This window comes from Esox lucius, chromosome 4 (assembly GCF_011004845.1).
Source record: "Esox lucius isolate fEsoLuc1 chromosome 4, fEsoLuc1.pri, whole genome shotgun sequence".
Lineage (NCBI taxonomy): Eukaryota > Metazoa > Chordata > Actinopteri > Esociformes > Esocidae > Esox > Esox lucius.
Window position 1 is genome coordinate 19,444,809 of NC_047572.1, and position 72,089 is coordinate 19,516,897.

Consider the following 72,089-nt stretch of genomic DNA (forward strand, 5'->3'; position numbering starts at 1 on the left):
ACAATTCATATTTTCTCAACATTAGCATTCACCCAATTTGTTCAGCATTGTAAAAAAAAATATTAACATTCACTAGACCAGGGGTAGTCAACTCTGACCCTTGAAGCCAGTTCAACTAAATTTTTTCATAGCAACCCCCTAATCGGGGATCTATTTAGACCTGGTAAACCAGGTGCAATTAATGATGAGATACAACAGAAAACCAGCAGGCTCCAGCCCTTGAAGTTAAAGAGTTGAAGAACCCTGCATAATGGCATAAATTAGACTGAATGTATGAAACACTGACATGTCAAACCAAAAAGTTGACACAAAAAAAAATGAAGACTACTGATCAACAACAGGGAGTGAGAATATGGTTCCACATTGCTATTTCCACAACATAATGGAGACAAATTTGTACATCAGCACAGTATGTGAACCCATTTTGTGAATTAAATGAATGAACAATATGAATGTGTAATGGCTAACCCTAACTTTATTTGTAAAAAACCCCATTGTAGCAGAGCAAAAAATTTTAACAAAAATGAAAAACAAATTCTGGGAGAAGCAAATGTTAAAACACATTTAAAATAAAATGTTGTAAGTAATAAACTTCTGGTAAGCACTAGATCCATGCAGCATTAGATGCATTTTGGTTGTTGCATATCTACAGCATACTGTATAACAGAGTCCCCCCAAAAACATACTGTCTGTGCTCTGTATTTTATCATAGAATACAGTATGAGTTATTCATTGGCTGAATCAGATTAAAATGTCTGATCTACTTTTCTCTGGATGAAGCATAGTGGAGGTGGCAGACTCACTGTGCTTGTTAAAAGGCATTTAAAATAAAGAAGCAAGCATGCACAATAACATCTGCCAAGGCTAGGGCACAATATCGTATTTTACTCACTAATTAATTTCCTCCTGTAAAATCTGTAGTAATACTGTGATATGGCCCTAAAAAAAACTAAGAAAGACATTACTTTATCATTCAAATAGGACAAGACAGAAAAACCCACACACAGCATTGATGACGGTTATATCATCTGTATTCACTTTCATGTGTATCTGTCGATTGTCGAACTGAGATTCACATTGAACAGTGAAAAAACCAATTGTGTGTTTAAATAGTCAACTATTCCCAGGTTTTCTTCATGAGCATTCAAGGCTTTATTTAAAAAAACAACTTAAAATACTAAGGAAACAAGATGACATTTCTTTGAGGAAACGAAAAACACAGTGCAAATAGGTGCTGATTTTAATACCTTGACTCAACAGGTTTATACAATAAAAACTAACCAATATACAGTATTCTGCTGACTGATAGAAAATGTTGTTTATTATATCTTTCAAGGTATATTCTATTCATTTGTATTTCAAACACTCATTAACTTAACAATACTTTAAATAAGGACTTGGTAACATAAAGTGGATAAAATCATTTGAAATAACAATATAAGCTGTCGCCACGATATAATTTCGAACTAATAAATAAAATAAAGGATTTAAACAATTATGATTGAGCATATTAATATTGCACATGGTGTTTGATATGATTCTGTCCAGATCAGTAGCTATATAAAACAAATTCATAGCCACACATTGTCTTACAAAGATAAATTTAACATCTCATACACTGCATTTCTCTCTCTTTCTATTCCATTCTATTTAATGCACATTTATTTTGGTTGCATAATGTTAATAAGAAACCGCTTACAAGATACTGTGGGATATAAGAATAAGGAAACTTCAAATACTATCAGGCCTCAGTTCGTGCAACATCATAGTGAGAATGCCATACATCATTATTACCATTTCTTTCAGGCCATCCGAAAATTGTTGAACTCAGAAAACAGAAACATTTACTAAAATTAGAATTTGTGGCTCAAAATCTGGGCCCTGAATTGCTTATGCATTCTATGTGTCCATTTTCCTTTTAAATAATACCAATAATCTTTAAATAATCCTGCATAGAAAAATAAATAATGTAGAGAAATGTAATACCAATTGACAGTTGACTGGGGTCATCAATCAGATATTTATGTTTGTTTGATTTTCTTTAAATGTTTTGTCTTTTATAGGTATATTTGTTTTGTCTTCTGTTGTAATTTACAAACTGTCCCACAGATACAAATAATGTAGACTTACAAAATAAATCTGGTACGCTTACATGGCAAGCAGCTGTTTTCTTGGGCAAAAACAAAAAGAAATGTCCCGACATGTGCCCTACCCAAAAATATGATGAGGAACCACATTTCATTCAAACACTATAAACATGGCTCTTTACACAAACAAGTCATGGAATCATTCCAATTTTGCTGTTCGGTTTTTAAGTGCCTTTTCTGAGTGAAAACAAGGCATCACGGTCCCCCAGCAGTGACCAGCTACAGTATAATCCAGGCAGATTGTAAATCTGCAAGTGGGGGATCCCAAGAGCGTTATATTCCCAGGAGGGCTGCAGTCACAATTTGCAGTCCTCCTGCAGTCACAATACAGTTGATTATTCCAAAATACTGAACTGATATTTCCACAAAACACTTCAGAAGGGTCTATTGATGAGGTACTCACATTTTCATGATCCAATGATTTGGTTGGAGAAGAAAAATCTGTACCAATTTCAATAGCAGCAAAATACTACAATTGTCTTTTAAGAATGTCTTGTGGTATGACGTGATGTTTATATATTTTTAATGGCATCATCGCATTAGGGGAAAGTCTGTATTTGCAACAGAGCCATTGATTCTTTGAAAATCAAGTTATATGACTGGAGCATACTGTGTAGTTTATCCATTGGTCAATAAGGTTTTCCACAAGGCACTTTTGTCATAGGAGGAATGGGGGTGAGTGGATAGACAGCCTACATTTTACTCATTTGAGTCTGTTCCTCTAGAACCTGAAGATAGTCTGGTGTACCTTGAAGTTTTGCTTTAAGTTCATAGTACTCACTTTTCCTTTGCTCCACTACTATCTTACTATGGTTTCCCCCTATTAGTGACTTCTTCATTTTTTTGTCCTGTTGTTTCTCGGGGTAACGGATTTCAAACCCACTCACCCCTATACTGTTGAAATCTCCCCTTTTACTGTCCAAAAAGTTCTGAATAAACATGTTGGATTCTCTTGGTAGGAACTCATCCAGCTCATCAATTGTGCTCAATCTCTTATTTCGGGGGTCCAAAGGGGAAAGTGAGTCCTTGTCTTTGTCAGCGCTGTTTCGCAGGATTATTTTCTGTCTTTTTGAGTCAGCAAACTTATATCCTGACACAGAGTCCCTAATCCCACAGGTATGGCTCTTGCTCATATGTTCAATAGTTTGGGGGATGAACGTCTCCCCTCCCAGGTCGTCCTTGTTAGATTTGTTGTGTCTCCTTAGTGTGAGTTGCATGGAGCCACACTCCTGGTTGCCCATGCCCTCCTGCCGTCCTGCTGGCTTCTTATTGCGCCTCAGCACAAAAACCAAGAGGCAGAAAGCAACAAACACGGTAAGGATGAGCACTACGAGGATACTGAGGATCATGATCGATAGAGGGACTGGACCTCCCGGAGGGGCCTTGCCCACCCCTGCTGGAGACATGGAGGTCACCACCATAGTAGCACTGGTCAAGATGAAAGGGGGCCTAGCAATGAGTTTGGGGCATATGATCTCATTTTTCAACAGCCGTAGTTCTATATTGGAAAACTGCACGGGGGATGCACATTTGACCTCCTTCGCAGCCACTCCGTCATTCAGCTTCTCCAGCCACAGTTTCAGGGCCACTAAATCACAAGAGCATTCCCAGGGATTACCTTCCAGATCAATCTGAGTGAGAGACCTAAGTTGGTCTAGGACGCCACTCACAGGCAGAGTCATGAAATGGTTGTTCTTAAGATTCAGCCGAGCCAGAGAAACACCAGCAAATATATAGGCAGGGAGACTCCTTAAAACATTATTGTTCAGATACAACAACTGCAGATTTGGCATCGAGTCAAAGGTCCCTGCTAACACCTCTTTTATGGCATTGTATTCCAAATACAAGTATTGGAGGTTACTGAGACCAAGAAACATCTCAGGATGCAACTGCTCTATTTGGTTACCATTGAGATAAAGCCTACGCAGGTTGGTCAGATTTGCAAAGACCCCTTTCTGAACTGTAACTATTTGATTGCTGCCCAAATGTAATAAATCTAAACCCTCAAAGCCTTGGAAATGTACTGGACTGATATCTCTGATATAATTACCACTCAGGTGCAACTTCTTGGCATTTGGTGGCTTAGGAATGAGATCTGCTAGATTGTTTATACTCCTTTCTTGACAACTAACACCGATGCCAAAGTCTGATGGGTGAGCTTTGCAGGTGCAAGGCTGTGGGCAGGAGAGAGGTGGGGTTCTTGTTTGATAGGACATAATTGGAATATTTTTATTCAGACCGGGTAAACCAACAATCCCGTTACCATACATCTTGGATGGATTTGTTGTTTTGGGAGCTTTGGTGGCTACAGGAGGCAACATAGTGGGTAAATGATCGGATGTTGTTTGGCCATATTCTGGCTGTGAAGGGGGCATCCTTACATCAAAGTCACTACCTGTTCCCATCGGACACAGTTCCTGTTTGTTTGTTTCTTTCAATAGCCGTCCATACAGGTCACTAGGGGTTTCACATATAGCCTCCCCAATAAAAATGTTATAGGGCATGTTCTCCAACCACGCCTTCAAGGGTAACAAATCACAAGTGCAATTCCATGGGTTGTCATCAAGCTGTAATTCCACTATACGTCCAATGTGTTCCAAAACTCCAAGATAGGGTAACTTCTGAATTCTGTTTCCTCTTATATCCAAATGTGTAAGGGAAGCAAAGCGAAAAATATTATCAGGAAGGATCTGTACGAGATTATCATTGAGGATGAGAACTTTCAGTCTATGCAATTTGTTGAAGGATCCTTTTTCAATATACTTGATCAAATTGTAGTCAGCCTGGAGGTATTCCAAGTTTTCGATCCCATAAAAAGTTTCAGCTCTGAGCACTTTTAGTTCATTGTTATTTAAGTGCAGCTGTTTCAATGAACTAAGGCCATAAAAGGCCCCTCCCTCGATGTTCTGTAATTTATTGTTTCCCAGTTGAAGAGAGACTGCATGTGTGAAATTGAGAAAGGAATTGGGGTAAAGGATGATCAATAGGTTATTTTGGAAATTTAAATGGTAGAGACTAGAGGCCGGGGGCAGCAGCTGGGTAGGTCTGTACACAGTTATTTTCTCACAGTTCACATAGAGGACGTTTTCAATGGACATGCAAGAACAGGCGCTGCAGGTCTCCGCTGAGAGGTCAGAATCCAAGTCAGAAAACGTACTTGATACGGAAAAGGCCAACAGAACTAGAAGCAGCATTTTGCCTTTTATAAATCCCCCAGAAAACCATTTAGTAACCTTTGAGAAGAAAAACAAACAAAAAAGCAAACAATCAAATATAAATTGGTATTATATGTGTATATAAAAACACTTTCATAAATGGTTTGTTACAAGGCCTACTGCTGATATTAGTAATGCTTTGTCTACACACCAAGCTAGGACTATGCAAATCAACCCATTAGTATATAGCAATACAGCTTATGAAGTACCATTTGTAGCCTGCACACAAATTATTAGACTACCTAACAGTATTACTTTTCAATAATTAATTTTAATAATAATAACATTATTCACCTTCTGAATTATATATATATATAATTCAGAAAAGATGTAAAAAAAAGATGCCGTATATATTAATACATATAAATATATATGCCAAATAGCAGTGTAAAACCTATTATCACATTCTAATTCAAAATGTTACCAAACATAATCGAAATCACCAAAAGAAAACATAAATGCATATTCTGGGCATTTTGTGGTCATAAAGCGATTAGTCAATAAAAAGACGAGAAAAGATAGACGCTACTGCACCCTATGCTGACATATTGTGGGCTAAAACATCCCATGAAGCCTGTGCCCAGGCGAATCAAACCACATTAAATGTGTGAACAATGAAGGCTAGAGAAAGGATATTACAGCTTTTTACCTATGTATGAAAAATAACAGGAGACTTACTGTAAGCGTTCGTAAATCGTTTTTCTTGAGAGATGGACATTGGCAGGGCATTGAGATGTGGCGCTCCCATTCAGACGTTGGTCCGCTATCGTAGTGGACTCAGATTTCAGCCTATGCGTCTCTTTCTTGACAGGCTCCACTTGTTATAAAAAATAAATAAATATATATATATATATATATATATCGTAGGATTCCCAAGGTTGTTATATCTCCTTGAAGCAATTCAGTCCGGGGTGAACTAAAGACACTGTAACCACCTCAGCCTTAAAACGACAAGGACTGTAGGCGAGAAGCTGAAGTAACTGCAAAACAATTCCAGCATTCTTTCCAGTTCATGATAATGAAACGAATACAAATTGGGCTGCCCGAACACCCAGTTCACAGTCAAGATGCTTTGCTTATATCGAGGTCTTGAAGTTGGACCAACCAGTAGCCTAAAGGTATAAACACGAAGCAGCAGCACCGACCAGATAAAACGAAACCTGTGCGGGTTTACTCACCTCTAAAAATCAAAAATCGATTACTAAACGTATTTTTTTTCCGAATCATGCAGTTCACAAGGCTGTCATGGTGGTGTCTAGGGGTGAACCAGTCTCTACTAAAAGGAAATAAATAAACAAATAAAACACCGTGATATTCAGAAAAAGAACAACGACTAACTGACGCGGGAAATGAATAATTCAGTTTAGCCAGATGCGGATAAGCAGGAAATGCCGCTATCCATTTTCCGACGAAATCAAGAAATTGCGTTCAAAATAAACTACTGTTAAAACAGTCTTCGGGGATCCTGATCCGCAAGGAGGGAGTGTGTCTCGTAATTACAACTATCCCTGCCTGTCTCATAAGTATGCTGCTTTACAGCTGCATTGAGCTTCCTATACGATAGCGAGAAGAGAGAATGCAGAGATGCAGAGAGAAAGGGGAGAAGGGAGGGGTGAAGAGAGGGTGGAGGGGTCTCATAGAGCAAACGGATAACTTCAGACCTTGAAATTGACATGTTTAGATGTAGTAATTCAACATACGTTTTTATCGTGATAATGATCAACGGGTTAAAGCTAAAGCATTGTGCTGTCGCCTATGGATCAGAATCATACAGTAGGCTTTGTTTGAGGATGAAAACGCTTACCTGCCAATTCAAGAGGGGTCGGCGCTTGGAATTCTGTTTTATGATTGGAGTGTTTAAAACGCCACGGAACGTGACCAGCATTGTAATGTGGACTATTATTCAACAAGGACCGCAGACAAGGCAAAGCAAGCATTTGGTGAAGTAGAAAACCGTCACAACGTCTTACATTTGTTTTAGAGCAGGATACTAAGCAAAATTACCTCTGGTGCTTGGAGTTTGACAGCCCCCCTTTAGTTTTCAGACAACAGGTGCGCGCTCCCTCATGTGATGCCAAAAATAACCACTCAATTGTTGCCTAGATGTTGCGTAGACTTCTATTTGATCAAATTATATCCATACTTGAGAGACAATAGCTCCAAATTTGTGAAGCGCAAAGTGCTGTCGATGTGAACAACGTTTCAATTGCACACTAAGTAAAGTTTACATTTTTAGACTGGAGAAAGTACATAGGCTTAAAATATTATAGAAAAAGTCTGAATGACAGAAAAAGTTAACTATTGTAAATATGTCAGTCTTTACAAGTTGTCCTCGCCCCTTCAGTTGTGAAAGTACATGCACAAGTGCATGTGACGTGGGCGCCAGTGAACCCAAGTTTTGGGAAGTGTGATACTGTGGTAAAATAGGTTAGTCATTCATGCAAAAATCCAAGGTAGCGCCCTCATCTGGCAGAAAGTAATTTTCACCTACTTAATAAACCTGCATCTACATTGTGTCCTTGGTACCTGTTACCAAGGGTACCTAATATTGACTTTAATAATTGTTGAGCTATAATTAATGTTTAAGACAATTTTTGCATCTTAGGAAGCCCAAAAGCCAGCATGTCTAAGTAGGCTATAGACACATATCCATTAGTTATAGAGACAACATAATGCAAATGAATAAAAAGCCTGCTCTGGAAAAAAATAATTAATAAATGTTACATTGTCAAACAGTGAAATGAAAACAAAAGCTTGTATTTGAAAAACAGGGAGCATTTGATACCTTATTATTTATTTACCACCACTTTCTTAAAGTCACACATTTTATTTATTTATTTGATCAAGAAAATGGTTTTGGGGCACAGCATGTAGTCTGTTGTTTTATGAACATTTGTTCATCTTTTCTATTTAACAGAGTATGAAATACCAGCAGCAGAGCCTTAATGGTCTGTGTAGTGGAGCTGTTGTGCTAAGGTAATTTTCTGTAGGTAGGCAGGTAGAGCTGCATGAGACAGATTTGTGTTAAGCAGAGTGACAGTATTTGCTCTTGGAGTACAGGGGGTTGAATTTTCTTCTTCTCTTTCTCCAGCCTCTCTCCTTGATATGCTAAATAGATTACTATTTATATCGCTGGCAGCAGAAACAGAATAGGTGATGGGGACCAATATTAAATGCCCATGTCTTGGATGGGACAGAGGTTGTCATTTAAAAATAAAGTTCACAAAACTTGATTAAATTGCATGTAATGTATTATATGTTCCAGAATAAACCAGCATGATCTTATATCATTTTATAGGTCTGAAACATACATATTTATTTGTCTTTCTCTGCTCACATACAGTGGGGAAAACAAGTATTTTATACACTGCCGATTTTGCAGGTTTAACTACTTACAAAGCATGTAGTGGTCTGTCATTTTTATCATAGGTACACTTCAACTGTGAGAGACGGAATCTAAAAAAAAATCCAGAAAATCACAGTGTATGATTTTTTTAATAATTAATTACAATTCTATTGCATGACATAAGTATTTGATCACCTTCCAACCAGTAAGAATTCCGGCTCTCACAGACCTGTTAGTTTTTCTTTAAGAAGCCCTCCTGTTCTCCACTCATTACCTGTATTAACTGCACCTGTTTGAACTCGTTACCTGTATAAAAGACACCTGTCCACACACTCAATCAAACAGACTCTATCCTCTCCACAATGGCCAAGTCCAGAGAGCTGTGGTCTGATGAGACAAAAATAGAGCTTTTTGGTCTATACTCCACTCGCCGTGTTTGGTGGAAGAAGAAGGTTGAGTACAACCCCAAGTACACCATCCCAACCGTGAAGCGTGGAGGTGGAAACATCATTCTTTGGGGATGCTTTTCTGCAAAGGGGACAGGACAACTGCACCATATTGTGGGGAGGATGGATGGGGCCATGTATCGCAAGATCTTGGCCAACAACCTCCTTCCCTCAGTAAGAGCATTGAAGATGGGTCGTGGCCTAGCCAGTCTCCAGAACTGAACCCAATAGAAAATCCTTGGAGGGAGCTGAAAGTCTGTATTGCCCAGCAACAGCCCCGAAACTTGAAGGATCTGGAGAAGATCTGTATGGAGGAGTGGGCCAAAATCCCTGCTGCAGTGTGTGCAAACCTGGTCAAACCTGGTCAAGAACTACAATACTTAGGTCATGCAATAAAATGCTAATTAATTACTTAAAAATCAAACAGCGATTTTCTGCATTTTTGTTTTAGATTCCGTCACTCACAGTTGAAGTGTACCTATGATAAAAATTCTACATGCTTTGGATGTGGGAAAACATGCAAAATCGGCAGTGTATCAAAAACTTGGTCTCCCAACTGTATGTAAGAGCTTAACTGGGGTATTGTATCTGCCACAGTTTGTAGGATATCATAATATTAGTTTTGAGAACTGTTTTTTATATATTTTTTATTTAATATACTTTGTAGATTTTATAGCTGTCAAGAAAGAACATTGACTTGACTTGTAACACATTTTATTTTTAAATAGACAGTGAAATAATTGTCTCCATTCATCAGTGTGAATGCTGACAAACTTTCTTGATGTTAATATTGGCAACATGGGGGAGGTGAGGCCCAATGTTAAAGATCTTTCTCAAAGTGTGTGCACATTTAGGTAAAACCTGTGTAGCTCAAAAACACATAAACATACAATATGACAATTACCAACCAAAGAAGATGTTGCTGCTGTCTTTTTTATGTATGTATAGGTTTTACCAAGATTTACTAGATGTGTTTGCAAGTACACACATCCACTGCACATGTAGTACTAGCTGTGTTGGTTTCTGTTCTGCATGCAACCCCTTACCCTTCACCCTGCTCTTTACAAGCTGTCAGTCATAGCATCATCACTCACCATGCAGTGGTAAAGATTTTGATTGGCAGCACTGTTGAAATGAGGATAATGAGAAATCAAAATGACAGAGAGTCTCATAGCCTGCAGCAGATCACAGTGCCTGTAAAGGTGTGTCCACGGGGAGTTTTGGAGAGTTTTTGGAATCTATGTCCGGGAATAACTTTGATCCAACACTGACACACGCTAACAAGTGCTTCCATGACAGCTACGTACAGTACATATTTTCTACGCTACGTCAATTTCCTGAAACATGATTTTACTGTATATAAAAACTTTTTAGTTAATTTGATATACTCTCACTCTAAAATTACTAATAGCAGAGTATTCAGTTTTTTCTCTTCAGATGGTCACATTGAATTTAAAACAAAAAACAAAACATTGGAAAAACTTTTTTCTGGTCTTTCTGTTATCATGTTACTTCAAGAATGTATACACAGGTGTGTGTGTGTTTGTGTAATTAGCCTTATTGGATATACAGTAAACGTCAAAAGTATTTTGACTGTGACAAGCATTTTCTTTTGACTCTATCTTCCAGCAAAAAGACACAATGACTACAGTATGGGGTGCGCACTGTCAACTTTAATGTGAGAGCAATTGACACCACATAATTTCCCCCCATTTTAAGATAGGAAAGTATTTGGACAGATGTGCATAATGTAGAAGAAAGCAATAATGTTTTGTACTGTTTTGTTGCATTTCCTTTGCGTGCAACAACTGCCCGAAGTCAGGGAGCCTTAGACAACACCAGGTACAGGGTTTCTTTCCTGGTGATACACTGCCAGGACTTACAGTTGCCATCTTCAGTTTCTGCTGTTTAAGTACCTTTTTTGCCTTCATTCATGTTTTCAGCATGTGAAAGCCATGCTTACTATAATTGGATTCAGATCGGTGACTGACTGAGCCATTTAAGAACTTACAGCTTTTCGCCCCTCAAAAAAGTTTAGAGTGGACAACATGTTTATGTACATTTCAGAATGCATCCTTCTTCAGCAGTTATATCATCAATAAAGACATGAGCCATACATGCCCAAAACATGCTACCCCCCTCCCCAATATTTCACAGATGAGATGGTATGTCAGTTGCTTTTTTCTCCACATTTTCCTTTACATTATGGTGTGAATTTGTATAGCGAAAGTGCCCGCACCTGCTGAATCAGCGTTGCACCAATGCCCCTAATGGAGATCCTTGGCAGGTTCCCGAACCTTCCTGGGGCAGCCAGCATGGCCGCCCCACCCCCTGAATCTTTGCCTCCCATCAGGACGTTGTCGGTATATAAAGGCCCCTGCACAGCAGACTGGGAGGGAAGCCAGAATGCGGAGAGAAGGCTGGACAAGCCACTCTGACATGCCTTCTCCAAGGAGAAAAATCGTGAAGTCGCCAGAACTATGACCACCCGTGCCCATTTCACCCAAACCTCTGCCAAGAGGCTGCCCCAGATACAATGCAGCCACCCAAATAGTGCAGTTTGTTCTCTGGTTTTGTTTCTCCTTTCACCTCCCCTACCACTTCTATTTTGTTTAATAAAACACCCTCTAGGGCGTGGAACACTTGCAATGTGTCCGTCCTGTGTCTCTGCCCATTGCACATACTTTGTAATCCACTGTAATTTGCCATTGCTGAGCACTCCAGTGCCTTATACTTAAATTTGCCAAACAGTTGATTTGGGCACACCTAAAGTTTTGGTTATTTCTCTGATCGATTTATTCTAAATAATCTGCCTCATGACATCCAGCTTTACATGCATTAACACTTCCTTGATTGTTATGTTGTCAGACTCCAGCAACAGACCCCAAATGCAAAGCCTAGAATCAAGACTAGAATTTGACAGCTCTCTTATGAAAACAAACATGCCTGCTTAATAAGAAACGGCTGTGAAGCTGATTGTGCACGCACTTTTAGTACCTTAAAGAATTGGCTGTGGTTTTGAAATCTGATATGGAATTCTCTTTCATAGTCATTGTGTCATTTTAAATTGAAATTTAAAGTGCTGGAATACAGAATAAAAAAGTGTAATTTTCCCAAAACATTTTCGAGTTTACTCCTCTGTATTGAAGATAATGGCATAGAGAACAGTTGCTGCTTTCCTGCATTCTCAGTTGACCTAGTAAATGCGATTTAAGTGTAATAAATCAAGTAAAATCCATATACACAGTCAAATCCATTCCAAGGCAAAAGGAAAGTAGAATTCTGAAAGGGATTTATAGGCGTATCAAACAATATTTGCATACAGTATGCATTTAACTTTGTTTTAATTATTTTGTATTATGGGTGTCAATATAACAGAAAGTTGAGTATTTATAGTATATTAAAATGATCAAAGAGATTTATCATAAACAATAACATTTAGGCAGTGTTCTTAGATTATTAAGTACTCAAAGATTTAGGCAAATGAAATCTATTTATTCTGCATGAATAATGTAATTATGTGTTTAGTGGTACTAAACCTTTGTCAAATGTTGTCACAGGTGCTGTTATTAGATAATGTTGCTCTGGATGCAAGCTTGTCCCTAATCTGTTGCACCTGTCTATGTGCTGGCAAAATTGTAATGCATCCCTGTAGGGGTGAGTACTTGAGTAATGGTCTGAGACCACTGTCACCTGGTAGTATTAGTAGATGACACAAACCCAGTCCCACACACTTAAAAGGCAGAGAGAGACAATGACTAATTGAAGAAAAAAGTATAATCCCATCCGAATTGTCCACTATTATGTAGGGTGGTATGACGATTATGAATTAGGCTTATCGTCAGACCTGTGATAAGAATGGACTGTGGTAGTGCTGGATTGGTCTGTTAATTTTGCCAAGAGCTAAATGGGTTTTTCGGCACAGAACACACCTCCATGCCTCAGCATGTGACCGTAATGATGGGTATTTTGGGTGAGCTGGCTTTCATGGCTCTGTTTACCTAAAAGAAACAGGTAATTTGTCACCCAAAAGGCTCTTTGTTGAAACTGTTTAAAAATCAACCAGCACCAGGACCCATGAAAAAGGGTCTTAATAGTCAGTTTTACATCTATATCCAGAAATATTGGCACCCTTGCACTTTTTTCAAATAACTCACATTGTCTCTAAAATAAGTAAACAGAAATGGCATTGATAAAATGACTCATGTGTTGAAGTTTATTTTGCTACAATCTTATGTCTGACCTCAGACAATGCTCTGGTTTTCTTAATTTTTTCTCAATGCTTATTACAGTACTCAAAGTGACGCAGAGGAATTTTATTGTTTTGCTTTATTCAAACTGGTTGAATGAGTGATTTGCATTTCAGGCACCTCAACGTTCTCACAGCTGAGTTCAATTCCATAGTAAATTTCTAATTCCTCCTAGAAGGTGCCAATAATATTGTCTGTGCCATTTTAGGATACATTTTTGGAATAATCTAATATTTTGTAAACAATTCACATGTTGGCTTTGGTCAACTGCAAACCAAAGATATACATATCTGGACAACGAACAGTTTTGTAGAAGAAACAGTGATTATTTGAATGAAGTGAAAGGCTGCCAGTACTTTGGACCAGGATTGTGTTGTTTGATGAAATGCACGTTCTAATGAGCTACATTTAAATCCAGTCTAATAATATACATTGATTGATGCAGAAGAAGCAAATACCAATTATTCCCCAACACTGGAGGGGAACGATTGGTTAGACTGTGAATCTGAAGGAAAATGAAGATCAAAAAGCATTGTACATAAGTTAGTGATAAATAAATACTAATGCTGGATTGGGAGAAGGATTGGGAGAAGGGCAAAAAATGATATGGAAGTGTTTGGATATTCAAGTTAGAACAGTAGAATCAATAATCTGAAAATGGAAGCTGCATCACACCACTCCAGGCACTGCCAAGAAAAGGCTGTTCCTCAGACCTCAGTGCATAAACAAGAAGGTCATTTAATTTGGTATTTTAGGACACATTGGGGATATTGGATTCTACTGTATGTGATTAAAAAAAAAATGGCCTGTAGACTACTCCCTTAATGTTAATGAACACAAATCAGAACATATACATTTATTTTAATGTAGGTAAACCAAATTGACATTCTAAAGACTTCAGTCAATTGTTTCCATCAAAATGGAATAGGGAAGTTCATGAAAATGTTAAAAACTATCAAGCAATATTAGTGAAAAGACATACTTTGCTTTCAGTTGTGATATTGCCACAGTGCCTTTAAAGATCTACTTTTTTGATAGTTGATCAAACCAAGATCAACCCATTGATAATGACTCAAAATATACCAACAAATATTTTCTGTAACAAAACAATATTGTGACAGGCCGTTATTCCACTCCTTGATATTATCTAGTGCTTACTAGTCTTTTTCAATTTGTACTAGTCAATATTCCACTGGTATTGTGATGAGACTACTAACATTTCCTAAACTAATAGTTTTTTTTTTTTTTTTTTACTTATTTGGCCCAATTTATTTATTTGTCATTTGTATAGAAACTAAAAATGGAATTACCAGTTGATATTCCATATGGAATTGGTACTATTTTGATGCTGACAATTATGGGTTTTAATGTAACTAGTAACACATTTCACTAGTCATTACACTACAATAGTCATTACATTTCACTATTATTAGTAATTATTAGTTTCCAACTAGTGACATTGGAATATGGAGTATTATGAATTCAAATGGCAACTAGTCAGAAGAAAAAAGTGCAGCTAGTTCAGCCAGTGAACTCCAGCTTTTCTGCTGGCCTCAGCCCCTAACTGCTCTTTATGAGCCCCTAAATACCTCCGCTGACGAGGTCCCAATAGGAAGCATGTGTGCACGGTCCAGGTTGACCTGGCTGGCTGCCCCTAAAACTAATCTGAAATGGCTATTAGTAACTATTGAAATACTTGCAACTAACTATTAAATACTAGTTGATTTTAAGTTATAATTAGTCTGTACCAGGAATTCAGGTTGGAAAAGGCCTGCCATGTATTTTTCCTTGTTTTTGAAAATGTTAAAATATAAACAGAATGCCAGTTAATCACAGAGCAGATTTGATCCAGTGCTTTTTTTCCTACTAACAGCAAAAGCTGCCTCTGTTGGATGATAACTTTCCTGTCAGAATGCATTGCAGGGTATTGAAGGAGATGACCCACCCTGCTGGTCTGTAATGAGGTCCACATGTAAAAGATAATTTGAGCTTTTTGAAAGCAGACAAGCAACAAACTGTATTTAATCTCTTTGAAAATAATTATGATCTTCCTTTAAACCAAGACAGTCGTGGTCCCCATCGCTTTGGGTGTATTTGTAATGAGGGTTGTCATACTTACTTGCGGTCAACATTTAAAGTACATATTAAGGCTAAAACAGTACCGGGCTCTATAGAGATAACATTTGCAACTGTTATGCATTGTTCTGTTGTTCTGTACAAAAACTTGATTTTACTTATAATACATTTAAGGATCTGCCCACATGTACACATCACCATCATACAGTGGATATAAAAGGTCTACACACCCCTGTTGAAATGCCAGGTTCTTGTGATGCAAAAGAATGGGACAAAGATAAATCACGTCAGAACTTTTTCCACCTTTAATGTGACCTTTAACGTGAACAATTCAATTGAAAAACAATATTGCCACGTCAAGATGTGCCATGCTAATAGACTCCTACCCAAAATGACTGAGTGCTGTAATAAAATCAAAAGGGTGCTTCAACAAAGTATTAGTTTAAGGGTGTGCACACTTATGCAACCAGGATATTGTAAGGTTTTTATTTTTCATTTTCCCCCCTCAAAGATTTCTGTTAGTTTTTCAATTGAATTGTTCACATTATAGCTCACATTAAAAGTGGAAAAAGTTCTGACATGATTTATCTTTGTCTCATTCTTTTACATCACAAAAACCTGGCATTTTAACAGGGGTGTGTAGACTTTTTTTATCCACTGTATGTTAAGGCACTGAACATAACAAACTAAGAGAGTTGAGTACTCAGCTACAACTTTGTCAATTTATATCACGCTGATGTCAGCTGTCATATAGTGAAGGAGAACTCAACAAGTTTTGGTTGCACGTTTGAGAGTCCAGATATTCACTTGTAGATGTACTACAGATACTAATATCAACATTTAAACAAACTTTCAGCAAACAATTTTTTGATAAGCAACTGCTTCCTATGGTTAGAGTTAGGTTTGGAAAAAGGTTCAGGGTTACGATAAGTGTTTCTGATAGCCAGTAGATAATCTGTAGAGCATCTACAGACACTTTAGACTTTCTCAAAATATGTATTTCTTCTGACTAGATACCACGCACTGTAGGAGAGAAAATAAACATTATGGATCGGTTTTGCAGACACGGATTAAGCCTAGTCTAGAATAGAAAACTCCACTGAGCTTTTTTTTTGTCCTAGAATAGGCTTAATCTGTGTCTGCAAAACCTATATTCTCAGTATATTTTAATCTTCCAGATGTTATGATACATTTGTTTTATTAAATGCATTTATATGTTCACCTAACATAGTACAAAATCAATTGGGCATCCAAGTCATGAGGTGCAGAGAAAAATCTGGGCAAAATCTGACTTGCTTGGTAGAGCATTGTCTAGGTCCAACCGATCAAATCAGATTGTAACTTATTTGACAAGGGTGATGTATGATGTCACAAGAACCTGAACCCTGCTGCTCTAACAAACCACAAATCCAGCACCTGAACAATGTGGAAAGATCTGTCACATTGCATAGGAAGATCAAGGCAGCCATTTATTATTTATTATCCTTTACAGAATATCAGGGTGAAGTGAGTGAGTTGTTGTATATCTCTTAGCTTTTTCCTGAACGTGTTGAGTGATGAACAAGTCTGGTGGTGCTGTTGATGTAGCTGGGCTGTCAGCCAGACAACGACCTAAAGGTTGGCCATATGAGTTAGAAAAGCATTCTGATATCTAGAATTTGGCAGTTGGGGCTTATGAAAGTAGCTAGTATAATAAACTAATTGATCAGTTGAATGGATGTCAATCATCACTAAGTAGGCTGAACCGTAGCCTACCTGGATGGTTGAGCACAAAGTTTGATAAAGAGATTGGATTAGATTCAACTTGGTCATTGAACAGTATGAGTACAATACAACAAAATGCAGTTAGCATCTAACCAGGAGTGCTAACAGAAGAGGGCAGGATACTTACAAGTATTAAGTATAGTGTATGTTACAAGTGGAATGTATAGAAGTGCAATGAATGCAAAGCCACTACGAATGGCAATTCTAAATGTGCAATGAAGGCCAATAGGGGAGGGCAGAAATTAACTTCATACAAGTATTAAGTATAATGTATGTGGGGAATGAATGGTTGTGCGATGAGGCAAATGCAAGTGCAAATGGCAATTCTGACTGTGCAATCGAGCAAATTGGAGGTGTAAGGTGGCATGTGCAACTGAAATGCAGGGATAGCACATGTACTTGTAACAACTGAAAACATCCTTATCAGAATTTGCAAGGCAGTGTCAGAGTCCAGTAGTACAAGGCAGTAGTGCAACAAGGTCCCTGAGAGGTAGTACTAAGCCGTAGGCAGGTGGGTATTATTACTGATGGGTCACAGAGTTCAGCAGGGATACAGTGGATGGAAAGAAACTGGTGCAGGAACGAAGAGACCTGTACTGCCTGCCTGATAGCAGAGGGGCAAACAGTTTGTGGCATGGATGTGAAGGGTCTCTGATGATGCTGCACAGCGGTAGAGGTTCACAAAGCCTTCTTCAGCCTCCTCAAAAAGTACAGGCGCCGCTGCACCTTTTTGACCAGGGCTGAGGTGGTGAGGGTCCCTAGAGAGGTCCTCTGAGCTGCGGACACCCAGGAAATTGAAGATGTGGACACCCTGGGCGCATGCTCCACCTCAGTGTCATCGATGAGAACTGGGGTGTAAATTGCAGCCGTTAGTCTTCTTGTAATCCACGATGCGTTCCTTGGTCTTGAAGGCCACGTTGTTGTTAGCACACCATGCCGCCAGGCGCATGACCTCTTCCCTGTAGGCTGACTCGTCATGGTCACAGATCAGGCCTACCACTGTGGTTTCGTCTGTGAGCTTGACAATGATGTTGGAACTATATACAGGAACGTTCAACCCGAACAAAATATCTGAAGTTCAGACCCATGGAGGAATAATTAGACCTATGTTTCACATTGTTTAGTATAGTCAGTAAACATAATTTCATGCAAGGTGGACGATGTACAGTAAGCATCAAACACATCCACATAATTTCAGTATCCCTTTGCATCCAGCAGTCAAGAATCCCTAGTTCAATTCGATAATGAAATAGCTGATTGAATACTGGAAATTCATTTTCTTTTTTTTTTCTTTTTTTATGAAAACATGTGTTTTTGGCCATTTAAAAATATGCTACAGAAAATAACATTATAGTTTGCCTGACCTACTTACCAAAACAGATGTGTCATGTTTTGGGACAAAAGATAATTCATGTGTGATCATGCAATTGCCAATCCAGTCTCTGAATCCCTTTTAAAAACAAGAACAAGCAAAATCTAATCCAAAGTACAACAAACATATCTCCATCACCAGTCTACCATGAAAAAATATGGTTTATATGATTGAAAAATGTATTATAATTTAAATTGTTAAAACCGATCACATTAAGCTACTTAAATTACAATACTGTGCATTTACTTTTCACTTGTCACATTCCGGGACCTTGGGGTATTTCATAAAAATATGAATTCAGAGGAATTCTGTATTTGCTTTTTGTGTTGAGATTTTTTACCACACAAATATAGAGGGTGAACAAAATAACGGAAACATCAGATGAACAAATTTACTAAAATAGAATTTCAAATGTTGCTGCAGAGGTCGCGTTAAGTTTTATTACCAATTAGTGGTCTGACAATTAGCTCTTCGATATTTAAGTACTCAAAGCAACATGAGATAACAGTTCCAAAGTGTCTTGACTGTACTAAGGGCACAGAAAAATATCAATTTTTCTGATAAATAACAAACAATGCACCATTCAACTACATTTATGTAATTTAGGTCCAATAGTTATTGCATCAATATTAAGACGCCGCAGTATGGGCCAATGCTGGCAAACTTGCTTACTATATACATCATAGTATGTACTTTTACCATCACCGGTGCAGCACTGTACATACTTTCAGCATGTAGTGCTAGTATGCCTGCTCCACAATAAACAGCTGCCAATATCATTGCCCAGGCCAGTGGCCCTCCACCAGGATGTATAGCAACATCTGTACAAAAATGCAACACAAGTTCTCACCATATCCTAGATAAAACTAAATCATGTAATTGTAAAGTTTAGCAAATTAGTGCAACAGTCTTGCCCCACCCTTCAAACTGAGACACAGAGACCCAGAATAAATCAATAAAGGGTGTTCAATTTCATCCAATTGTCCTCACCGGCACACCATGCACCCAAGTTTAATTAGAATCAGTCTTAAATATTTATTGCAGTTGTCCCTACTGTAATACTTAGAGGAAACTGGATAACTAGCGAAACCTGATGACACCAAGCACACTTGCTGACAGCTTCAAGCTGCTTAGCAATTAATTACCCAGGTCCATGCAGTTTCTTAACATATAGAGACATGTTGATGTCTTGTTGTGTGCAAGCTGTGTTTCAGTGAACCTGAAAGATCCAGCAAAGAGTTGAGAAGTAGAGGGCAGTGGGGTGGCCTAAGCTAATGTGTCCATATAGGGAGGCAGGTCTGCTGAATATGCAACAGATCAATGTCAGGGTTCCAGCAGGTTCACAGCATGACCATTAGGGCCAGAGTAGACATTTAACACAGATCACACAGCCCATTTCATCCCTGTGAATGGAGGCGCTCGCTTATGCCAGCTCAAGGTCACCTCCCCCTCTTATGCTCTGGGCATATGAGACACTCAGGGCTCAGATAACCTTTGTCTGCTTTGAACAAGGATCAGGCTGGAAAGTTGAATACATCTGAATGCATTGAAGTCCGAACAGCTCACATTTTTGACTATTATGAAAGCAATCATTATTGAGATTTGTTGTGGAAGGGAAGGGACAACATTCTGAGGTTGATACTTCGGTCTCTGCTGATCTCATCAAAATTTCAAACGTTTAGCACATATACAGCAATACTCATTATTCTACTTTCAAAGCTGCCTCCAATATTTCGAGACTACATTTTTATTTCTGTGTTTGCAACATTTATATTAGACATGCAGGTATAAGAACAAATAGTGTCTGCAGGACCTCCTAGAGAATGACAAAGATCTCAGACCAGTACCCATGCAGGTTAAAAAAGAAGCAAGAAGTGGAGTAGTGTGCCCTCTGCAGTTTGACATAATAATACTTGAATCTGAATAAGATCTTGAATTGTAGAAGAGTATATCTGGAATTGATTGAGTATGTGTGGTTGTACTCCAAGCAATCCTCCTAAACTGCTATGGAAACGACAGTGCCCAGTTGCTCCTCTCATTTTCCCCTTATGTTATCTGTTGAAGGGGGGGGTTGACAGATTAAAATGCAACATGTAGAAAGCATCTCTTGGCGTGGATCACATTTTGATTTACGCATGAAAAATAGAAGGTTAGGTTTTTCAAATGCAAGAAGATGTTTTCTAAAATATTCTCTGACATGTTATTTCTGGGAAGGCTTCCCTAAGAAAATCAAAGAAGTGAAAGATTTGTCCTATGTACGAATCCAAATCCCCTATTTTATGTTAATATACCTTTTTGCGGAACATGGGAAGGCTCTCTCTATCATTATTCCACAGTACAGTCATGATACATGTACAAGACCGCAGACACTTTAACCTTTGACATTTTAAATTGTCAAGATATAACAAGACATTGCAGATGTTGGTGCAGAGGACATGTCTCTGTAACATGTTAGACGTGTCACAATGACACACCGAAACACACTAAAATGCAGAAAGTTGCCAGAGTGGTAAATGTTCCCTCTTGAAGGAAAAGCTCTCTGTGCCCTTCTAAAAGAGCTAATAATTTGTCTCCATTTAAAGTGAGAGCAGTTCAGAAATCCATCCTAAAGAACCAGACTTGATCATTGTTCTTACAACTTTGCTAACGTGTTGGGCATGCAAATTAATCTATTAATATCAACAACACGTTAATCATGTTGAACAGCAACCCAGATAAATATATTTAGGTGTTGGAATCAGATGACAGGGAAATGAACTACAAAGTAAGGGAGTAAGCTGAGCTACAAGTCCCTGCAAACAGCCGTCCTACAGGGTGAACAGTAATTGAATTGTATATTTAGTGTTTCATTTGGCACAGCAAAGTTGGGAAGATCAAGGAAAAAAATCTTATTGGACAACACATTAGCTCACATCTCATGTTGACACAATACTAAAGTAAACATGTTTTATCAGTACAAATGCAGGATACAAGCTGCAGGCATATAGCTTCTTATCTAGACTATAGAAGTGAAATTAACAAGTTTACCTTAGGCCACAGTTTTATATTAAATATCAACGTAAGTCACAAAAAAAAGAGTAGGCCAACATGTACTATTCAATTCATATCTATGACTAACTGGTATTGCCTGAGTACAGATTTGTTCCTTGGGATATACCGTAGTTTGCTGTCGTGATGCAGTAAGAGTTAATACTTCTAAACCACTGGGCCTAGTAATATGACTATGTAACCCAGTCAAAGAAAAGATGAATACAGTGCGTAGTAAAGGTTTTCACCCACCTTGCACTTTTTATTGTGTGAGAACATTAAATCAAAATAGCAGATTTGTTTTTGCCGACACAAAAGTCCATAATATCAAAGTGCAGAATAAAATCAGTTAATTGTTCTAAATTAATAACAAATATTATTATTAAGAATAATAGTGTTGGATCTACATATTTTTAACCATTGGGCTAATTGTTGTTGATTTGCACAGGTGAAAGAATGAATCAGGGATAAAGGCTTCTTCAAAGTTTATTCAGTACTCATAGTACATGTCTTCAGATGTTACAATCACTGATCTTGCCAGTGTTAGTTTCTCTCTCTCTCTGCTGATTCCCACCATCTTACAATTGACCTTGAGGCAGCTGGTGTTATAAGGCGACGTTCCAGGATGGTCGTGTCTAGTACCTTATCCGTTTCCATGCAAACGGAGGAATTATTATATGGTATGCCTAAACACAGAATGCCAAGCCACTAGAAATAGTGACAGTTATATCATACATATATATTTAACTAACATTCCTTGTCCCTCTAACTACAACAAAAAAACATGTTGGTTCGTACACTAGCATTGTGACAATTCCATCCCCCTATTTTATGGAAAGGACCCTAAATGAATAAAGGACCCAAACCACCTTGTGGAACTCCTTTGTGGAAAAACAACACATTTAGTGTCAATAGCATCTGTAATTATAGCCTGAGATAAATCACTGAGATGATGCTGAAACCAAAGGCAGGTGTCTATGGCCAGGCCAAGTGTGTCTGTTTTTTCATAAAAACAAAATGATCAACTGTATCAAAAGCCCTGTCACGGTTGTGGGATGAAGAGGACACAGGCGCAGAGTAGAGGTAGGTAAGGTAATCCATTTAATACAAAATAAAGAATGCAGGACTCCAACAAAACAAAAAGCAGCAACCAGTGACGTGGGTATTCCTTACACAGGATAAACAAAACCAAAATGAACCACGCCTTGGGGCCTACAAACTAAACTTAAATAGGGTCCCCAATTGGAGGCAATGACTAACACCTGCCTCCAATTGGGGAAACCAAAAAAAGGAGTAGAGGTGGCTAAAGGCCACCTCCTGTCCTGTCCTGGCTATGCCCCGAGCCCAGCGCAGAGATGGCTAGGGGCACAGCCAGGACGTGACAGTACCCCCCCCCAAAGGCGCGGGCTCCCGACCGCAAGACCGGGACGACCACACCCGGACCGGCGGAGGCTCAGCGCCCGGAGCCGCCGGCACAGGCCGGGGAGGCGGAGCTGCAGGGACAGGCCAGGGAGGCAGAGGGTCAGGAGACGGGAGAGCCGGCGGAGGGACAGGAACCGGCAGGAGAGCCGGCGGCGGGTCGACAGCCGGCGGAGAAGCAGGAGCCGGGGGAACCGGCGGAGGGTCGACAGCCGGCGGAGGAGCAGGAGCCGGGAGAGCCGGCGGAGGAGCAGGAGATGGGGAAACCGGCGGAGGGTCAGGAGCCGGCGGAGGCGGCGGAGGGTCCGGAGCCGGCGGGAGAGCTGGCGGAGGAGTAGGAGACGGGGGAGCCGGCGGGGGAATAGGAGCCGGTGGAGGAGCAGGAGCCGGGGGAGGCGGCGGAGGGTCCAGAGCCGGCGGAAGAGCCGGCGGAGGAGCAGGAGATGGGGAAACCGGCGGAGGGTCAGGAGCCGGCGGAAGAGCCGGCGGAGGAGTAGGAGCCGGCGGAGGAGCAGGAGACGGGGGAGCCGGCGGGGGAATAGGAGCCGGTGGAGGAGCAGGAGCCGGGGGAGCCGGCGGAGGGTCCGGAGCCGGCGGAAGAGCCGGCGGAGGAGTAGGAGCCGGGGGAGCCGGCGGAGGAATAGGAGATGGGGAAACCGGTGGAGGGTCAGGAGCCGGCGGAAGAGCCGGCGGAGGAGTAGGAGCCGGCGGAGGAGCAGGAGCCGGTGGAGGAGCAGGAGCCGGGGGAGCCGGCGGAGGGTCCGGAACCGGCGGAAGGGCCGGCGGTGGGTCCGGAGCCGGCGGAAGAGTCGGCGGAAGAGCCGGCGGAGGGTCCGGAGCCGGCGGAAGAGCCGGCGGAGGAGTAGGAGCCGGGGGAGCTGGCGGAGGAATAGGAGCAGGCAGAGGAATAGGAGACGGGGGAGCCGGCGGGGGAATAGGAGCCGGTGGAGGAGCAGGAGCCGGGGAAGCCGGCGGAGGGTCCGGAGCCGGCGGGAGAGCCGGCGGAGGAGTAGGAGCCGGTGGAGCCGGCGGAGGAATAGGAGCCGGCAGAGGAATAGGAGACGGGGGAGCCGGCGGAGGAATAGGAGCCGGCGGCAGGTCGGCAGCCGGCGGAGGAGCAGGAGCCGGGGGAGCCGGCGGAGGGTCCGGAGCCGGCGGAAGAGCCGGCGGAGGAGTAGGAGCCGGGGGAGCCGGCGGAGGCATAGGAGACAGGGGAGCCGGCGGAGGAATAGGAGCCGGTAGCAGGTCGGCAGCCGGCGGAGGAGCAGGAGCCGGGGGAGCCGGCGGAGGGTTGACGGCCGGCGGGGGAGCAGGAGCCGGCGGAGGAGCAGGAGACGGGGGAGCCGGCGGGGGAATAGGAGCCGGTGGAGGAGCAGGAGCCGGGGGAGCCGGCGGAGGGTCAGAACCCTGTGGGAGAGCCGGCGAAGGAGCCGGAGACAGGGAAGCCGGCGGAGGTTCAGGGAGAGCCGGGACAGGCGAGGGCGCCGCTGAGGCCGGGACAGGCGAGGGCGCCGCTGAGGCCGGGACAGGCGAGGGCGCCGCTGAGGCCGGGACAGGCGAGGGCGCCGTAGGACGATGCGGGGGCTCCTGGGCAGGTGAAGGCGCTGCGGGACAAGGCGGCCAGTCCACCGCGGGCTCGGGCGGCGGCCAGTCATCCGCGGCCTCGTGCGGCGGCGGCCAGTCATCCGCGGCCTCGTGCGGCCAGTCAACCGCTGGCTCCACGGCGGGTCCTGGCGGCGGCGAAAACAGGGCAGCGGGAGGAGCTGGCGGCTGAGGCCACTGGGCAGCGGGTGGAGCTGGCGGCTGAGGCCACTGGGCAGCGGGTGGAGCTGGCGGCGGAGGCCACTGGGCAGCGGGAGGAGCTGGCGGCTGAGGCCACTGGGCAGCGGGAGGAGCTGGCGGCTGAGGCCACTGGGCAGCGGGAGGAGCTGGCGGCTGAGGCCACTGGGCAGCGGGTGGAGCTGGCGGCTGAGGCCACTGGGCAGCGGGTGGAGCTGGCGGCTGAGCCCACTGGGCAGCGGGAGGAGCTGGCGGCTGAGGCCACTGGGCAGCGGGAGGAGCTGGCGGCTGAGGCCACTGGGCAGCGGGTGGAGCTGGCGGCTGAGGCCACTGGGCAGCGGGTGGAGCTGGCGGCTGAGGCCACTGGGCAGCGGGTGGAGCTGGCGGCTGAGGCCACTGGGCAGCGGGTGGAGCTGGCGGCTGAGGCCACTGGGCAGCGGGTGGAGCTGGCGGCGGAGGCCACTGGGCAGCGGGAGGAGCTGGCGGCGGAGGCCACTGGGCAGCGGGAGGAGCTGGCGGCTGCGGCCACTGGGCAGCGGGAGGAGCTGGCGGCTGCGGCCACTGGGCAGCGGGAGGAGCTGGCGGCTGAGGCCACTGGGCAGCGGGAGGAGCTGGCGGCTGCGGCCACTGGGCAGCGGGAGGAGCTGGCGGCTGCGGCCACTGGGCAGCGGGAGGAGCTGGCAGCGCTGACTGCGTCTCCCAGGCAGCGGGGAACGCTGGCTGCGGCTCCCGGGCAGCAGGGGGCGCTGGCGGCGCTGGCTGCGGCTCCCGGGCAGCAGGGGGCGCTGGCGGCGCTGGCTGCGGCTCCCAGGCAGCGGGGGACGCTGGCTGCAGCTCCCAAGCAGCGGGGGGCGCTGGCTGCGACTCCCAAGCAGCAGGGGTTGCTGGCGGCGGCTCCCAGGCAGCGGGGGGCGCTGGCTGCGGCTCCCAGGCAGCGGGGGGCGCTGGCGGCGCTGGCTGCGGCTCCCAGGGAGCGGGGAGCGCTGGCTGCGGCTTCCGGGCAGCGGGGGGCGCAGGCTGCGGCTTCCGGGCAGCGGGGGGCGCAGGCTGCGGCTTCCGGGCAGCGGGGGGCGCAGGCTGCGGCTTCCGGGCAGCGGGGGGCGCAGGCTGCGGCTCCCGGGCAGCGGGGGGCGCTGGCTGCGGCTCCCGGGCAGCGGGGGGCGCTGGCTGCGGCTCCCGGGCAGCGGGGGGCGCTGGCTGCGGCTCCCGGGCAGTGTGGGGCGCTGGCGGCGCCGGCTGCGGCTCCCGGGCAGCAGGGGGCGCTGGCTGCGAGAACCGGTACGGCGGGTCCCGATAGCCCCACCAGTCCTCACATCTCCCAACATCAGGGAAAGCCCTCATAGGCCCCCCCGGCGTTGTTGCCCGACGCCTAGGAGCTGGCACCGGGCAGGGCTGGGGCACCTGGACTACCCCACACGTGAGCACGGGTGGCACGGCCGCGTCCTTCCATTCCGCCTGCCCCCACAGCACCCCGCCAAGAAATTCTTGGGGCGGACACACGGAGGTTTGCTTACGTCGCCTCCGTCGACGTCTCCTCCGGGGTGGATGCTGTGGAGGCCCGGTGTGCCGCAGAGGACAGTAGGGGTTCTCCTCCTCCTCGGTGTCGCTGTCCGGCCAACCGAGGAGTTCCCCTACCGTCCATTTCTGCTGTGTCTCTTGGTGGTGGTTCATTCTGTCACGGTTGTGGGATGAAGAGGACACAGGCGCAGAGTAGAGGTAGGTAAGGTAATCCATTTAATACAAAATAAAGAATGCAGGACTCCAACAAAACAAAAAGCAGCAACCAGTGACGTGGGTATTCCTTACACAGGATAAACAAAACCAAAATGAACCACGCCTTGGGGCCTACAAACTAAACTTAAATAGGGTCCCCAATTGGAGGCAATGACTAACACCTGCCTCCAATTGGGGAAACCAAAAAAAGGAGTAGAGGTGGCTAAAGGCCACCTCCTGTCCTGTCCTGGCTATGCCCCGAGCCCAGCGCAGAGATGGCTAGGGGCACAGCCAGGACGTGACAAGCCCTTGACAAATAAATAGTGACACAGTTTCATTTCTCATATAACTATTCGGCAATATAATTCACAATGAGTGCTGTAACAGTACTGAGGCCAGGTCTAAAACCAGAATGATATCTGTTCAATATGCAATTGTCAGATAACATACAATAATTATTGTATGTTTACCAATGACTCCAGAATTTTGCCAAGGCAAGACAGTTTAGGTATGATAATTGTCAAGGGCAGTATTATCCCCACCTTTACTGTATGTTATGGAAGTACAGGCAGCTGTCTACATCTTAGGAATTACATCAGAAATGACTGTTAGATCAACAATATGTGTAAATACACTAGAGATAAATGATACAGTCCTAATCAGCAGAGTATGGTCAAGTCTGTCAGACCCTGTGGCTATCTTAGTTTTTTTCACAGAAAGTTCCATTTCTGTAAAAAGACTCAGGGTAAAACTTTGACTATTAACATCAGTTTTTCTTTATCAATACATGATTACAAATGTTTTATGCTTTGACAGAGTGGTATATGAACGGTTCTTCAGGGTTTTTACTGTTTATCGTAATGTGACTAGATTCTCATTACTATGTAATAGTATACTTACGTAGTATTCCAATTTGGCATACACAAGTTTCTCAGTTTCCTAAAAGCTAGCCAGTCAGAACATGAAGCTGTTTTTCTTGCCTTAATCCACACCACAAGTCTATTATGAATAGCATCATTATGAATATGTCCAGCCTAACCTAATTAGCTGGTAAACCAGGTTGTTTGATCTGTTAAGCGCTTGATCTCTTTTGTATGGAGAATGCTTATTCTCAATGGAATTAAATCTTCAAGTGCAATGCTCTAACGCCAGCTCTCCTTCAGGTAAAGCAGAAATGCAATCCAAGTTCTAACTTCTCTGATGTAAAGCAGAAATGCAACCCTCTGGATTCTAACATCAATGGTCACTAACATTTAGTGGAAATACAGCACTAGCCATATATTCATCAAGTTCATTTGTTAAAATATTATCAATATAGATAGGCTTTCATAGCACCGTAAAAGTAGGTCCATTGGCTTAATGTTTAACAGTGTAAGATTTAGCTCAGTACTGTACAACTACTTTATACTATCTGATTCCTGTGTTACCCAGGAATCAAAGTTGCTTTTAAGGACACTGCTTTCCTGAAAAACTACACAAAGGGCTATAGTGTAATGTCAAAGCCATCTATGTTGGTTTTTATGGAAATGGGTTTTGTGAAGGACATTCAACCTTTTTTTCATTTAACTTTCACTTCATGCATTCATTGGATAATTAAGTTGAGAGTAGTGGTGGTGGGTCATTATTTTGCGTTGTCTTTCATGTCTTGATCCTCTGTCTTCTTTGTCATATCTTGATCCTTTAAATGCAGCTCTGAAAGGAACTTTGGCCCTGTGGTTTCATACCTTCATGGATTTGAAAAAGAAACGAATGGGTAAAACTTTCTCCTTGACACCCTGGAGTTTCGTCTGCATACTTAACTTCCTAAGTACCGCCATAAGGGGTATTATGATTGTCACTCTATTTCCATGCTAATAGAAAGTGAACATACAGTACCTGTCTTGCACAACTGCTATGATTATATTTACTGTGGAAAATACAGCCCAAGTTGGTATTCTATGATTATCAAATTAAATCCGTCAGTAGGTGGTATTTAGAGAATACAGTAAAGAAAAAAATGCAATACATTCCACCTGTTTTCCCTAATTATCTATCAAGAAGCATCACCATTCCCAGAAGTACATAAAAGTAAAAAATAAAAATCCACTTTAAACTATGCAACTATACATTCACCTGTTTGTGGTTTAGTTCTCGTTAGCAACCTATTTAGTTTGCCCTATTCTTTTAGCCCTTTGTTAGGTCATTGAGTGTTTTTGTGTATGTATTGTAACAGTCTGTGTTTCTGCCTGCCTGCCGTTTTCTTGTTTCTTACCTTCCTTAGTTTCCTCATTAAACCCTTTTGTTGTTCTTCAAGTCTGCGCCTGGTGTCCTGCTTTAACGGAAACGTGACACTTCATTTTAAATAGACTGTTTTCTAGTCAACATCACTGATATCAGACAGGGATGTGCGCACACCTTGAAAACAAAATAAGTTAGTTTTTTTTATTTACTGTAGTTATCCAGGTCAGCAGTTAGCACTTTATGAATAAAAATAGTTAGCTAACAATACCAAGCCACTTTACCCCAAAACAACAAATAATGTATAGCTAATCTTGAATGGACTGTGTCTAGACACAATCATCATCAACAAAAACAGCATTCCAAATTATTATTGTATTGTTGAGATGATGACATGACATTGTTGGTTATCTAATTGAAATAGATTCTGCACAGCTTAACGAAATTGACATAACTACCTTACCTATGGCATGTTAACCAATGAGCTGTCACATCTTCGGGATACAATCCCACTGTTGAAGCATTTCTTACCAGGCCGTGAAAATGTAGGAAAATTAGACAAAGTCAAATGAATGCATAGATAAGGACAATGGTACATTTAACTTCCGTTAACTCATGTCCAAGAGTGGAAAAAAAACACTCAGGAACACTAGTGTTACTTGCAAGCAGCTATTTGTATGTTGTACATATCATCTGTGATTGACCAACAAAGAATGCCTCTCTAGTATCGGTGAAATTGATTGTTTATTCATTTTTATGTTGGGGCAAGACCTTCCATGAATGGAGTAACTTTAATGTCACTTTATGCTGCCTCGCCTTTATGGAAAAGGAGGAATGTAATGTCATTTGACTTAGTCAGGAATCCAATGGAAAGATATTTTCTTTAATAATAAAAATGTATGTTAACATTTATTGCTTACTTCCATTGCATTTTAACAATTTAACGGATTAACGGTTATTGAAGTTAACTTTTTGGTTAACAGATTAACAGTTAACAAAGGTAACTTTTTGATTAATCGTGCCCAGCTATGACTGCCAATTCCATTATAGGCTGTTCATAAAAATTCTGTCTCAGAACAAGTACACATATTTGCAAAAAGTCATAGAAGCCAACAATCACTTAAAATAAAACTGCAGAGTTCCGTTGGCTGGGAGGGGGCTAAACAAAGCAGAACATAGTTTCATGGTGTAAATTAGCTAGGGAAATGTTTAGGTATTGAGTAATTGTAGGGGTAATGATGAGATCTACAGCAGACTCAAACAACTCAATCACTGACTAAAAACAAACTTCTACCAGTTGAAGGAGATCGTGTTTGTAGATAACTATCTTTCTAGAACTCACCCAGAAAGAGAGCCAAGCTGGACCTGCTGAGGAGTGATGGACTCCATCATATCTGGAGTAGTGCTTTTCTTTTACCTGGGAACAAAGACAGGAGCCTAACTCCTGCTGCCTTACCATGCAACAGGGTGTTAGCCAACCTGCTGACTTAGTGAACTCTGTCACTAGCATAGTCAGACTAGTCAGCGTATTGAAAATGAGGTTTTGCCACAATATACAGTGGGGAGAACAAGTATTTGATACACTGCCGATTTTGCAGGTTTAACTACTTACAAAGCATGTAGTGGTCTGTAATTTTTATCATAGGTACACTTCAACTGTGAGAGACAGAATCTAAAACAAAAATCCAGAAAATCACAGTGTATGATTTTTTAATAATTAATTAAAATTTTATTGCATGACATAAGTATTTAATCACCTACCAACCAGTAAGAATTCCGGCTCTCACAGACCTGTTAGTTTTTCTTTAAGAAGCCCTCCTGTTCTCCACTCATTACCTGTATTAAGTGCACCTGTTTGAACTTGTTACCTGTATAAATGACACCTGTCCACACACTCAATCAAACAGACTCCAACCTCTCCACAATGGCCAAGACCTGAGAGCTGTGTAAGGATATTAGGGATAATATTGTAGACCAGCACAAAGCTGGGATGGGCTACAGGACAATAGGCAAGCAGCTTAGTGAGAAGGCAACAACTGTTGGCGCAGTTATTAGAAAATGGAATAAGTTCAAGGTGACGGTCAATCTCCCTCGGTCTGGGGCTCCATGCAAGATCTCACCTCGTGGGGCATCAATGATCATGAGGAAGGTGAAGGATAAGCCCAGAACTACACGGCAGGACCTGGTCAATGACCTGAAGAGAGCTGGGACCACAGTCTCAAAGAAAACCATTAGTAACACACTACGCCGTCATGGATTAAAATCCTGCAGCGCACGCAAGGTCCTCCTTCTCAAGCCAGTGCATGTCCAGGCCCATCTGAAGTTTGCCAATGACCATCTGGATGATCCAGAGGAGGAATGGGAGAAGGTCATGTGGTCTGGTGAGACCAAAATAGAGCTTTTTGGTCTAAACTCCACTCGCCGTGTTTGGAGGAAGAAGAAGGATGAGTACAAACCCAAGAACACCATCCCAACCGTGAAGCATGGAGGTGGAAACATCATTCTTTGGGGATGCTTTTCTGCAAAGGGGACAGGACGACTGCACCGTATTGAGGGGAGGATGGATGGAGCCATGTATCGCGAGATCTTGGCCAACAACCTCCTTCCCTCAGTAAGAGCATTGAAGATGGGTCTTGGCTGGGTCTTCCAGCATGACAACGACCCGAAACACACAGCCAGGGCAACTAAGAAGTGGCTCCGTAAGAAGCATCTCAAGGTCCTGGAGTGACCTAGCCAGTCTCCAGACCTGAACCCAATAGAAAATCTTTGGAGGGAGCTGAAAGTCTGTATTGCCCAGCGACAGCCCCGAAACCTGAAGGATCTGGAGAAGATCTGTATGGAGGAGTGGGCCAAAATCCCTGATGCAGTGTGTGCAAACCTGGTCAAGAACTACAGGAAACCTATGATCTCTGTAATTGCAAACAAAGGTTTCTGTACCAAATATTAAGTTCTGCTTTTCTGATGTATCAAATACTTATGTCATGCAATATAATACACATTAATTACTTAAAATACATACAATGTAATTTTCTGGATTTTCTTTATTTATTCCGTCACTCACAGTTGAAGAGTACCTATGATAAAAATGACAGACTTCTACATGCTTTGTAAGCAGGAAAACCTGCAAAATCGGCAGTGTATAAAATACTTGTTCTCTCCATTGTAGTTTGAGCAAAGTACAAACTCATTTCCCAAACATTGGGATTGTGCAAAAACATTCATGTAAATAACAACAGAATGCAACGATGTACAATGGATATGGATCCCATATGCAATAGAAAATGGTACAAAGACAACATAACAAATGGTGAAACTGAGAAAGGTAATTGTTTCTTGGAAAATACATGCTCACATTGAATATAATGCCAGCAACACGTTTAAAAAAAGCTGGGACAGAGGCATTCAAAAGACTGGAGATGTGTAATGCTAAAAAACTAAACCTGATAGAATATCATACAACTAATTAGGTCGGTTGGCAATAGGTCTGTAACATCACTGGGTATTAGAAGATAATTTCAGAGAGGAAAGGCCTGTCAGAAGTGAGGATGGGGAGGGGTTCACCACTCTGTGAAAGACTGTGTGGACAAATAGTGCCACAATTCAAGAATAATGTATCACAACATGAAATTGCAAAGAGTTTGGGGATCACTTCAACTATGGTACACAATATCATTAAAAGATTCAGTGAATTTGGAGATTCAGTGAATCTCTGTACGCAAGGGACAAAGGCAAAAACCAATACTGGATGGCCGTGATCTTCGGGCCCTCAGGTGGCACTGCATTTTAAAAATGCAGACATCACCGCATGGGCTCTGGAGCACTTCCGAGAACCATTGTCTGTGAACAGAGTATGTCACAACATCCACAAACGCAAGTTAAAACAAACCATATATAAACAAGGGAAGAGGGCAAAAGATTGTCCCTCTCCAGGCAAAAGAGGAGAGGGACCATCCGACTTATCAGCGCACAGTTCAAAAGCCTGCATCTGTTATGGTATGGGGGGCATTAATGCATATGGCATGGATGACTTGCACATCTGTGTAAGCGCCATTAATGCTGAACAATATATACAGGGTTTGGAGCAACATATGCTGCCATCCAGACAACGTCTTTTTCAGGGAAGGCCTTTCTTATTTCAGCAAGACAATGCCAAACCACATTCTGCATGTATCACAACAGCATGGCTCTGTACTAAAAGAGTCCGGGTGCTAAACTAGCATGCCTGCTGTCTAGACCTGTCACCCATTGAAAACATTTGGTACATAATGAAATGACACATTCAACCCCAAACTGTTGAGCAGCTGCAACCCTGTAATACGCAAGAATTTGACAATAGTTCTCTTTAAAACTACAAAACACTTAAAGAATGTTTTTTTAGAGTTTTTTAGAGTTTTTAAAGAGTTTTATTACTACTGTGATGCAACACAGTAGTAAAGACGCCCCTTCTCAATTTTTGAAATGTGCCTATATTGTTAGGCGACTAAAAAACATCAGTTCCAGCATTTGATATGTTGTCTTTTTGCAATTTTCTGTTGTGCATGGTTTTACATGACATATTGGTATATGATTTGCATGGTTTGGATTATATCTATCAAAAATATATCAATTTGTATGTGTGGATGATTTGTCTTTTATTTTTTCAAATGTACACTTTTGGTGTTCCTCAAGGCAGCGTTTGGGGACCAAACTGTACATCTACACCTTCTGTATATCTATATCTCTATATCAATACTGTATGTTGCCTCTTGCTGATGTTGTCTGGAAAAACAATGTCAGTTTTCACTGCAATGTATACAATAAACTGTTTCATTGAAAATTGACAAAGTACCCACAATGCCTAACCTGGAAGACTTGGTTTCAGAAATAAGGAATTGTGTGACAGAACATTTCTTACTGCTGAACTCAGAATTTCAAAAAATTTACATTTCTGGTCCTGAAAAACAGGGATTTGTTGTCAGATATCACAATGAAGCAGGTCTGCCAGGACATGACACACTTTCTTCGCCTCAAGATGATATTACTGCAATGCTCGTCTTCACTCTGACAATAACTTGTCAAAAAACGAAGTGGCCATATTTGAGATTTCTACTGTACTACTAGCATAAATACAATCATAAATGACCAGAAAATATTTGCAGGTAATATGTAAAATATTGTTTTCTTCATTTAAACTTGCCAGTCAGTGTTAGTCTCCTCATATTGCTTTAGACACTTGCAGCACTGACCCCAAACCCTAAACCACCATGGACTAGCTAATAATATTCCTGTCTTGTTTGGTTAGGAAAGGGGAGGAGGAGACAAGTCTTGTCATTGTCTTATAAATGTTAGAGGTGTTTTGAGTGTCACTATTTTACAATAAAATATCAAACAAGAGTTTGAATACTTTGCATTGCATTGTATACTACGTGGTGAACGTTTGGGCTGCCTGGTGTCTTTCGTGACCCTGCAGACACCCCAGCTTAGCCGATGAGTAAGGGCAGAGCACAGTGATTATATCTGTTGACAATTATTGCTTGTGTTTCTGTCAATAACACCAGGCCAAGCTGGGGAATTGGGAGGGCCCTGTCACGTTCAAGAGAAACTGCCAGCAGAGGCTCAGTTTGTGAGAACAAACCAGTTTATGTTATAAACAAGAACAACACGAGAGGATAAGATGAAATGTGGGTATTCTACAAGCTAGTAGAGATTACTCTCTCAGACTGCCTGCAGTTTATGTTATAAACAACCACTTTAAAGCTCAGTTGGGGTCTATTTTTGGGAACTTTATTTCAAGAATTAAATAATGTTGCATCAAAGGTAAAACAAAACAAATCGGCCTTCATTTATGAAACCTTCTCAGAAAAGATCTCAGATCCAAGCGCGGGGTGAGATATACGATCAGTTCCAAGTGTGATTTACAAAACTGCCACACCTCTTCGAAATTAGTGTAGATGTCATCGCAGATTGATAAAGCCATGGATGCGAGAACATGCTGCACCTGTAATTTATTCAGGTGTGGTGATCATCAACCTATTTAATTGACAACTTTCAGCATAAATTATAGCCTAATACCACTAATTAACCATTCGTCATTGTCCATGAAAAAATCAGCACAGTCACAGAATACTCTAAAGCGTTTCAGCTCAGTGCCCATGTTCTTTAGAAGAGCTAGCTCTGACATTTTTAGGGAAACTGCTTGACACAACCACTGGTTTATTTATACTCTCACTAATCAAGATACAAGCCTCCAAAAATATGGAGGCTAGATCATAAATGGTATAAAATATATAATATTTATGATCTCCAAGTATGTTGATACTATAGGCCTGAGTGAAAAGCAAGAGAAGGCATGTTTATTTGACTAGCTCAGTATACACAAAGGCAGTTCTAACCTTACAAAACTATGAACAACAGAAATAAGAGATAAAAATGCAGCATAAAGTGAAAGGAATAAATCACATATTAATAAGATAATGAAACATTATTTAACATTTTGGTATGTTTGTATGTGCTATATTTCTTGTCATCGTATTTTATATTGCCTATTTTTATTATTATGTTTGTTTTTACTAAGGATGTTATGATGGTTGTCTTTTCTGATAATGATGGTCTTATTGCAAATCAAGCGTTATCTTATTTTTTTATGTTGGTTTAAACAGTCTCCAACCAGACGTGTGTTTAATCGTAAGGTAAGGACAAAGATAATATTGATAAATACCAGCTCTGTCGGTGAAATTATTGTACTTTGATTGTATGCACGTTTCATAATTGAAGGCCAATGTTACTGCTAAAAGTCTGCCTTAAAGACCGTGTCCAGTAGTCATGAGGCACAACTGGTGAAATAAAAACATCCCTCTTTAACAGTGGTACAGTATTGTACCATACATACAATTAAATTGTAATGCATGACAAAATCTTTGCGATTGGATAACATGAGTCCTAACAAGTCAAAATCAAGGACCCTGCCATAAAAAAGCTGAATCTCTGTTTCGGGTGGCTTGGATGACAGATGGGAGACCTACCCACAGAACAGAGCTACAGAGAGAGGCAATGTTATCAGCTGAGGTAAGTCCCAAGGTGTCATGAATCTCACTTGTGTGGCAGATGCATAACGGGAAGAGGCAATGTACTGTTAACAAATCACTACTAATGAAAGTGCCGCAGGTACTGAGCTGAATACTCATTGGACGTAAAGATTGTTGGCACTGCTTCAAAAGCTATTGAATTGGAACAATAAAAATTTGCCTGATGGTGTAATTCAGGCCTTTGGCTTCCCACATATTTTTTATCATCTTGTGCATTGTAATGTTTGAAAGTATTCCTGTATGGACCAGTCTTTCATTTACAAGGTTCTAACCATAGAAATAGATGTTGAGAGGGGTGTTGAGAGGGGTGATATCCGTAGATGGCCGCGACTGGGACATGGCTCTCGTACATGCTGTTTGCCATGTGAGAAACTCACCAGGCCTCCACCAGGTTCAAACCTTTTGAGCTGCTTCATGGTCGATGAACCCAGGGACTGCACGACATGGTCACTGAGGGCTGGGAGCAACAGCCGTTACCACACTGGACCGTCATCAAGCATGTTTGGGAGAAAGCACATGCTTAATGTGTACTTTTCCAAAATGTAATTTTATGCTGATTGTGCCCTCTTTTTTCTAAACACAGTAGTAAAATGATACTCTTATTGAGCCACTGTGTTCAAATGTTGAATAGATTCATGTTCAGTCTTTATAGGGGAAGGTTTTGAAAGATTTAAGGTGCATTAAAGTCTTAAGTCAGTGGTGAAACATCCCTGTCCAGAAATTAGGAGAGGTAGGTACCTCTGGAGAGGTAGGGAGTACAAATGTCTGGTTACAACACTTGTATTTTGGGGGGGGGGGGGTCTGATGTGGTACAACTGTTTAATTAAGCTTATGAGGCTTAATAATTTGTATTATTGTGGAATCAATGGTTATATATAATCAATCTACAATCAATCTGCTGCTTGAAAATATGTCAACCCCTGCAACTTTTTAACATACAAGGGGTATAGTAACCAATTCCAAATATGGTTTAGAGGAAATCATGTTTGTAATATGAAAACAAAATTAATATGGAATTAATGCAGGTGCAGAAATCTATGTCATAGGTTGAATGGAGTAGGTGAGTAGAATTAGGTGGGTAAATAATTGGGTACCAAATTAACCTATCAAATAAGGGATCTGTAGGAAAGAGGTTGGAGACTGATAAATAGAGGCAAGAAACCTGGGGCTGTATTCACAAAACATTTTATCTCACTACCAGCAGGACTCCTAAACATCACTAAAAGTTCCTAGCTAAGATTTTCCTCTTAAAACCGATTCACAAACCTGCTAAGACCAACCCAAGCATAACTGGAGATTTGCAGACCTGGCATTCAATTGGCCTTCATGGTCAGGGTTGGCATTGATGAAAGGGTTGCTAAGAAGAAACCTCTGCAGAATAACCAAACTGACAGTCTTAACTTTGCCAGAGACCTTGTGGTCAAATCTGAAGGTTGTTGGAAACCAGAATTGACCTTTTTGGTCAAAAACCCAACACTGTGTATCACCAAAAGAACCTGACATTGATTTAGGATAATGCTGGGCTCTGCATTTCTGTAGTGGAGTTGAGGGTGAAATTGATGTAACAGCATCTCACAGAAACTATGGGTGAGAGTTTCAAGCTAAAAAAAACATCCTGGAAATTGAAGGCAAAGCTACTTTATAATGTAAGGCCATGCATAAAGGAGGGCCATGCATGTGATTGTAATCTGAGTGATTTACAAAATAACAGCCACACATACTACACTGTTACCCTCAAATAAGCTTTTCTAACGTAATTTAATCTGAACATCTCTCCCAAACTCAGTCTGTATTGAAATGTGATGTCCCTTCTTCCCAACCTCAGCTAATCTACACACTGAGCATGCTGAGAATCAACACTGTTTCTCAAGCTGAAGAAATATCTATTAGAAATGTTACATACTTACACATTAAATCTAACTTCAGTAAAATCCTGTGCACATTTTTGTCTACATGTCTGATAGTTAGATGATCCATCTGACAGGTATGGCATATCAAGAGCTAATTGAACACAATGGTTATTACAAAGGTGCGCCTTGTGCTGATGGCAAATACAGTAAATGGTACAGTTTTGTCACACCACACAATACCACAAATGTCTTAGGTTTTGGAGTGTGCAATTGCCACCCTGACAGCAAAAATACATCCAACCATCTTCAGAAAGGCAGACCATGTGTAACCATGCCAGCCTAGGGCTTCCAGATCCAACGCCTTCCTGGGAAGGTGTTCCGGTCCCGTCCCACCGGGAGGAGACCCCGGGGAAGACCTAGGACACGCTGGAGGGACTATGTCTCCCATCTGGCCTGGGAACGCCTCGGTGTCCCCCCGGAAGAGCTAGAGGAAGTGTCTAGGGAGAGGGAAGTCTGGGCATCCCTGCTTAGACTGCTGCCCCCGCGACCCGGCCCCGGATGAAGCGGAAGAAGATGGTATGGTATGGTAGCCTACCGGACATCCGATGAAACCGTGACTGTACGACCAATACATTTTTGGTCTCAGGGATTATCTACTTGCTAATTGTCTTCACCAGGGTCTTGACCTCACTGCAGTTACTGACTCGTAACTGACTTCAATAGTCAAATGCTCCCCTTCAATGCCTACTGGCGTGCTGAAGAATGGTGTTCTTCACGGATAAATCTCAGTTTCTACTGTATTGGGCAGACAACACATATTGCGTTGTGTGGGTGAGCAGTTGTCAACTCGGTGAAGAGGGAGCGTGTTTTGTATACTTAGTATTCAGTAACTTTCAACAGAGATTAAAAAGGAGAGGGAAGATATTCCACAGGCCACAATCAACAGCTTGATCATATCTGCTGAGATGGTGCAGCATGAGGAACATGGTGGTCATACCAGATACACTGTTTTTCTAATCCATGCTCCTTTCTTTTTTAGAGGGATCTGTGACTAATAGATGCATATCTGCATCGGATGAAAAAAAATTCTCTGTGAAAATGAAGTGAAACTTCAAAAAGTCACTATATTGTAATAACGTGTTTTTTTGAGATTGGTAGAATGTCTCATACTTGTGTGTTTAGTCCACTTAGTTTCTCCAAGGTCATTAATTATTGTGTCAAAGGTAATCATGTTGACATTCATGCAAAATAATGAAAAGGTTTAAGACAAAAGGATTACTATTTGTCATTCTGTGAATTATCTAGATGACTCTGCCACTGGTGTTATTGTTATTTTAGCCACTATGCAAACATTTCAGGAGATGTTTTAATTAATATTTTTGTTGGTGCATTTCCTATGATAGAGGTCTGGGCTTGCATTTCCTAGCCAAATCACCTCTGGCCCCACCATGTTCACAGCATCTGTGAATGCTGAAGCAAAATAATATATTTATTTATGAATTAAGTTTTGTGGATTTATGAATAAATCAGTGGCACAAAATGATTAACAGATTGCATCTTACCCCCAAAACAGACTGAACGTCAAAACAAAACATTTACATGGCACATAAGGCCCTATGCTTGATAAATAAACAATCTGCTTCCCAGAATGGCAGTAATTATTCCCACTTAGCCACTTTTAGTTCTTTGGGAGTTGGGACCAGAATGAGAATCTTGACAGTAAGTGACAGAGGGGTACTCCTTTCTGAATAGTCTGTACCCCACTGTATGTGATGCCTCATGTCTATTTAGAAGAATGAGTGTAGAAATATAAAAACTTTTCCAGGTAATCATATAGTAGTGTTGAGTTTGTTTTTGGTGCACACATTGTTACTTCCACTAGTGGCATATGGGTCTAAATGCCTATAGCTACACTTGTATCCTTTTCTGAATACATTGCTCACTTCCTAATTAGGTGTAAAGACAAAAATATCCACTGTTTTCTGCTGCTGCTGACAGACTGGTCTCCTACTTCACTCTGCCTTTCATCACATCTCATGTCAACAGACATAACATTGCCAGTATCTTTCATAATGTTGTTATATAATTGTGTTGTGAGGAATGGAGGCACTGAGGAAATGTGACAATGATACTCTGGTCTGTAACCATCACTTTTCACTGGGAAATTTGAGTATGCAATATAAGCATGCCTTATGGTCATGTGTTAAACTACTTATTAAAGGCCTATTCCGCCACCTCTCGACCTAATATTCAATATCTCCTGCACAGTATATTAGTGATGTAATCCTTCACCCACTGACAAACATTTAATAAATGTTTTTGTAGTTCTTAAGAGTGTGCTGCTGTGTAAGACAATATATGGCAGCACATGAACTTGAAATATTACAGTACAATGATGAATAAACATCAAAACCTTGGATTCATATTTACAGGCGAGGTCTGTCACTTCCTTTGATTTACTAACTTAAATATTGAATTTAAGATGACAAGTGTAGTATAAAGCGACAGCATTAAAAGTGACTTCACTGTACACAAAACCTGTATTATTGACAGAAATAAAATTGCATGGCTAATGGTGAAATATGAGTTGTTGAGAAACCTAACTAATCCTGTCAGATCACCACTTATCACAGCGAACAAATGCCTCAACTTTTAAAAGATACAGTAGATGTACTTGCTTTAAAATATAAAAGGGTCCATATGTTTAACTGAGCTACACAGGGGAACACGTCTTTTACTGTTCAGCTTATATGGCTCTAACTCGTATAGGTATTTATTTGAAACGTATTTAGGGAAAAGTAATTAATTCTAGAGTTATCATCACAGAAGATAAGTCATTTTTACATGCCTTGCAAAAATTATTTAAACCACTGACCAAATCTCACATTTTCTAAATACAAATACTACACTGAAATGTCCCAGTTTTATTGCCTTAGGAAAGCATGGAACATCATTCAGAGACTACAGCCACCCAGGCTATGGTTTGTTCACACTGCTGCCGTCTGGTAGACGCTACCGAAGCACGCACTTCCAGCCTCAAAAGCAGTTTTTTTCCCTCAGGCCATAAGGCTCCTCAACCAGCAACACTGATCCATGATCATACTGATCACACACAAACTTTCCAGATGCTCTGATGTCCTTTCAGGTACTTTTAATGGTTTAGACTATTCCCCTGCCTGTGCCATTCATAAGCATATAACACTCATGTATATATAATACTCAGTATCAATACTCAGGGATGTCAATCTGTCCAGTTAGGAAGCATAAGCGATTGTGAATAAATATGAATGGTTTTGCAGGTGGTGGATACAGACAGTTGCTCCCTCCATATCCTTCCTGACTGATTCTTCTCTAGTTTTGCGTTTTTCTAGTGTCCTTGTCACTACTGGTATAGGGGGCAGCAGCTGCAGCCCATTCAGGTTGCACAGGAAGTCCAGCTCCTCCAGGATGGCACATCCATAGGTCTCATTGCAAGAAGTTTTGCTGTGTCTCCCATTGCAGTCTCAAGAGCATGTATGAGATAACAGGCGACGGGCCGTTACATGAGGAGAGCTGGACAGGGCTGTAGATGGGAGTCAGCACAGCAGCAGGACCGGTTTGTGTGAGGAGGAACTGGAGGAGCACTGCCAGAGCCCTACAAAATGACCTCCAGGGGCGATCTGGTATGCATGTTTCTGACCAAACTGTCAGAAACAGACTGGGGGTGACATGAGGGCCCGACATCTTCCTGTGCTCACAGCCCAGCACCGTGCAGCTCAATTGGCATTGGCCAAAGAACACCAGAGTTGGCAGGTCCGACGTTGGCACTCCGTTCTTGTCACAGACGAGAGCAGGTTCACACTGAGCACGTCACAGACGTGATCGTCTAGAGACGCTGTGGTGAACGTTATGCTGCCTGCAACATCGTCCAGTATGACCTGTTTGGCGGTGGATCAGTGAGTCTGGGATGGCATATTTATGGATGGTCAAAAAGACCTCCACATGCTAGGTTCCGGGATGAAATCCTCAGACCCATTGTCAGACCTTACACTGGTGCAGTGGGCCCTGGGTTCTTCCTGTTGCAGGACAATTGATGCCATTAACTGGTCCTCACATTCCCCAGACCTGAATCCAACTGAGAACTTCTAGGACGTTATGTATCAGTACATCCGAAGCCTCCAAGTAGCGTTGCAGACTGTCCAGAAGCTCACTGATGCCCTGATCCAGGTCTGGGAGGAGATATCCCAGGGCACAATCCGCCCTCTAATCAGGAGCATGCCCAGACGTTGTCAGGAATGCATACAGGCACATGTGGGCCATACATACTACTGAGTCACAGTAGTTGGGACAGCCTGTTATTTCAATTGTTTACATTGACACATTAATATTTCATAGAACCACCTTTTTCTGTAATAGCAGATTTAAGTATTTTAGACAGTACTACACACTTAAGTGATTTTGGCCCATTCTTCTTGGAAGATTTCTTCAGGATGGTTACACAATGTGTACCATAATTTTCAAATAATGCCACAGATAATAAAATGACTGAGATCAGGACTTTCACTAGGCCACCGGACATACACCTTTTTGTTCTTGAGCCACTCTGATGTTATGATGGCCTTGTTTTAAAATTAGAATTTCCTCCAATACATATTGTTTGTAGAATAAAGCAGGTTCTCTTGCAGTATTTCACCTTTATTTAGCTCCATCTATTCTTTGTTGTATTTTATCAAGATGCCTAGTCCCTGCTGATGAAAAGGATAACCAAAGAATGATGTTACTAGCATCATACTTCACTATAGGGATGGTGTGTATGTTGATTGATGGGCAGTGTTAGGTTAGCACCACAAATCGTGCTTTGAGATTTGGCTAATCAAGGAACAAAACATTTTCTCATATCGCAGCTAAGACACTCTCATGCTTTCAGATGGTACTTTTTGAGTAATGACTTCTTTCTTGCCCTGTTGACCGATGCTTTATTAAATGTGCTTAAAAATGAACATTTTGGTTTGTTCTCTACATCACTGGTTCAGTGCAGGATTCAAAAGAGTCACTTTTCCATCCTGTAACATCAGATTTGTTTTGTCACTTTATCTCCAACTTTTTTATAGAATGATCTTTGGTCTGCATTTCCCCTCAGATTCCCAGCCTGAACAATGATCTTTTAACTGTGCATTCATCCATAAAATGTGACAGCAACTTTAATTATTCACAGGTGGAAGCCAATGTTACAGTACACTATCTCTCAAAAGCATTATTTTTGTGAGTGGCAAAATAAATCTCTCATCTAATCTTGGCTAGAGTTTGGCAGAAGGCATGTGGAAGACTCTGAGACCCAATTGAAGAAGATTATATGTTGTGATAAGCTCAAAAAGAGCTTCCATTCCAACCATGAAGCATGATCATGACCTGCACTCGGGATGTGTCTCTGGGTCAGGGTCTGGAAAGCTAGTGAAGACAGAAGGCAAAATGGATGCATCAAAGTACAGAGGAATCCTGGAAGAAAAACTGTTAGAAAACCTGGGGCTGGGGAGAAGATTAATCTTCCTGCAAAACAATGACCTCAAATATACAGCGAAAGCCACAACAAAAACTTCAATGTCCTGGAGTGGCCAGGTCAAAGCCCAGACCTCAATCCAATTGAGAATATGTGGAAACAGTTGGACGTTGCTGTTCACCAAAGGTACCAATTCAAGTTGACAGAGCATGGAGCAATTTTATTAAGAAGAATGGTCAAAAATATCTGTGTCCACATATGGAAAGTGAAGCCTACCAAATATCTGTTTAATGAAACGCTGGGTAAAATGCAAGTAAAAACAGAATGCAATGATGTGCAAATAATCTCCTATATTTAATTGAAAAAAGTACAAAGACAACATATCAAATGAGAAATCTTATTGGTTTTGGAAAAATAAATGCCCATTTTGAATTTAATGCCAGCAATAGGATAAAAACAAATGTTGCTACAGGGACATATTTACCATTGTTTTGCATTACCTCTCTGTAAGCATTTGGGAACTTATACTCTGTAAGCATTTGGGAACTGAGGAGACCTACTGCTGTAGTTTTGAAAGTGAACTGTCTTCTCATTCTTGCTTGATATAGAATTGCAGCTGCTCAAAAATTCAGGGTCTCCTTTGTCCTATTTTTTGTTTCACAATGCACCAAATTTTTTCAATGGGTGGCATGTCTGGAACGTAGTCAGACCAGTTTAGCACCCAGTCTCTTTTACTACAGAGCCATACTGTTGTAATACGTGCAGAATGTGGTCTGGATGGAAGCACATGTTGTTTCAAAACCTGTATATATTTTTCAGCATTTATGGAGCTTTCACAGATATGCAAGTCACCCATTCCATATGCATTAACACACCCCCATACCATAACAGATGAAGTGTGTCTCCTCTTTAGCCCAGAGGACGCGCCATCTATGATTTCCAAAAATAATTTCACATTTTGATTAATCCAAAAACAGGACCCATTTCCAATTTGCCTCAATCCATCTTAAGTGAGCTTGGGCCCAGAGAAGGCGACAGCGTTTTTGGAACTGATATATATATTTCTGGACCATATATATATGGTTTCGTCCTTGCATGGTAGAGATTTAACACTAGAACCGTGAAATGCCTAAGCCAATTGGCATTTGAGTTTGTAATTAAAATAAAACTGCCATTTTAAAAGCTACCCCCTCCTCCTTCCATGACTATATCTAAAAAGGCGTATATTACATTGTTCCATTGTCGGAATTCTAAACTGACGAACAGAAAGCAATTTAGAGACTATTTACCTGCTTTTTTACCCTGTGTTATGACTTAATCTGCCAACAGCCCACGCCACTTAGAGTTGGTACCCAAATGGTACCCAAGCTCTAATCACCCCTGAATGCATGAAGTCAATGAATAAATGCGCAATACTCCCAGATGAATAAAAACTTAATTAGGATATTATTGAAACATAATACAAATGATATTGGCTACTTATCACAAAGGTTACCGTTTTTCAATAGGAAATTCAGCTTATTATGTAGGCTAATTCATCAAATGGGCATCAAAATGTACATATACATTATTTTATGAGGGAAAGAGAAACTAAATCGCACACACATCCTATCGTCTCTCTTTGAATTTTCTGTGATTATTTTACTGAAGAGTAATATTCTACAAATGTATTAGGCTAAATAATTAATCACAAAATGAAATTCCAGCGATATCTCCTCTTTTTCTACTTACTCCTCTCGGTTTTTCGATGTCACCTATGGAAAAATCTTATTTGCCAATAATCTACAAGACTAGAACTATGCATTGGCATTGAAATCATTGCGGACCTCGTCTTTATTTGGTAGGATGAGACCTTCAATACAAACATTCTTGCATTTTTCAAATTCATTAACCATTTAAAACAGACAAATTCTGTAATTCATAATTTTTTAGACTTCTACATACTTTGATGACGACCTAGTAGATGAACTGATGCTCTGGCTTGATGGTGATGCTGCGGAAAAGAGTGTCCATGCTAATAGGGACGATTCGTATACTAATGATGCCAATGAGCGATCGGTTCTGGCGATTACTGGGGGTCAAAAAGGCCTGGTGGTTCTACTTTTAACTTGCATTTGTGGATGTACTGTGTTCACATGGTTTTCATAAGTGTTCCTGAGCCCATGCAGTGATTTCCACTGCAGAATTGTGTCGTTTTAATGCATTGCCGCCTGGGGGTCTGAAGATCACGGCCCTCCAACATTGGTTCTCAGCCTTGTCCCTTGGGTACAGAGATTTCTCCGGATTCTCTGAATCTTTTAATGATATAATGTACCGTAGATGATGAGATCCCCAAACTCTTCAATTTTACATTGAGAAACATGAATCTTAAATTGTTGCACTATTTGCCTGTGCAGTCTTTCACAGAGTGGTGAACCCCTTCCCATCTTTACTTCTGAACGGCTCTTTCTGTACCAAATCATGACACTGACCTGTAGTCAATTAACTAATTACTTGTGAGAGATATAACATTAAATAACTTTCCCTCTCTTTTGTTGCCCCTATCCCATTTCTAGGGATCATCCAATGGCTTCCTTGAGCAAGCCCCTCTGCACCTCAGCTTATCCTTTGTTGCTCTATAAGTGCCTATGGGATTTTCTGAATATGCTAACTGACATTTATTGTGCAAGTCCAACTTAGGTAGGTTAGGAAAAAGTTAGGATATATGAGATTAGGGTGGTGCAAATTTGATGGTTGTGAACAGTAAAACCAATCATACAATGATGAAGGCCAAAGCCCCAAAGGATGCATTGACTTTTCTCTTTAATATTTCACTCAAAAGCCTGGTCTCCTTCTAGTGTTTGTGATGTTTTTCTGTGTTTATTACATTTTCTTAGTATTACCTAAAGTAAATGTGGTGTTATTCATTGGGATTTCGCAATCAAAACAAATTCTGAATTGGTCCAAAGGGGTTGTCCTTAAAAGGGCACTGCAGTGATGTTTCACATTGAGCAGTAAGCACAGTTCACAAGGGTAGATTGGATTCTAACTACAGTATCCCGTGATTGATGTTATTCCTAATCTTGTTTGAGTGGTTATAACAGACTGGATATAATGCAAATGTCATATTTTACTGACAGTTTACTGACAGTTACTACTTATGTTGTTTGTGGTGCAAGTTCAAAGTTTTTAATGCCTTTTTGCATCAATATCTGACTTTACACCACGTAATTCCCAAACCCAAGACTTTAATGGTCAAAAACATAGTTTGTTAAATGTGTTTTGGCTTCAAAAGCTTAAAGCGTGGGTAGACAAATGTACAGCTGAATCACTGTGTGAGTGAAGGTGTGGAAGATTGCCAATAGTTTTGTTTCCTTCCCCTTTTTTTCAATTTACTTGCACAGCATTAATTGAGGGCTTTTGTCATCAGACTTTACTGAACAGTTCAGCAGTGACTCAGCACCCGACACATTGATCATCACAAAACTAATGTTTCCTCTTCCTCACCCATGACAGGCCTTTCATTATTAATAAAACAGTTTTGCTTTTAGCATTGTTTTCATAGTCAGGAGGACACATGTCAATGTGTGACATTATTGGGGATGTTATGTGACCAGCTAGGTCCAGAGCAAAGGGCCTAGGACAGATGTACTCAACTCTTACGCTACGAGGTTCGGAGCCTACTGGTTTTCTATTCTTCCTCATCATAAACTTCTCCCACCTGGTGTCCCAGATCTAAATAAGTCCCTGAGAGGGTTGCAATGAAAACTGGAATGGAACTTTCTTTGAGGTCCAGAGTTGAGTTTGAGAGCCGTAGGAAAATCGAGAACACTGCTTCCTGGTATATACAGCATATTTAAATCAGTCAATGTAATCTTGTTTTACAAAGCCCATTTTACATCAACATTTGTCATGAAGTGCTTTTACAGACACCCAGCCTGAAACACCAAAGAGAAAGCAACAAGAGTTAATGCACTGTGGCTAGGAAATACTCCCCAGTAGGGTCCAAAACCTCTGAGGGGTGGCCAGTCCTATTCTGGCTGTGCAGATTGAGTAACCATTTGGACCACGTCAATGTTTTTACATGATCAGAAGGCAAGCAAGTCAATAAATGCAAGAATCCTTACATAGAGTCCTTGCATAGCTTAGTCCCCTTAAACAGATCTCTGTCTGCAGCATAGCCAGGAGGGCAAGGCCAGGGACAATCAGGTGGGGTATAGCATACTATTTCCTTGTCCTGAATGTGGCATAATAAGTTGGAACGTGTAATCCCCAGGTTAAACTTAATAGACTACTGCAGTGTTAAAACTAGTGACTGAGACAATCATTGGCCAAACTATACTTAATCACAGATGAATAGATTAGTCTTCAGTAGACACTTAAAGGTTTTGACTGAGTCTGCATGTCTCACTCCAAATGGCTGATCATTCCACATTAATGGAGCTTTATGGGAAAATGTCCTGCCTCCAGCTGTTTGTTTAGAAAATCTATGTACAATAAGAAGGCCTGCATCTTGTGATTATAGCATAAGTGTAGATATGCATAGCTTTACCAAAGCAGAGAGGTAAGTAGAAGCACATCCATGTATTGCTTTGTAGGTTAACAGTAAAACTTTAAAATCAGCCCTTGCCTTAACAAGGAACCAGTGTAAAGAGGCTAGTACTGGTGTAATGTGATCAAATGTTTTTGTTCTAGTTAAGATTCTACTATTTAGCTAAAAGTTTATTTATTGTCTTATCAGGGTAACCAGAGAGAAGAGCATTGCAATAGTCTAACCTTGAAGTGACAGAAGCATGTATTAAATTATCAGATTTTTTTAAATGTACCGAAAATGGAAAAGGAGGAACACCTGAGGAACACCAAAAAGTATGTTTGATTTGTCAGAGTACAGGCCATCCACACATTCAATTTAACATAGGTGGACCAATCAAATGAAGTAGCTCCTTATGTAATTTAGTTGGTATCAGTTCAAGCTGACATCTGGTGGGTTTAAAGCTCATTACTATTTTATTGAACATATCGAGTGATACAGGATTAAAAAACACAAGTGATTCCAGGTCAGGGCAGGTCAGTGCATTCCCTTGGGCAACTGTGTTTTTTAAGACTATGCTTCTTTAAGGAGGAGTTTGTATTTTTTTGTGGTGATGATCTTTTCAAGTTCTTGTATTCATCACTGTTGGGTTGAGACCCACTTGACTTGTTTAATGTTGCGTTTTGTCTTAGCTTTGCAACAGTATCAAAAATAAATTTTGGATAATTTTTGTTCGCCTCAATCAGAATGGAAAGATTTGTGAGAAGATGTGAGCAGTTTTTGGTATTGGACTATACTGTCTTTCCAGCGTAGTCTAAATATTTCCACCTTAGAACTTGCTTTATTTAAAAATATTCACACCAATGTAAATGCAACTTTTGTGAATGTAAAGGCTAAATTCAATTACAAATCATGTCAGAACTTTTTTGCCTTTACATGTACACATTCTTTATATTAGGCATTGTAATTGTTCAAATGTAACCAATGAATTATATACAAAGGTAATTGGCTGTCACTTGACATCTACTGAAGTGATTCTGATTAGCTCTAAATAAAATCCTGTTGTTACGTTACATCAAAGAAGTTGCAAGGACACAGAATTTTTGTTTGATGTTTTGCAAAAATTGTAGGCAAGACCAAATATACAAGAGAGCACACACCTCTACAGTTACAGCAAGGCACATCAAATGGCTGTAAAATGCCAGATATTAGTTATAGGATCTCAAGGTGCAAGCATCATAAAACAAGGATACACACTGACGATAAGCAACAACAACAGAGAGACACATATTCACAGGATTATTATGGGAATGATGACCAGGTGTGCGTAATGGAGAGATGAAGACAAAGTCCAGGGTTGGATAATGGGTGGGTGTCAGCTTGTACACTGGAAATGCCAGATGCAATTGCGGAAGAGGAGGCGAAGAAGGCTTTACACTTGTAAGATGTCGTGAATGTTTTTGGGTTCCATACGGCAAAGAATAGCCAAGTTGCACAAAACGTCTACATGATTTTATTGTTTAAAGGTACAGATCAGGACAAGGAAATCAAAGAATTTCGACTACATTACATGTATATCAGATCACAATAAAAACCATTATAAACAACTAAAGGCAAGATGGCACCACCAAGACATTTGAAAACATCAGGACATCCAAAATGTATAGCAGGGCAAGGTAAAACCTCATCATAAACACTACAAAAAAGACAATGGCAATCTTAAAGAAGATGCAGATGATTCTGTCAGGAACTGGGCATTTTCTTCATATTACAACCTTTGCACGTCTTCTGAATTGTTTCTCACAAAAAATAACATCCAGTTCTTTTGCAAGAAGACATACTCTACCTCCCAAAACCATGTGGGAAAATGTGCTATGGTCTGATGACACCAAGGTTGAACTTTCTGGCCTTCATTTCCAAAAGATATGGGTAACACTTTCCGATAAGAGTACATGAACTACCATTAACGAATATGGTAGTTAACATGAACCAATAATGAACAAAGACATGAACAAACGGTTAATAATGATAACCCTTACTTTATTCATGTTATACAAATGCATCAACTAACTTTGTGTAGTGTTATTTTTTCTTGTTGACACCAGACATAAACAGTTTATACTGTACTTTCTTAATATTGTTGCAGGACATGCATTCATGTAGCTAGTTGTTTGCATGAACAGTAGGCAAATTAATAGGCTATACATTACTCATAAGATAATCCAATTTGTTAATATGATTACAGTGTTGTAACCATTATTAATAAGGTAGACTGGCTACTTGCATCTTCAAATAAGTGTGACGGACTGTCACCCACAAATTGTATGGTCGCATTTGAGCTAATGTATTGTTTGAAAGGTGACATAAATTACATATTTTGAAGGACACTGACTACGGTTGGCCAGTAGTGGGCCGAGAGACGTTGTCGTGTTGCATTGCGAATTAATACTCTCCAAACATTTGCGTGTTCTCGTAACTCTTGAAGAAAAAGCTACGTTTTCTTTCTCATCATTAATCCTGTTTTCCAGGTCGGTAAGTAAAAAAGGTACACTGGAAATTGTGATTCAGATTGACAACTTGCCTGTTTGAGTAGAGGGTAAAAAAGCAATTTTATAAGTATTAACTGGACAGAAAATCCATGTTGAAAAAAAAATGACGTGATGGTAGTGCATTCCAGGTGCAAAACAAATTTGTCACTGTCCTGAACATTTGTATTTTTGAATAAAAGCCTCCTAACAATATCCCAACCATTAACTTAATTGAATTTTGTAAATATATTGTTTAGGAACTTTGCAATTGTTCCACTGTAAAGATTAGCGATAAGCTAGTCCCCGTTAGCTGGCTCCAGTTAGCTGAATGCTAGCTCCAGTCAAGTGTTTGTTTTGGTTAGCACTTTGAGCTTGCTCAGCCATGTCCTATTCCCGTTAACGTGAATGTAATTAGCATTTCTCTTTTACTAGACTTTACTACACTAGCTGAACATGAATGTACAGCTCCGGGAAAAATGTATTGACCACTGCACCTTTTCCTTTCCTTTCCAAAAAAGTTGAAAAGGAAGGATTTGAGTTAGGAACAGAAAGGTTAAAACTAACAGACCACTGCAAATTTAACGCTTCTGTTCCTCACTCAAAGCTTTATTTTGCAACTTTTTTGGAAAGACAAGAAAATGGGGCAGTGGTTTCAATTCTTTCCGGAGCTGTATTTTACACATAGGTACAAAATAACTGCTGTTTAACTCTAGAACCGCCAGGCCTTTTAGACCATCAGTATCAGCCAGTGCCGAATGCCGTTTCTCATCATTAACATAGAAATTGGCCCTATTAGCATATAAATTCTCCTCTGCAGCATCTCCATCCAGCCAAACAGAGGCGTTTCTGGGCAATCTGGCGCCCTAGGCGAGATCTCAAAATGTTGCCCCCCCCCCCCCCCAAAAAAAGCAGACTTTAGGGAAAAGAACACTTCTTAATTTTACTTTTATAAACACAAGTGCGATAGCAGGTGTACAATAAAATTTAACAATAAAGGAGAATGAACATATGTGATGTTAGAAAAAATATAAAGAAATAAAGACAAAATAAAAACCTTTTAGAACTGATACTTCACCATTAGTTAACATGAATGATGTTACGTTATCATTATCTAGCCTTCCTTAATAATGTATTCAATGTTGATTCTTATCAATATTTTATATTACTTAGGCTATTGTTCATGCAAACTACCAGATACATGAATTGATGGCCTGTATCAACATTAACAAATTAAAGTACAAACTGTGTGTTATTGCAAAAAACGACATGAGTAAAAAAACAGGGAAAAAACAGTAAATGTGTGGCCAAGTTCTGCATGTGAATGTGCAGATGACCACCGCAAGGCTGAGTGAATTAGATACAAATATTGTCTACCTTCTTTTGAAAGTGGATGTCAAAGTCATCTGCAGAGAGGAAAGATGGTGGGGGAAGAAGTAGAGGGTTAAGGAGTGAGAGGTTGGAAAAGAGTTTCCTGGGGTAAGCGGAAGAAGCCTGAAATTTCAAGTGATAGAAGGTGGCTTTAGCCGCTGATAGGGAGGAAGAAAAGGTAGGAAGTAAGGATTGCAAAGGTGTACGTTTTTCAAGTTTTGTTTTCTTTCATTTTCTCTCAGCTGCCCGAAGCCCACTTTTGTGAGCTTGCCGACAAAGCAACTACTACAGAACTTTACAGAATAACTGGCCTATTGAGAGCAAAAACTTACTTTTTGATTGCTTCTAACTAGCAAGAGAATTGGCCAACAAAGCCTAAAAAAAGTAATTTAACTTCTTCTGAGTACTGTAGGTCAACCAAGCTACAATGCTACAAACTGACCACCAGACTAAACCAAACAGGGAGGGCCAAACCACAACCCTACTAGCCTGGCAGTTAATTAACACAGCAAACCCTACCAAAATCAAAGCAACAACAACTTTACTGGCCCATTGAGGGCAAAAACAAACTATTACCAGTGTCTCAGGCCAGCCATTGTAAATGCTATATTTTCTCTTAACAGCTACACATTGTCAGCTATTGAATTTCTGGGCATTCATTTGGGATGTTTTTATTCATTTTAATCAATTTTGTATCCCTCACAAATAGGTGTGTTTTTTTTTTTACCCTGTTGCTAATGCCATTAAAGTATTATTAGTGAAGATGGTAGAGAGAAATGCTGTTCAGGTTTCTCAGTCATTATGCCAAGGGGATAATATGAATGAGATTTACAAACTCCTGCATTCAGTTTTAATGTAGCCTGGCCTTCCTGTGACAGGATTTGTGTGAGCATGGAACTTGAGCAAATGCAAGCATGGTGCTACTAGGGTTGTAATGATCGTATAAAGGAGTCGAGCGGAGGAGTCAAACGAAGGAGGTTTATTTAGCCTCACAGGTACAAGGTAAATAACCTGACCAAACAGTAATGGTTGCAATGAAAACAACATAACGGTAAATGTATAAACGAAGGACACGTAGATCCTTCAGGAAACAATCACACACAAAGACCAGGGGACCAGAGGATACATTGATATTCTAGGATAAATTACATGATGGGAATCAGGTGTGAGCGATTGGCAAGACATGAGTGGTTGATGGATGATGAATGGGCGGTGTTGTCAGAAAGCCCGCCCGCAACAGGGGGAAGAGGCGGTAGATGGCGTAGTTGTCACAGGGGTGCCATAGACACGTCACAAATCTGCATAGCCCCAGTTAAGCCCCTTCAAGCATTTTTGCATTTTTAAAAACCAGCCATTCTGTTAGCACCCCCACGTATTGGTCTAGCTCCCCAATAGCACCGGGATAGAAATACTGCTGCCGTGCCTGAGCAAACAATACTCCTCTGCACTGTGCAATATTCACTGCAAAACAATCCACTGCAAGGTAGTTGTGGTAATAACCTCAAATGAGTTTTCATTGCTAATCTCATAGGTCAATGCAATTCTTGTTCAGACTTTCAAATGATCAGCCTATCCACACATCAGAATAGTGGCATGTGTTGGCAACTGACACTGTCCAGACTTTACCATTCAAAGTGTCTATTACAAATGAACTGAAAACCAAACAACTGCTCCATAATTTGAGAAGAGATAATGTTCAAAATAGTTTTCTGACAAAATCCAATTAAACAAAATACACTCACCTAAAGGATTATTAGGAACACCAAACTAATACTGTGTTTGACACTCTTTCGCCTTCAGAACTGCCTTAATTCTACGTGGCATTGATTCAACAAGGTGCTGAAAGCATTCTTTAGAAATGTTGGCCCATATTGATAGGATAGCACTTTGCAGTTGATGAAGATTTGTGGGATGCACATCCAGGCCATGAAGCTCCCGTTCCACCACATCCCAAAGATGCTCTATTGGGTTGAGATCTGGTGACTGTGGGGGCCATTTCAGTACAGTGAACTCATTGTCATGTTCAAGAAACCAATTTGAAATGATTCAAGCTTTGTGACATGGTGCGTTATCCTGCTGAAAGTAGCCATCAGAGGATGGGTACATGGTGGTCATAAAGGGATGGACATGGTCAGAAACAATGCTCAGGTAGGCCGTGGCATTTAAACGATGCCTAATTGGAACTAAGGGGCCTAAAGTGTGCCAAGAAAATATCCCCCACACCATTACACCACCACCACCAGCCTGCACAGTGGTAACAAGGCATGTTGGATCCATGTTCTCATTGTGTTTACGCCAAATTCTGACTCTACCATCTGAATGTCTCAACAGAAATCGAGACTCATCAGACCAGGCAACATTCTTCCAGTCTTCAACTGTCCAATTTTGGTGAGCTCGTGCAAATTGTAGCCTCTTTTTCCTATTTGTAGTGGAGATGAGTGGTACCTGGTGGGGTCTTCTGCTGTTGTAGCCCATCCGCCTCAAGGTTGTGCGTGTTGTGGCTTCACAAATGCTTTGCTGCATACCTCGGTTGTAACGAGTGGTTATTTCCATCAAAGTTGCTCTTCTATCAGCTTGAATCAGTCAGCCCATTCTCCTCTGACCTCTAGCATCAACAAGGCATTTTCGCCCACAGGACTGCCGCATACTGGATGTTTTTCCCTTTTCACACCATTCACCATTCTCATGTACAAATTGTCAGTAAAAAAGGAATGGAATAATTACAAATCTCATAAACCTATATTTAATTCACAATAGAATATAGATAACTGTTGAAAGTGAGACATTTTGTAATGTCATGCCAAATATTGGCTCATTTTGGATTTCATGAGAGCTACACATTCCAAAAAATCTGGGACAGTTTTTGCAACGTATTATGTCAATTGGCAACATGATTGGGTATAAAAAGAGCCTCTCAGAGTGGCAGTGTCTCTCAGAAGTGAAGATGGGCAGAGGATCACCAATTCCCCCAATGCTGCGACGAAAAATAGTGGAGCAATATCAGAAAGGAGTTTCTCCAAGAAAAATTGCAAAGTGTTTGAAGTTATCATCCTCTACCGTGCATAATATCATCCAAAGATTCAGAGATTCTGGAACAATCTCTGTGCGTAAGGGTCAAGGCCAGAAAACCATACTGGATGCCCGTGATCTTCGGGCCCTCAGACGGCACTGCATCACATACAGGAATGATACTGTAATGGAAATCACAAAATGGGCTCAGGAATACTTCCAGAAAACATTGTCGGTGAACACAATCCACCGTGCCATTCGTCGTTGCTGGCTAAAACTCTATAGGTCAAAAAAGAAGCCGTATTTAAACGGTATCCAGAAGCGGAGGCGTTTTCTCTGGACCAAGGATCATTTAAAATGGACTATGGCAAAGTGGAAAAGTGTCAAAATTTGAAGTTAATTTTGGAAAACTGGGATGCCATGTCACCCGGACTAAAGAGGACAAGGACAACCCAAGTTGTTATCAGCGCTCAGTTCAGAAGCCTGCATCTCTGATGGTATGGGGTTGCATGAGTGCGTGTGGCATGGGCAGCCTACACATCTGGAAAGGCACCATCAATGCTGACAGTTATATCCAAGTTCTAGAACAACATATGCTCCCATTCAGACGTCGTCTCTTTCAAGGGAACACCTTGCATTTTCCAACATGACAATGCCAGACCACATACTGCATCAATTATAATGTCATGGCTGCATAGAAGAAGGTTCCGGGTACTGAAATGGCCAGCCTGTAGTCCAGATCTTTCACCCATAGAAAACATTTGGCGCATCATAAAGAGGAAGGAGCGACAAAGAAGACCTAAGACAGCTGAGCAACTAGAAGCCTGTATTAGACAAGAATGGGACAACATTCCTATTCATAAACTTGAGCAACTTGTCTCCTCAGTCCCCAGACGTTTGCAGTCTGTTATAAAAAGAAGAGGGGATGCCACACAGTGGTAAACATGGCCTTGTCCCAACTTTTTTGAGATGTGTTGATGCCATGAAATTTTAAATCAACTTAATTTTCCCTTAAAGTGATACATTTTCTCAGTTTAAACATTTGATATGTCATCTATGTTGTATTCTGAATAAAATATTGAAATGTGAAACTTCCACATCATTGCATTCTGTTTTTATTCACAATTGTACAGTGTCCCAACTTTTTTGGAATCGGGTATGTATTTATCAGTTACTGTTTATACAGTGACATAACTTTACAGCAACAGTAATTTCCATAAGTACTGTTGAATATATGATTAGTTGGCAATTGTACTACTTAACATGAGTTTGAGGTCTTGGTCACTAGTTATTCATAAAATATAGGGCAGCACGAGAGGTTAGTTGTAAGGACTGCTTTGATAAATGTTATTCTAGAATTTTATATCCATATGTATTAGAATTTTGTGTTTGAAAATCTTGCTAGAAAACTCACCACCTCTGTGTTCCAGAAAAGCTTTACTCTATAAAATGCCTTACTATCTCTCTGAGTGGTTAATAAAAAACAGAAATATACAGCGAAAATACTTTTGTTATCCCTTTTTTATCCACAGCACCAATCTGAAATTTAAATTTAATCCAGCAGTACCCTCACAAATCATTTATTCTTCATACTATATAGTTGCTCGATTTCCTTGTTCTCTGCTCTGTCAGAGCCCTCATTCATCACTTATGGCCACCTATCAAAGAGCCTTGCTACTGAACACTGCTCTATCAGAGGACTCTGCTCCAGTTGCAGCTAATGAGCACTGCTTTGTCAGGATATTCTATGCCTCTTTGATACATAACACAAGCTTTGACCTTATAATACACCACACAACTTTCTCATTAGGCAATTTCCCTGTACATGGTCCCGAACAAATTATGAGAGGGTGCTGCCTCTGTCTCTGTTTGTTTATATGTACACACTGTATTGCAAAGGTATTTAAAACCTCTCACAATGTTCAAATTTGGTTGCTTTAAAGCTTGCTGTCATGACACTTTTACAGATGCAGTCTGGGACATTTGTAAATAAAATAAAATTCCCTCTCATTTTGGGTTGCATGTAATATGTTGTTTATATATGCATCATCTATAACTGAAATAATTGTCTTACATTAATTAGCTATGAAAGCCCATGTTTGAAAGCAAGGGGTTTTGATGACATGGGTCACATATTGGCATATACAGTACATAACAGTACACAATTATCAAGGACAAATTTTGGCTCAACAGCGCCACTTTTACAACCAATGGCCATAAATCCCAGCAAAATGTGTATGGGTGGTTGACAAATAAGCCTGAATAGTATTAATCATGAAAATGATTGAGTTAGAATTTTTTAAGAAACTCACTTTATCATAATAATTCATCATTACTATGTTGAGATTCAGCATTTCCTTCTGAAAATAAAGGACGAGTAAAGAACCATATTTGTTTATATAATTGTTTATATAAGTAATATATAAGTAATTGTTTATATTTAAGTCTTGAATATTAACTACTGGTAAATATTGATTACTCATAACTACCCCTAAGTAAATCCATCATATAAACAAGGTTAGGTTAGTAATGAATAAATATGACACATGGTATACTGTTGGTACAGTCCTCTTCAATGGGCGCTAAAGTAAAATAATACAGTAGGCCAATTTGACTGCGAGAGGTCAGCTAAAATAAGAAAATTAACAACCCTCAGATTAGCGTTCAAGGCCAGCCGGCTATAAAACTAGGCTTCAGCCTAGTTCACTTGTTTTCATGTGATGAAAATGTTAAAAAGGACAAAACATACATTAAGCTTAGCAGTATGTTCTAAAATGCAATAATGAATTGTTAGCTCAAATTAACAATTATTCTGTGTGTAGGAAATTACACTTCATACCATATGGTGTGACAAAAGGATCATATGACACGCAAAACCTGTCACACAATATGATTTAGTGTCACACCATATGAGGTTTCATGCACTTAGCACAAGATTGGGCCTTGTGGTTATGCGCTAGCATCCAAGCAGCATACCCACAGCAACATGGTAACATATATTTAAATAATTACAAAAAAGCCATTTATCTTTGGCATTGTTATGTAAAAAGTGTCACACTAAAAGACACTGGGAAAGGGTACTGTAAGTGGGAGTGCCAAGAAGATTTGATTTATTTAATAAATTACAAGAGACAACCCACATTGTAACCCTTACGTATCCGACTGAGTTGTTTTCAATACTTCTTCGTTGAACAAGGACCCCTCTTCCCCATGGGTGTACAAACAATTGCCCATTTAAAGATCATAATGTAGTGTCACACCATATGTCCATTTCTGGGACAAAATAATTTTGATCAGATCTGACTCAAAGAAGTCTGGACTTTGAATATATAAGGTTCACAAAGTGATACAGTGTGGAGAACATGTATTTGATACACTGCCGATTATGCAGGTTTTCCTACTTACAAAGCATATAGAGGTCTGTAATTTTTATCATAGGTACACTTCAACTGTGAGAGACAGAATCTAAAACAAAAATCCAGAAAATCACTATGATTTTTAAATCATTAATTTGCACACTAAAAAGTCTAGTTTCAGACTTGATTGTAACTCCAGCTGATGAGTGACTGGGAACCACCATAGGTGATGCAAATGAGTTGGCCTTGTCAGAATTTCTCTGCAAAGATGAGGAGGGGTTGTAATGATCTTCAACTACTCCGAAACCATTGAAAGTTGTTGCGTAGAGATGGCAGTATATTGGATATGATGAAATTAAACAAATAATAAATATCCCAGGCTGACTGATGTTACAGTCGTTTTGTGGCCATCTCAGAGTTCTCGTTTGAGGAAAGCTGTGAGATTAGTTCTCGTTAACTCTGTGGAGGCTATGCTGCTCTAGAGAAACTGACTGTAGTAGTCTCTACTGAGATACCCGTTCTCCTAATTGCACGCTGCATGGCTAATTTTTTGCAGTCCTTACAGACTGTTGGTTTCTCCTTCTACACACTCTGTAACATATCGTCTGAGCCAGCTGTTGTTGGTTGAGTTGGTGATGTATTGGTTTACACAGTAAATGCATGCTGTAATCCATCTTGTTTGTCACTATCCTGATTAGTGTGCTCGCCTGGACTTCCTGGAGAAGGCATTGGGTTACAGAGATGTCACCGTGCTTCGTAATCATCGCCTCTCCATTACTTCTACTATGCAGTCATATTTTCTCTTCCAAGCATCAGTAGTCATGAATTGGAACTGTGGTCATTTTCTTATAGAGCGAGGTCAGGAGGGCTGGAATGTGCAGAATGCTTCAACTCTGTTCAGAATGCAGACTCTAAATGCCAATGACTCCGCTAATTGCACCCCTACTATCACTAGACTTTGAATGTTAATTCCCATATATTTTATACGCAATCAGCAAATGGGATGAAACTGATAGTAGCTTTCTTCTCTGGTTTTAATTGCTTGTTTTCTTTTCACTAGACTGGATATATTGTTTAGGTTCGATTTAAATGGGAGAAAAACTTGAGTAAAGCTGTAAAAACCTTTGATGTGCTTGGTGGAACTTTCGACCTGACTGCAGTCTAATTGTTTCTAATTGTCATTTGGGATACTGGTGAAAATCATTGTGATAATCAAAGATAACATTGTGCTTCTAAAGAGATTTGCATGAAAGACCAGTTTTTAAATTTAGTAGCAGTCAACTTTGACAGTGAGGGTGAAAGTAATACATTTTAAACTACTGTGTATAACAGTGCTAGGTCCTGAAGACATGCTTAGCAAGGTTGACAGGGAAAGAGCATTATGTCATGGAGAAGCAGCATAGGGGCATATCCCATCATGGACCTGGGCACGGCCTTGTGGTAGAGATATTCTGCACCATGCCCAAGACTGCAACATCCCATAAAGGTTTCTCAGTGACATTAAAAGGTGCCTGAACTCTGCCAAGGACCAGGTACCAAGGACCAGGACATGTTAGTACAGTAGCTCCGTTGCCAAAGCACTTGGAAAAATGTATTGGTATTTTTACAGGCAACCCCCAGGCAAAAATTCTTTAATTGCAAGACAATAAAATACACAGAACAGTATAAATACTGAACAAATAAACAAACACTATCAAGGGACTGAAAAAATACACTTTCAATTACACAATACTGAGGGGATTCAGCACATGCAATTCCAGATGTCCTTGTGTAAAATTTTAGAATATTTAGCAATTCATGCCAGTCAATGGTGGAGGCAAACTGACATCAGTTTTTAACAAAACAAGTATTAGTATTGGCTTTAGGAGAAACCAGAGTAAAATTCTGATTTCATAATTTGTGGTGCAAAGAGGTAATTAATTTGCCAGTGCAGCATGGCAATCAGAAAATATAGAAGTCGACAAGCCACTGAGTTTTTACCTTAAATATATTCTTTGGAAATTGATATTCTGGTTAATTTGCTTTAAGGGGAATGTATATAATATGTTAGCTAAATAAGCAGCAGTGCATTTTAAGTGCATGTTTTTCTTTTTGGTTGACCATCTTACAAAGGCTATGAAAACAATACTTAGCAATATTAAAAGGGAAGGTGCCGCTTTGCATTTGACAACACAATTCAGTATGCCTTCTACTGAAATCATTTTGGGGGAGTAAATGCTGTTAAACACTATCATTCCAGTAATAATAAGTACATGGCCTTGCAAAATAATTCTAACCCCTGACCAGTTCTCTTATACACTTGATTTATAAATAGTACATTTACAGTGGATATAAAAAGTGTACACACCTCTGTTAAAATTTTTGTGTTGGTTTTTGTGATGTAAAACAAATCTAAATCATGTTTGAACTTTTTCCACTTTTAATATGACCTATAATGTGAACAATACAATTGAAAAACAAACTGAAATCTTCGAGGGAGAAAAATGAAAAATTAAAGCTTTAAAATAACCTGGTTGCATAAGTGCGCACACCCTCTTATAACTGGGGATGTGTTCAGAATTAACCAATCACAAATGTTAAATAGAAGTAATTACACACCTGCCATCATTTAAAGTGTGTCTGATTAATCTCAAATAAAGTTCAGCTGTTCTAGTAGGACTTTCCTGACATGTTCTTAGTTGCATCTCAGAGCAAAAGCCATGGTCCGCAGAGAGCCTCCAAAGCAGCAGAGGGATCTCATTGTTGAAAGATATCAGTCAGGAGAAGGGTACAAAATAATTTCCAAGACAGTGAAGACAGTCATCCTCAAGTACTGGCTGTGTGCTACATGTTACAACAATCTCCCATATTCCTCGTATGAATGGGCTATGGGGTAGGGTGGCAAGACGGAAGCCTTTTCTTACAAAGAAAAACATCCAAGCCCGACTGAAGTTTTCAAAAACAAACATCAAGTCCTTCAAAAGCACGTGGGAAAATGTGTTATGGTCTGATTAAACCAAGGTTGAACTTTTTGGCCATAATTCCAAAAGGTATGTTTGGCGCAAAAACAACCCTGCACATCACCCAGAGATCACCATACACACAGTGAAGCATGGTGGTGGCAAAATCATGCTTTAGGGCTGTTTTTCTTCAGCTGGAACCAGGGCCTTAGTCAGGGTGGAGGGAATTATGAACAGTTCCAAATACCAGGCTATTTTGGCACAAAACCTTCAGGTGTCTGTTAGAAAGCTGAAGATGAAGAGGAAGATCACCTTCCAGCTCGACAACGACCCAAAGCCCACATCCAAATCCACAAAAACCTGGCTTCACCAGAAGAAGATTAAGGTTTTGGAATGATCTAGCCAGAGCCCAGGCCTGAATCCAATTTAACATTTTGGGGTGATCTGAAGAGGGCTTTGCACAGGAGATGTCCTCGCAATCTGACAGATTTAGAGGATTTTTGCCAATATTGTGGGCAAATATTGGCACGTCATGATGTGCCATGCTAATAGACTCCTACCCAAAAAGACTGAGTGCTGTAATAAAACCAAAGGTGCTTCAACAAAGTATTAGTTTAAGGGTGTGCACATTCATGCAACCAGGTTATTGTGAGTTTTTTTTTTTTTCCTCAAAGATTTCAGTTTGTTTTTCAATTGAATTGTTCACGTTATAAGTCACATTAAAGGTGGAAAAAGTTCTGACATGATTTAGCACCTGGCATTTTAACAGCGGTGTCTAGACTTTATATCCACTGTATTTCTTTTAGTTTTGATATATGATTTTAAAACACTGACACACAAAATCTGATATTGTATGGTAACACTGGATTTATGTTGGCAAATATTATTTAGAAAAAAAAATTTATATACATTATTGCTTGGATAAATATTCAGTGCCTCCACCTGTGAACCACTAAAGTTGCTGTAATGTTTTCTGGAAAAACAACAACAATTGTATAGGATTAATGATCAGGCTGTGATTCGGATGGAAAATGAAGACCAGAGAGCATTCTATGGAAGTTCTACAGATAAATGCAAATACAACATTAAGAAATGGGTACAAAATAATGTCACATTTCACATTTTAGCTATGCTGTAACTTGGTATAATTTTGTAAACGGACCAGTCAATGTAGGTAGGAAACAATTTGGGTTTGGGCGAAAATAAATTTGTCCATTTGATTAGTTTTCGTAATGAAATGTATATTTTATAAATGCTTTATTTATATTTTTTTATTTTAATTAACGCTTACATTTTTGTCAGTTTGTAAAAAGTAAATATGTGTGGAGAAAAAAAACGCTAAACTGTTTAGTGCAAGGGTGCATTATTTTAATAGCCACTGTAAAAAGCAATGTGTCAATGCAGGAATTTCATGCATACGTAACTACACTCACCTAAAGGATTATTAGGAACACCATACTAATACTGTGTTTGACCCCCTTTCACCTTCAGAACTGCCTTAATTCTACGTGGCATTGATTCAACAAGGTGCTGAAAGCATTCTTTAGAAATGTTGGCCCATATTGATAGGATAGCATCTTGCAGTTGATGGAGATTTGTGGGATGCACATCCAGGGCACAAAGCTCCCATTCCACCACATCCCAAAGATGCTCTATTGGGTTGAGATCTGGTGACTGTGGGGGCCATTTCAGTACAGTGAACTCATTGTCATGTTCAAGAAACCAATTTGAAATTATTCGAGCTTTGTGACATGGTGCATTATCCTGCTGGAAGTAGCCATCAGAGGATGGGTACATGGTGGTCATAAAGGGATGGACATGGTCAGAAACAATGCTCAGGTAGGCCATGGCATTTAAACAATGCCTAATTGGCACTAAGGGGCCTAAAGTGTGCCAAGAAAACATCCCCCACACCATTACACCACCACCACCAGCCTGCACAGTGGTAACAAGGCATGTTGGATCCATGTTCTCATTCTGTTTACGCCAAATTCTGACTCTACCATCTGAATGTCTCAACAGAAATCGAGACTCATCAGACCAGGCAACATTCTTCCAGTCTTCAACTGTCCAATTTTGGTGAGCTCGTGCAAATTGTAGCCTCTTTTTCCTATTTGTAGTGGAGATGAGTGGTACCTGGTGGGGTCTTCTGCTGTTGTAGCCCATCCGCCTCAAGGTTGTGCATGTTGTGGCTTCACAAATGCTTTGCTGCATACCTCGGTTGTAACAAGTGGTTATTTCAGTCAAAGTTGCTCTTCTATCAGCTTGAATCAGTCGGCCCATTCTCCTCTGACCTCTAGCATCAACAAGGCATTTTCTCCCACAGGACTGCCGCATACTGGATGTTTTTCCCTTTTCACACCATTTTTTGTAAACCCTAGAAATGGTTGTGCGTGAAAATCCCAGTAACTGAGCAGATTGTGAAATACTCAGACCGGCCCATCTGGCACCAACAGCCATGCTACGCTCAAAATTGCTTAAATCACCTTTCTTTACCATTCTGACATTAAATTTGGAGTTCAGGAGATTGTCTTGACCAGGACCACACCCCTAAATGCATTGAAGCATCTGCCATGTGATTGGTTGATTAGATAATTGCATTAATGAGAAATTGAACAGGTGTTCCTAATAATCCTTTAGGTGAGTGTATTTCTGAAACTGTTCGTTATCTACTGTACATATCAGCAGTGCTATTGGTCCTCAATAACTCACAATAATGTTCAGTACTGTTTAACACTAGGGGCAGTTAGAGTACATATACATACAGTGGGGAGAACAAGTATTTGATACACTGCCGATTTTGCAGGTTTTCCTACTTACAAAGCATGTAGAGGTCTGTAATTTCAGGTATCCCTGATGTCCTTACACAGCTCTCTGGTCTTGGCCATTGTGGAGAGGTTGGAGTCTGTTTGATTGAGTGTGTGGACAGGTGTCTTTTGTACAGGTAACAAGTTAAAACAGGTGCAGTTAATTCAGGTAATGAGTGGAGAACAGGAGGGCTTCTTAAAGAAAAACTAACAGGTCTGTGAGAGACGGAATTCTTACTGGTTGGTAGGTGATCAAAAACCTTTGTCATGCAATAAAATGCCAATTAATTATTTTTAAATCATACAATGTGATTTTCTGGATTTATGTTTTAGATTCCATCACTCACAGTTGAAGAGTACCTATGATAGAAATTACATACTTCTACAAAAGTGGGAAAACCTGCAAAATTGGCAGTGTATCAAATACTTGTTCTCCCCACTGTAGTTAAATAGAGTGGTTGTTTGCTAGGGAGCTTGTGCTTGGGATGGTCTGTGGGCGTACTGTGATAGAAATCTAAAGTCAGAACCGTTTAAGGCTCTTTAATGGAGTTTGTATTGCGGTTTGAATTGAAGAAAGTAGAACTTATATCAAGATGAATGATATACACAAATAAGGAAGTATTCCATACTGCCATGCCTCTTAATATGTTCTCCAATTGATATAAGTATCTTTGTTTATTTTTTGTCATTATTTGTTAAGCAAAACCTATTTATCTGAGAAACAGTTAAGGTATAAAAAAATAGCTATATATATATATATAGATATATACAACATACATTTCACAATACACTGTAGAAATCAATCCGCTATTGTATCAGAAATCTACAAACGGAACAGAGAAACCTCTATTTTGGATGCATGATGAAGCATCAGTGAGATGTCTTCCCACCCACGGCTGTAGACATGCTGTTGAAATTGCGGTGGAAGGGAACAGTGGGCGGGCACTCCAGGGACCCCTGGCACCTCTTTTTACCCAGGAGAGGATGCATGGAGTCGAGCGCAGATGAAAACATTTTGGCAAACACTACAGTGCCTAGTACAATGAGTGGGAGCAATAATCTTCTTTGGAGTCATACTGTCACCCACAGTCGTGCCACAGGGGATTTAAGGCTATGACTGTGCTCCCATAGGCAGAGGGAGGACATATCTTATGATGACCACCTTCCTCACAAGTGCCCAGTGCAGGATAGAAAGGGAAATAGGTAGGCTTTGTAGCAACTGCACCTCTCAGGAATTATGTTCACATGGAACTATTTTGTAAACCTTGATTGCATTCAGTATGAACATAAATCGGTGCAACTACCTTTGCTATCAACATATCCCCATTGCTATTGGTCCGTAATGACTCGATATCACGCTGCTCCTTAATGTTGTGCTGTTATGTTGGTCCTTCATGTAATGGATTGATGAATGAAAAATGCTTCCCTACGAATTACATCTACAGTTTACAGTTTAGGATCACTTAGTGTTGAGGCTTCAAATGGGGTAAAAAGGAAAACTATGCATTGATCATTCTTTGTTTTCATGTAAATCTACAACACATCCTTGATCCAGCTATAGCAACCTGTAGCAGATCTTAATATGAATAATTGACAATAGAGACCACAATAGAGACCACACCACTGAAATAAAAAGCATTAAGCAAAAACTAAAGCAAATACATCCCCTGACTCCTGGCAGTTAAAAGTAATGAAAGGGGTGCCACTTCTAAACGGTTTATAAAAGCTTCATAATGACCCATAATGGTTGTTTAAGAATTATTTAATGCATTATAAACCATTAATAAACAATGCTCTAAATAGTTGCTCAGATCTTGCCAAATAGCATTCCAATACTAACTTTGAGTTATTAACCATTTATATTAACCAATTAATTAATTAACCAATGAACTAATTAAAATTATCATTTGTTTACAATATTCTTTGGAATATGTGTTTAAATGCTAAATGTACTTTATTTTGTTTACATATGAGTGTAATATACTGTCCAGAATATAGGTTATAATTTAGTAGAACAAGAATTGTAAATATAAGATAATTATCTATGATAATTACAATAGCTGAGTTGTGTAACATGTTGATAACTTGATAATAAATGTAAATAATTCTGTCACATTAAAAAGAAAGATATCTTGCAGAATTAATGTTTTTAACTTATTTAGAAATATTTTTTGGTATGTCACTTAAAAACAGGGTATATATTAAAAACAAGGTATATAGCAGTCATAAATGTGTATAACTCCCGGTGTAAGTTATACTTTCAGCAGTAACATTGAAATGTAGTTTATGAATGGCTATTGATGTTTCCCTTTAAATTAAGGTATCCTTTCAGTTGGTTACACACCTTGGTAAATGATTTACAGATGTTCATCAAGATGTGCTCATTGGCAGTTTTGAGATGTGTCGCTGTTGGATGGGCCCAATCACTTTCAACACACAATCCCCCCTCGTTTTTCTTCTTAGTTCAAACCCTGACTTTGTGTCATTTTCAAAGAATTATTCAATTAATCTTGATCCAAGAATAAATTAATTCATTGTGAGTGTGTTAATTATATGGAGATGTATTATAATTAGTATGTTTGATCCCTTTATTGGAAACAACATCTTCTGGGATATTTTGCCACACACGTTTTTGACAAGTCTTCTCTATTTGGCTAAATATCAGGATGGTACTTACACAATCATCAAGGGTGTCAGCCATCTGTCCTAACTGCTTTTCTTTCAGGGTTTAAGATGCAGGGTCAGCACAGGCACATTAGAGATGAAAAAACATTTTTCATCAGACCAACAGACTACTGAATAGTCAACTTTAACCGAATATCTGCATTCTGGTTGTTTGTCTCCAGCCTTGTTGTTCCTAGGGGGATCTTACACTCACCCTCCCTCCCACCCATTTGATCCCATACACATACAGTACGTAAATCATTTACTCACCTCACTTACTTACTGACTCCTGTACAAACACACAGACAAATATACATTATAATACATTACATACCCTGTACACACTCTAACACACATACAGCCGGTCTTCTGGTACATTTATTTATATTTATGTTCTCTTCTGTAAATTTCATACTGCTTTATATTTATAGGTCAAAACTCTCAGAGCATTTTTTCTTATATTATGAATATCTCTTAATCTTATATTGGTCAATGTGTCCTTTGCATATTCCTGTTCTGATTGTTTGTCCACAGTACCATATTACTTTTCAATGTCTCTTAATTCAAAATAAATTGTTGTACACTGTCATTAAATGATCTGTGTATGTGACTAGTTACCATATTTTACCAAATAATGGTTTTAGATATCCTATCTTTTAAGACACCTCTCTGAACATATACCAATCAGCCACAATATTATGATCACCTACCTAATATTGTGTAGGTCCCCCTTTTACGCCAAAATAGCCCTGACCCATCAAGGCATGGACTCCACTAGACCTCTGAAGGTGTGCTGTGGTATCTGGCACCAAGACTTTAGCAACAGATCATTTAAGTCCTGCAAGTTGCGAGGTGGGGCCTCCATGGATTGGACCTGTTTGTCCAGCACATCCCACAGATGCGTGATTGGACTGAGACGTGGGGAATTTGGAGGCCAAGTCAACACATTGAACTTGTTGTGTTCCTCAAACCATTTTTGCTTTCTGGCAGGGCGTATTATCCTGCTGAAAGAGGCCAATGCCACTTTCAGCAGGACTGTCAACGACTACGCAGCCCCATATGCAACAAACTGCGATGCACTGTGTGTTCTGACACCTTTCTATCAGTACCAGCATCAACCTTTTCAGCAATTTGAGCTACAGTAGCTAGTCTGTTGGATCGGACCAGAGGCCAGCCTTCGCTTCCCATGTGCATCAATAAGTCTGGGGTGCTTATGACCCTGTCGCCAGTTCACCGCTTTACCTTCTATGGACCACTTTTGATAGGTACTGACCACTGCAGATCAGGAACACTCCATAAGGGCTGCAGTTTTGGAGATGCATAGACCCAGACCCTTGTCAAAGTCACTCTTATCCTTATGCTTGCCCATTTTTCAGAATGTTCACTTGCTGCCTAATATATCCCACCCACTGACATGTGCCATTATAACGAGATTATCAGTGTTATTCACTTCACATGTCAGTGGTCATAATGTTATGGCTGATCGGTTGAATGGACAAATGACTCCCATACACACTTTTATTACACTAAAAAGGTTGGCAGAGGGTAGCTTTGTCATTTTGTTGTATTTTACATACAGTATGAAGCATTAAATAGCACTGTTTTATGACGTTCATGAGAAATGAAGTCATAGTTCCATACTACCAACTGAGTACCCAATCCAATCAGACGTGATTTAGCCAATATCCGCTGTGTTGCCTTGGAGGTGTGGAAAATGGAACTGTATCAGAGCTGTTCATTCCACAAGCACTCCATGCACTGACATACTGCAATTTGGTGGACCTGAAAAACTGACGAAGTACGGATGGCCCGTCAGCTTGCCCGAGGATGGATGATGAAAGCTAATCTGCTCGGATGACACTACCATTGGCCATGCTTCTGTTTAATGTCATCGTATTGCATGGCCCCCTAACACCTTGTGGGCTGACAGGCTGTCTAGTGTATTGGTGACTCCATGTGGTAAAGCAATTCATACAATTTGGACACTGCCATTTAATGCACACCCATTGAGTCGCATTGGTTATAATCCCACGCAGACTCTAAATTTTGATTTGCCTAACATAAGTTATTTCGGTTATGCACCCAATTTTGTCTTATACTGAACTTCTGAAGTGAGTGAAACGGATGTGGCTTTTTTACAACCACACAAGGCAGCTGGTCAACGATTTGATAGCTCTAACACATTTATACCCCTGGCACCAACAAACAGCAGCTATGCAGGTGTCGGCTATCGACCGTTAGCTTATCTAATTGAATGCTGGCTTAGGTTCTGTATGAATAAATATATCGTCATAGAAAACAGATGAGTATTCCCAGACAAAGAGGAAAGTACTTATCAAAGCTTGATCATATTTTTGTCTATGTTATCTGACTCTCTAAAATCTTTGCTACTCAGTCCAGCTTTCAACATACATGTGACCATCAAAACTGTAGTTACACTTACTCTCAAAAACAAACAACCCTATCATGAAATTGTATCACCAGTGTTGTCTTAGTTTTTGGAACAAGGAAAGGGATTTTAGTCAAATCCTCCATTTGTTATTCTTCTCAAACAGCAGCAAGACTGGACCTCCCTCTGCAGCAATGATGATGTCATAGAACTCATCCCTCTTACCTCCCTAGCTGGGCAGTTCCAGCCGCACCTCTTTGGACAGTGAAGCTACTTTGCTGATCGTAACACATCCCCATCAAACTGACACGACCGAGCTTTTATCAGTCTACTATCTTAATTACTGGTCACTCTTTAAACGCAGTTACGCCATGATTTTAAGCCTACAGAACCAACTGTTCAAAGGAGCCAAAAGCACACTCTCACCTTAAATATGGCAAAATAAAACATCCAGTGGTCACACTTAAGCACTTTCTGTTAATTTATCCAGGGTGGAAGTGAGGCACGCAGGCTTGATGAGGAAGGAATGCTAATGTATTGCCCAGCAGGTCCTGTCAGAAGACCCAGAATCCAGCCAGCATCAAGACAAGACCAGACCCAGCAGGACACAGACAGGAAACAGCTCAGAGATAGCAATAAGGGCCTGATGAGCAGTAGAGATGTCATTATCTCTTACACCCAAAAACTAGTGCCAGAAGGACAAATAAAAGTCTCTTCAGGTTCTGCAATTACATAATAGGATAATAAGGTCTGGAATAAAATATGACATAACTTTTTTATTTTCCTGTGATGTTGGTAATAGTCACAATGATGCATTATTGCAAGTGCGGATACCCTGTGCTTCTCCCTGCATTTCCCATTGATGTTGTCCTTGACCAGTGCATTTTATTAGCAGCCCAATAAAAATAGGGAATGCTAAATTTCCGCTTAGCTTTTGGTGTGACTGATCTGTATTGCAGTGTTAGTGTCAAGATGATAGGATGCAACGGCTCATTAGAATACTGTAAATGTATAACATAATGTATGCTTAGTCATAGTAGCACATTCCTGCTCTATGCCTGGCTACATACCCTGATGATAAAATTGTCTATTGGTAAACCTTTCTATTGGTAAATCATTTCTGAAATGTTGCAAAGTAAAATAAGTATTGTCTCCATAACCAAGGCATACATGGATGCTTGTTGCTCTGTGTGTGGATTTTTCTGTAACCTCCGTTACGGCAGTGCTTTAGCAACAACAATGTTTTATATGTTATCAGTGATTCTGCTCCTAAAGTTAGGTTGTTATTATGCCAGTTTCTATTGTTTGATAACTATTGGAATTTCTTGGAATCCTGAAAACAAAATGTAAATGAAATACAGAATATCCCCCTGGAGCTTGAAATATGTGTTGCCTGTTGGATTTTACTGAGTGATTTTACGACTTAGGCCAGTAACATGGCTCAACGTCCCTGTCTGGGATAGTAATAGTATGCAATGCGGGAGGGAGATGCTGCCCCTCCCAAGTATGATATGATCAGAAAACTACATGACTGTCACGTTCTGGCACAGCAGCCAGTTCTGGCTGCTAGGGAAACCAACACCCTCGCTCCCTCATGTCATCACGGACACCTGTTTTAGTTGACTATTTCCCACACCAGATCTCCCTCATCATGGATCCTATTAAATTCCTGCTTCCCTATTGTTTCCTGTCAGCCTTCGTTTTGGTTTACCCCATAGGTAACATTGTTTTGTTGGTTCCTTTCCTGTCACTTAGTTTCAGTTTTATCATGTTTTGGTTTCTATTAAATGTCCTCTCCCTGAGCCTGTATGCTGCATCATCCTTCAGGGTTACAATGACCTCAAATTAACTAATGGTACTACTGTGCTGTACCATGTAACACTCCAAGGAGGTATACTGTGAGTCTTCAGTTCATACAGTTGTCCAATAGCTGTTCTCTGTAAAAAATGTATTAGTATATACATACTTCGATGCTAGACATTGTAAAAATGTGCTAACCTTTTCTGAGATAAAATCAAATTGAGTAAAAACTGCCCTTGTTGATATCTTTAAATTTTCTAGGGTCATGGATTCTAGAAAGTGTTGGAAACATGGTCCATGATGTTGAACCACAGTACATTCATGCAAACATTCCATTCACCTCTTCCCTAAGATGATTTATTGGGTTGAGGTCTGGGGACGGCGTAGACTACTAAAGTAAACTGACCTGGGAAAGTGACACATTTCAAGGGGTCTGTATAACAGCACTTGATTTTGAAAAGACACAATGACCATTGTGGTAAAGTGCATACTTTCAGATAAAAAAAAATATATATAATTTTTTTAAGTGCAGTGTTCTCTTATTTCTTTGTGGAGCTGTAGTTCAGCCGGCCCGCAATAAAAGTTATATAAATGGTGTTGCTCCAACATTATTCAAACCCAGGTCTCTAATATGAGCAGCTGTATCTTTAACCACTACGCCATTGGGGCTATACAATTGCCTGGTCACTAGACACCATCAAGTATTGTGTTAAACTGACTAAAGTTTCTTAAGTTTACTTCCTCCACAAATACAGCTCTGGAAAAAATTAAGAGACCACGGCACCTTTTTCTTTCCTTTCCAAAAAAGTCAAAAAGGAAGGTTTTGAGTGAGGAACAGAAGGGTTAAAATTAAGAGACCACTGCAAATTGAATGCTTCTGTTTCTCACTCAAAACTTTCCTTTTCAACTTTTTTGGATAGGAAAGGAAAAGGTCCAGTGGTCTCTTAATTTCTTCCGGATGTGTAGCATCTATGAACTGAATGTATTTTACTAGTATCTACTTACTACTTGGAATAGTCATAAGAATTGAGCAATTGCTAACGAGACTGGAGATGAACTTTTCCCTGCCAGAGCTATTTCATTTCAAGGCACTTGTTTTTCAACATTTGTTTTTCTTACATTAGCGAATGACATTGATACAATAACTATCAATATAGGTGACGATAACTGACTTTTCCGTCAAGTGAAAAGATAACAGAATCGTGGAAATCCTACTCTTTTACTGCCCAAGGGATTTTGATCTATTCTATTACCCCCAAAAGCATGCACGGATGTGTACTTAGAAAATCCACCAGAAACAGTCTCAATACAACCATAAACAGTTCTATTTTAGGCTTACTATAATGTAGATAGTGATGTTTATAGCCAGTAAAGTCTTTGGCTATCCGGAACCAATCCTAATGCATCATTTGTTCCAACTGTGAGGAGATTCGTACGCAAGACCTATAGTTTACAGGTCTGCTTCTCTAACAACAATGCTATTTAACAAGGGGTAATGTCACTCAGTTGGTCAGTAGGTAGGTGCGTACGAAAGTAAGTTAGAGACATTCGCTTTTCT

At 40.5% G+C, this 72,089-nt stretch overlaps 2 protein-coding genes across 2 annotated transcripts in view; both read right to left on the minus strand.

Moving 5' to 3' along the window:
* The window catches only part of slitrk4 (SLIT and NTRK-like family, member 4), a 7,721-nt gene extending 525 nt beyond the window's left edge, over positions 1-7,196 (minus strand). Inside the window, exons 1-2 of the mRNA XM_010898869.4 lie at positions 6,041-7,196; positions 1-5,380 (exon numbers count right to left, since the gene is read on the minus strand). The exon at positions 1-5,380 is cut by the window's left edge and continues 525 nt beyond it. Of these exons, the coding sequence (XP_010897171.2) occupies positions 2,840-5,380; positions 6,041-6,091 (2,592 nt within the window). The 5' untranslated portion in view covers positions 6,092-7,196 and the 3' untranslated portion in view covers positions 1-2,839. The remainder of the gene's footprint in view (positions 5,381-6,040) is intronic.
* Positions 7,197-23,245: 16,049 nt separating this feature from the next.
* LOC117594396 (basic proline-rich protein-like) lies at positions 23,246-24,538 on the minus strand (the record flags this gene model as incomplete). Its single annotated transcript, XM_034291743.1, has 1 exon — positions 23,246-24,538. A coding segment is annotated over one exon (1,293 nt), but the record flags the coding sequence as incomplete, so codon positions are not given.
* Positions 24,539-72,089: the final 47,551 nt, after the last annotated feature.